General features: G+C 47.8%; 1 protein-coding gene across 1 annotated transcript; it reads right to left on the reverse strand.

Moving 5' to 3' along the window:
• Positions 1-34,286: 34,286 nt before the first annotated feature.
• Positions 34,287-60,533, reverse strand: LOC101931567 (NACHT, LRR and PYD domains-containing protein 3-like). Its single transcript, XM_042847436.2, has 10 exons — positions 60,396-60,533; positions 57,226-57,285; positions 53,759-53,925; positions 50,886-51,063; positions 47,792-47,857; positions 44,845-46,573; positions 43,107-43,193; positions 40,279-40,449; positions 37,873-38,040; positions 34,287-36,022 (listed from the first exon to the last, which is right to left on the reverse strand). Exons 2-10 carry the CDS (start codon positions 57,257-57,259, stop codon positions 35,941-35,943), a joined length of 2,682 nt encoding a protein of 893 aa, XP_042703370.2. The 5' UTR covers positions 57,260-57,285; positions 60,396-60,533; the 3' UTR covers positions 34,287-35,940.
• Positions 60,534-60,948: the final 415 nt, after the last annotated feature.

The raw sequence follows: 60,948 nt of genomic DNA on the forward strand, positions 1-60,948 counted from the left end.
AACAGCAGAGGCTAACAGCGGGAGTTTGCCTGGAAGCTGTCCAAGAGGAGGTACGCTAAGTGCTGCATTAGGGGGGCTGTGTTGGTGAGTATCTGAGTGCCTGCTGCTGGGACAGTTGGTCAGTTTGACCGTGTGCTTGATTGCTTGCTTGTTTGTTTGAAAAGTGTGAATTGGGAGTGCTTTGTTCCAGGTGGGCCTTGAGTGGGCCTGACTGGTATATAAGGGCAGTCAGCAGCGAACCAGCTGAGCGGCGAACAGCAGAGGCTAACAGCGGGAGTTTGCCTGGGAGCTGTCCAAGAGGAGGTACGCTAAGTGCTGCATTAGGGGGGCTGTGTTGGTGAGTATCTGAGTGCCTGCTGCTGGGACAGTTGGTCAGTTTGACCATGTGCTTGATTGCTTGCTTGTTTGTTTGAAAAGTGTGAATTGGGAGTGCTTTGTTCCAGGTGGGCCTTGAGTGGGCCTGACTGCTATATAAGGGCAGTCAGCAGCAAACCAGCTGAGCGGCGAACAGCAGAGGCTAACAGCGGGAGTTTGCCTGGGAGTTCGCGTGGGGAGAGCGCACTGAGGCTTTCATCTGCAGGTTTCTCTGAGTAGTTCCTGCAACAGTTGAGGAAGCTCTTAAGAGGACGGTGATATGGAAGGTGAGCGAACAGCTGTTGTAACCTGCACAGATTGTGCCATGTTTGTCTTTCTTCCACAGGACAGAAGCGACTTTGTCTGTACAAAGTGCAAGCTGGTCTCCATATTGGAAGAGAAGGTTCGAGGGCTGGAGAAACGAGTGTCGACTCTGCGTTGCATAAGGGAAAATGAAGATTTCCTGGACAGACGTCAGGAGATGCTTCTATGGCCACAATGTTCTGAAGATTCAGAGCAGGCGCAGGAGGGACAGAAGGATTGTGAAGAGGTTTGGCAGCATGTGACCTCCAGAAGGAGAAAGAGGAGTGTCCATGCACCAGCAATGGACATACAGGTGAGCAATCGTTTCCATGTTCTCTCTACAGGTACTAATGCGGAGAGTGGACTAGATGACTCATCTGAGGGAAGGGAGCAGAAGGAGACTCCACCGATTGGAAGGCAAAAGATGCACTGTCCTAGGGATGGGGGTTCCACGACCACCACTCCCAAGAGGAGGAGGAGGGTGGTGGTGGTCGGGGACTCCCTCCTCAGGGGGACTGAGGCATCTATCTGCCGCCCCGACCGGGAAAACCGAGAGGTCTGCTGCTTGCCAGGAGCTAGGATACACGATGTGACGGAGAGACTGCCGAGACTCATCAAGCCCTCGGATCGCTACCCCTTCCTGCTTCTCCACGTGGGCACCAGTGATACTGCCAAGAATGACCTTGAGCGGATCACTGCAGACTACGTGGCTCTGGGAAGAAGGATAAAGGAGTTTGAGGTGCAAGTGGTGTTCTCGTCCATCCTCCCTGTGCAAGAAAAAGGCCGGGGTAGAGACCGTCGAATCGTGGAAGTCAACGAACGGCTACGCAGGTGGTGTCAGAGAGAAGGCTTTGGATTCTTCGACCATGGGATGGTGTTCCAAGAAGAAGGAGTGCTAGGCAGAGATGGGCTCCACCTAACGAAGAGAGGGAAGAGCATCTTCGCCAGCAGGCTGGCTAACCTAGTGAGGAGGGCTTTAAACTAGGTTCACTGGGGGAAGGAGACCAAAGCCCTGAGGTAAGTGGGGAAATGGGATCCTGGGAGGAAGCACAAGCAGGAGAGCGCAAGAGGGAAGGACTCCTGTCTCATGCTGAGAAAGAGGGACGATCGATGAGTTATCTTAAGTGCCTATACACAAATGCAAGAAGCCTGGGAAACAAGCAGGGAGAACTGGAAGTCCTGGCACAGTCAGGGAACTATGATGTGATTGGAATAACAGAGACTTGGTGGGATAACTCACATGACTGGAGTACTGTCATGGATGGATATAAACTGTTCAGGAAGGACAGGCAGGGCAGAAAAGGTGGGGGAGTTGCATTGTATGTAAGAGAGGAGTATGACTGCTCAGAGCTCCGGTATGAAACTGCAGAAAAACCTGAGAGTCTCTGGATAAAGTTGAGAAGTGTGAGCAACAAGGGTGATGTCGTGGTTGGAGTCTGCTATAGACCACCAGACCAGGGGGATGAGGTGGACGAGGCTTTCTTCTGGCAACTAGCAGAAGTTGCTAGATCGCAGGCCCTGGTTCTCATGGGAGACTTTAATCACCCTGATATCTGCTGGGAGAGCAATACAGCGGTGCACAGGCAATCCAGGAAATTTTTGGATAGTGTAGGGGACAATTTCCTGGTGCAAGTGCTGGAGGAACCAACTAGGGGCAAAGCTTTTCTTGACCTGCTGCTCACAAACAGGGAAGAACTAGTAGGGGAAGCAAAAGTGGATGGGAACCTGGGAGGCAGTGACCATGAGATGGTCGAGTTCAGGATCCTGACACAAGGAAGAAAGGAGAGCAGCAGAATACGGACCCTGGACTTCAGAAAAGCAGACTTTGACTCCCTCAGGGAACAGATGGGCAGGATCCCCTGGGAGAATAACATGAAGGGCAAAGGGGTCCAGGAGAGCTGGCTGTATTTTAAAAAATCCTTATTGAGGTTGCAGGAACAAACCATCCCGATGTGTAGAAAGAATAGTAAATATGGCAGGCGACCAGCTTGGCTAAACAGTGAAATCCTTGCTGATCTTAAACGCAAAAAAGAAGCTTACAAGAAGTGGAAGATTGGACAAATGACCAGGGAGGAGTATAAAAATATTGCTCATGCGTGCAGGAGTGAAATCAGGAAGGCCAAATCACACTTGGAGTTGCAGTTAGCAAGAGATGTTAAGAGTAACAAGAAGGGTTTCTTCAGGTATGTTAGCAACAAGAAAAAAATCAAGGAAAGTGTGGGCCCCTTACTGAATGAGGGAGGAAACCTAGTGACCGAGGATGTGGAAAAAGCTAATATACTCAATGATTTTTTTGCCTCTGTCTTCACGCACAAGGTCAGCTCCCAGATTGCTGCACTGGGCAGTACAGCATGGGGAGAAGGTGACCAACCCTCTGTGGAGAAAGAAGTGGTTCGGGACTATTTAGAAAAACTGGACGTGCACAAGTCCATGGGGCCGGATGCGCTGCATCCGAGGGTGTTAAAGGAGTTGGCAGGTGAGATTGCAGAGCCATTAGCCATTATTTTTGAAAACTCATGGCGATCGGGGGAGGTCCCAGATGACTGGAAAAAGGCTAATGTAGTGCCCATCTTTAAAAAAGGGAAGAAGGAGGATCCGGGGAACTACAGGCCAGTCAGCCTCACCTCAGTCCCTGGAAAAATCATGGAGCAGGTCCTCAAGGAAACAATTATGAAACATTTAGAGGAGAGGAAAGTGATCAGGAACAGTCAGCATGGATTCACGAAGGGGAAGTCGTGCCTGACTAACCTAATTGCCTTCTATGATGAGACAACTGGCTCTGTGGATGAGGGGAAAGCAGTGGATGTGTTATTCCTTGACTTTAGCAAAGCTTTTGATACTGTCTCCCACAGTATTCTTGCCGCCAAGTTAAAGAAGTATGGGCTGGATGAATGGACTGTAAGGTGGATAGAAAGCTGGCTAGATCATCGGGCTCAACGGGTAGTGATCAATGGCTCCATGTCTAGTTGGCAGCCGGTTTCAAGCGGAGTGCCCCAAGGGTCGGTCCTGGGGCCGGTTTTGTTTAATATCTTTATTAATGATCTGGAGGATGGTGTGGACTGCACTCTCAGCAAGTTTGCAGATGACACTAAACTAGGAGGCGTGGTAGATACACTAGAGGGTAGGGATCGGATACAGAGGGACCTAGACAAATTAGAGGATTGGGCCGAAAAAAACCTGATGAGGTTCAACAAGGACAAGTGCAGAGTCCTGCACTTAGGACGGAAGAATCCCATGCACTGCTACAGACTAGGGACCGAATGGCTAGGTAGCAGTTCTGCAGAAAAGGACCTAGGGGTCACAGTGGACGAGAAGCTGGATATGAGTCAACAGTGTGCTCTTGTTGCCAAGAAGGCTAACGGCATTTTGGGCTGTATAAGTAGGGGCATTGCCAGCAGATCGAGGGACGTGATCGTTCCCCTTTATTCGACATTGGTGAGGCCTCATCTGGAATACTGTGTCCAGTTTTGGGCCCCACACTACAAGAAGGATGTGGAAAAATTGGAAAGAGTCCAGCGGAGGGCAACAAAAATGATTAGGGGTCAGGAGCACATGACTTATGAGGAGAGGCTGAGGGAACTGGGATTGTTTAGTCTCCAGAAGAGAAGAATGAGGGGAGATTTGTTAGCAGCCTTCAACTACCTGAAGGGGGGTTCCAAAGAGGATGGAGCTCAGCTGTTCTCAGTGGTGGCAGATGACAGAACAAGGAGCAATGGTCTCAAGTTGCAGTGGGGGAGGTCCAGGTTGGATATCAGGAAAAACTATTTCACTAGGAGGGTGGTGAAACACTGGAATGCGTTACCTAGGGAGGTGGTGGAGTCTCCTTCCTTGGAGGTTTTTAAGGCCCGGCTTGACAAAGCCCTGGCTGGGATGATTTAGCTGGGAATTGGTCCTGCTTTGAGCAGATGACCTCTTGAGGTCCCTTCCAACTCTGATATTCTATGATTCTATGATTCTATGATTCATAGCCGTACCCCCAGCCCCAATGGCAAGGATAAGGGTACCAACAACCTTTGGGATAGCCCCAACAACACCTGTATGGCCTTTGGTAGCACCATGGCCTACACCAACCATAACCTCTACCACGCCAGCCTCCATAATGGTAGGGCTTATAATACAATTCATCACTAAAGTTTTCGTCGAAAGTCATCTTTCTGTGTTGGAGGTAAACCTGAAACACACAGAAGGGAAAAGAGTCAACATAATGCACTAGGGTAGTAGAGTAAAAGGTTCACTGCTCAGGGAAATGATGACCCAGACCCTCAGTTCCTGGATACATGTTGCCTCTTATTTCCTCCTCCTAGCCTCCTTCTTCCACTCACTCTTAACCTCCCTCTTAACCAGCCCCCTTGATTCCCTCTCAGTCCTTCCTCTGAAAAATACTAACAGCAAAATAAATATCTGCTATAGACTATTTCTATCACGCACACATGGGATTTTTACTTCCTTTTACAAATGGTTTTTACAAAGGATGTCAGGGACCAGTTTGCTAATGTTAATTTCCTTGAGAGGATTTAACCTCAGCATGAAAACCCCCTTGTCTTCTGAATAACAGACTGGCAGTTTGGCTTCTGAGCCAGCAATGCTTGCTAATAAATGAATGGAAAACCATGCTCTTAAATGTCCCTAGTCTCTGTTTGCCACATGCTGGAAATGGGTGATGGGATGGATCACTTCATGATTACCTGTTCTGATCATTCCCTCTCAAGCACCTGGCATTGGATACTGTTGGAAGACAGGACACTGGGCTAGGTGGACCATTGATCTGACCCAGTACGGCTGTTCTCATGTTCTAAAATACTTTTTTCAAACCAAAACATTAAGAGCCAGATCCTGAGTGGGTAGATAAGGGCACTGTTTAACTGAGTTCAAGGGTCTAGGCTAACTTACCTAGCTGTGGATCTGAATCTAACATTGCTAGTAGAGCAGGTAGGAACATAGCAATTTACATACTGGGTCAGACCAGAGCTCCTTCTAATTCATTATTCTGTCTGAAATCTTGCCGAGTACCTGCTGCTACAGAATAAAAAAGAACACAGAAGTGACCTATTATGAAAAAACTGGGGAAGTTTCATCCTAACTCCCCTATCTTGAAAGCTGAATATGAAATTATTCAAAGCTACCTATGGGATTTGAACACCTGATTCTTACAAAAGTAAATATGAACCTCTGTCCCAAATGCCTAGGCACCTCTGAAAACTGAAGCCTTTACTTGTAAACCATGAATGCATCAGTGCCTGCAATTTAACAACTACTGTGTTATTGGCAAAACCAAGTCATGTGCAAGATTCAGTCCTAAATTAAACCATCACTAAGGTGACATCGCAATAATTCTAGAGAGAATGAGACAAATGGGACTTACCCCAGTCGCTGAAGAGGATAAGTCAAGAGAAGTTGTTAAGGAACCCGGAGTTGCGAGCGCTTTTATACAATTTCTTAATCTGCCTAGGGAATACGAGACACGCTTTTGCTTAATGTCTTAATTAGTTAGAGAACATATTATGCTGTGCAAGTCACTCCTTCAATTGATATAATTTGTTTTCAGGATTATTACCATGTGTTTTCAACCTCACATCATCTGACATGCACAAGACAGCCTATATGTTTCTTTCATCTGAAAAGTTTTATGGGACACATTCATTCCTGGTATAATTCCAGTGACTTTGCAGGAGGTGCAATGGGTTAATGAATGTAAAAGATTGTCAGAGCTGTAGCAGTTGCAAAATCTGCCATTAGATAGAGGACTCCCCTTTGGTCCTGGTAAGCCATGCTGGCAGGCGTTGGTGGCATTGCACAATTCTTCCTGAAATTCGTAGGAGGGAGGGAGCATTTTGCAGAGGCTGAACACCTACGTTTTTTGATCTAATGCACATTGAAGTTAATAGGAGTCATTACTCTGGGTGGGTTTTGTCTCAAGCCCTGTGACTTGAAATTTCGCCCTGGAAAAAGGACAGTATATGGCTTATGAGCCATTTAAGTCCCGCTTAAGCTTTCAAAAGAGGTGTTAACAAGGACCTAGGAGCTGAATAGACCTTTGTGCTGGAGCTCTGTTGAGGGGTGAATTTCCTCTTACGGTGATTAGAAATTCAGTTCTTAATCCACCTCCTTTATGTCACCAATGCTGTGAGATCAAGGTGATCATCATGGCAGAAATTCACTGTGCTGCCTCTGACGGGGTTGCTCTTTGGTTGAGGTGAGGCATGGTGATGGGTGAAAACAAGCCAGGCCATCATTTACAAAGGCTTTGAGATAAACCCTGGAACATAGGTGGCATCGCAAACGTGTCTCCATCCAACAACAGCCAAGAGTATTGTGGTTTTACAAGAAAATAAAACTGATAAAACTCCAGATGAAATACAGGAAATAGAGAGATCTGGCTTTCTTGGCCAAAGCTATGGGATAAACTCAGATAAATTGAAAATCTGACCAGATTTAGGGCATGCTGCAAGACCATTAGCTTGCAGAAATCTTGTCTACCATGATGAGAAAGATGTTGAAAGTTTAACATCACTCCATTGAATGTTTCGTCTCACCAGGCAAAGGGGAAGAACCTGTTGTTGACTGAGAAGCACTGAACATCTTTGAATTCTCTAGAGCTGTGCTGACTTATGCTGGTTGATCTCCTGCCCTTAAACCTGAAAAAAGAATTTGTATAATAAAAAGAAACGCAAAGCTGCTTTTTAATGGAAAATTCTGAGCTACAAATCATGATCTGATTAAGGAAATTACACAGATCACCTTGACATGCATTTTTTTAATGTGAGTCTATTACTCAATAGAAGGGCGTCTTCCAGTATCAAACTATTAATATCATAATAATCTACTGCTTTGGATATGAAAAACCTTAATGTGTTTGTGACATGCTTTGCTACCTGAAGCCCTGAGGAAGTAGAGCATTCTCCATGTGTTATGATCCCTGTTTTTTATGCAGTGAGCCAGAGGGCACATTAACGTGAAGGTCAGACAGGGGGCAAATTACAGAGTCCCAAATAAAACCCAGTTGTCTTGAGAACACGTGCTACATTTTTACTATTGATCCTGAACCCTCTTGGACCTTCACATTCTTGGCTTCCAAATAGGTCACTAAGAAGAGATGTTATTGTAGCCATGTTGGTGCCAGGACATTAGAGAGATAAGGCGGGTGAGGCAATACATAGTTTATGGGACCAGGTTCTTCTGGGGATAGAGACACGGTTTTGAACTTACACAGAGCTCTTCTTCAAGTCTGGGAAATGTACTTGGAGTGTCACAGCTAAATAGAAGGTGGAACAGATTGTTCAGCATAAATAGTTAACATCTATTTCAAGGAACCATTCAAAGTGAAGTGGCCAGTTAACAGCTCACCAGTCAGAGGGAGGAGAGGAGAAGGGAAAAAAGCTGGGAGAAGGTGCCATTACTGGGTTATACATTGTTGTAATAAGTCATCAATCCACTGTCTCTAATCAGGCCATGATTAGACTCCTTGTGTGACCTTCAGCACAATGGACCTCTGTTTATTTGTATAGAAAATAAGGAGACACTCTTGTCGGATGTTAAGTGGTACCTTAGAACTCAGGATACCAAAGCACTTCATAAACAGCCAAGTGCTATATATGCAAATGTCATATGATTACAATAGTAATAGCTTGTTCATAGAAGATGTCTATGTTTTGAGTAATAGGGTCACTTTAAATATGTATTTCAATTTCTCTCATTTCTAGGCCATAATCAGGTCATGATTTCTAGTTTCAGAATTTGTCACTTTTTGATTTTTATTAAATAGCTGGTACGTGGTTCACTTTTGGATAAAATTCCACTGTATAGATCATGGGCCAGATCTTTAGCTGATATAAATTGTTCCAGCTTTGTTGACTACAAGGACATCTGAAAATCAAAGAAATGCTCTTCCCTTTTCATGGCTGGAGGAATCTCTGTTTGGAGTGGATGTAACACTTTTAGTATTGTAGCTAGAACACTTTCTGCAAGAGAAGGATCAGGAAACATGACCACCAGCTGGTGAGATTCTGCCTTAACCTAAAACTTATTCCACAGATGTCTCATATTTGGTCAATGATGCTTTTCTTCATCTCTCCTGTGCTTGACTTGGGCTCTCTCAACCATACTTTCCCATACGCTCTCACTTCTCTTACCTGCTCATGGATGGAGATGTGGTTGCTAAGGCAGTATAGGTTCAAGATTGGAACTCCAAGACTTTATAAAACACTGTGCCACCGACCCTAACCACAAACAGTGAGCAGCCTTGCAATAAATAACGCTGCGTGCTTCTGCCATGATGATCATCCTACTCTTACATCATGAAGGACATAACTAGAGCTCTACTGAGAGCTGTATTTCTAATCCCTATAAATTGAACATCATCCCAGGGTAGAGGGCAAGTGCGAAGTCTCTGGGAAGTACTATTTTTGAAAGCTTAAATGGGTCTTAAGTGGTTTATAGGCCTTGTATTGCCTCTGCCAGGAATGAATGCCAAATGGTAGGGCCTTGTGAACATCTCACTGAAGTTGATTTACAAACTACCATTCACTTCAGTGTGTCTTGGATCAGATGCATTCTGGGTGGATGTGTAGAACATGCAGAATACAGGCCTCCTGAAATGTCCGTCGTTAATGCCAGAATATCCCAAACCAAGACCAGCATGGATTTGAAGGACTAGGCTGGATTCTTGTACAAGCTACTGGTGCTCAGATCCAACTCAATTCCAATGAAGACAGGAGAATACCAGGAATGTAGCCTGCCCATGAAAATTTTCATATGAAAGAAACCTGCAGGGTGTAGTTCACATGGTGAGGTTGAGAATAGACTAATGAACATAAACATTGCGGAAACAATTACATCAATTGGAAGAGTCACAACAAAGAGTCCAGCAAAATTTGTTTTGTAACTCATGGACGAATGGTGTCTCCGATCCTCCAGGCAGTTAGAGAAACTGTATAAAAGCTCCTGCCACTCAGCGCTCTTCTAACCACTTCTCTTCACTTACTCTCCTCGGTGACCTGGGTAAGTCTGATTTCAATCAATCTCTTGATAACTATTGAAGTGTCACATTAGTAATTTTTTTCAATTCAGGCCTGAATCTTGTATGTTCTATGATTCTCAGCAATTTTGAGGAGTTTTTTCATAACTTTGTGTTGTTGTTAAGTTGCAGGCATGATCGGATTCAAGCTTTAGAAGTTAAGGGTGGGATTTGCAGAGCCACATATGTGTTTCCAACACCGAGTTCCTATGACTCGTCACCGGAGATAGGAAATTGGAATCTCATAATGAATAATCTCATAGTGCAGCTTTCATTGAGCCATTTTGGGAAGAAACTCCCCCACTTTCTTCCATAAAGGGCCATTTCAGTGCTCTACTTCATTTGGAAGTGGCTGGTACTCAGACATAACAATGGATTCAATAGACCTGATCTAGTTTGACAGTTCCTATGTTCTTATGTGTGCAGGTAGCAATTTTAGATGCAGATCTTAGGCTGGGGTAAGTTATCATAGCTCCATTGATGTCAGTGTAACTGAGCCGGTTTAATCCAGCTCACAATCTGGTCCTTAGTATTTTGTACAGAAAAAAGCATATTCATTTGCCATTCATTCATTCGCAAATATTGCTGTCTCACAAGTTTGACAAACGAAAACACCACTATCTGTTTAAGGAGAGAAGTGGTCAGACTGCTGAGGCAAAATCTGCACAAGAAAACTAACCTTATGAACTTTGTCCCTGACATACTTTGTATAAACATTTTGTAAAAGGGAATAAATATCTCATCATGCAAGGGAGAAATGGTCTATACCATATGTTTAATCTACAGGGAGTATATTTCAGAGAAAGGGATTGAGAGGGAATCAAAGGGTTTGATTGAGCGAGAGGTTAAGAGTAAGTAGAAGAAGAGGATTAGGAGGAGGAAATGGGAGACAACATGTAGCCAGCAACTGAGGGTCTACGTCATCATTTCCCTGCTCTCTCGCTCTTTCTCCATGGCATCCATTACAATAGTAACTGAGCTTTGACCCATTTATTTCACCAAACCCCAGGCATTATACAGTAGAACCTCAGAGTTACGGGAATGGAGGTTGTTCGTAATGCTGAAATGTTTGTAATTCTGAACAAGCCATTATGGGATGCTCCTCAGGGCAGACTGCTCGGAGTGGGGGCTCACAGCTCTGCAGTAGTGGCATGGTGAGTGCGGGTGGAGCAGGCAGCTGGTTCTAGCCAACTAGCAAGGGTCATGAGTGAGGCACCCTGGGGCACCACAGCGTAACATGCAGGCAGGAGCTTGGCTCTGACTCCAGGAGCTTTCACTCCAGGCCAAGTTTCAGTAGCACTTCGGAAAGTTTCTTTCCCGTGTTCTAAACTTGCAAGCTTGTTCCCCTCCCAGCCAGGGGCAGGGAGAGAGGAAAACAGCGTTCATCTGGTGGGATAGGCAGCCCAGATGTACCTAACTTCAAGATGCAATACAGACATAGTACAGTACAGTATTTGCTGGTTTCTTTGTTTGTTTGTTTTTGTCTCCGTTGCTGCCTGATAATTTATGTCCAGTTCCCCATGGTGTCCAGTTGTCCGGTTAGTCTGTAACTCTGGTGTTCGTATCTTTAAGGGTCTACTGTATTGACTTTTTTCTCTTCTGTGTGTTTCAGGTTTACCTCCAACACAGAAAGATGACTTTTGACGAAAACTTTAGTGATGAATTGTATTATAAGCCCTACCATTATGGGGGCTGGGGTGGTAGAGGTTACGGCTACTGTAAGCCATGGTGCCACCAAAGGCCATACAAGTGTTGTTGGGGCTATCCCAAAGGTTGTTGGTACCCTTATCCTTGCCATTGGGGCTGGGGGTACGGCTATGGAAAGGGTTGGCCATGTTTCGCCCGGGAGGAATAGACCTGGAATGTGGAAAGACCAGGAAATGGAATGCAGGATACAGTTTCCCAGCTGAGCTTATGGGCAATGGCTTTCAGAAATGCAGAGCGATGTCGACTCCCAAGGGAGCTCAGCACCTCAGTAAATCTGTCCCGTATCTCTCTTTCCCAGGTTACACTTGATGACTGTTTCCTCTACTGTCTTCCATACTCCCTGCTTCTTCTAGATTAATCTGTTTAGGCATGAATCTCAATTCCCTTTAGGCCACTCTGACACAATAAATGAAGCAGGGGCCTAATTGGTGGGTCAAAACAATTAACACTAATTTTAATGTTCTTTAAAGAGCCATGTAAAAGGGGTCTTTGTTTCAATGAGAATCAAGCCCTATGTGTTCGAGCCTTTTCATGAATATGTATGAATATGTACCATTGGTTTCAACAGTGCTATAAATGTTGTATACTGGAGAAGCAGCTTCATTTTTGGCTTAACTTGTGTTTTGTCTCGTTTGAGTCTGACTGTGAGGAAACAAATACCTTTAAATGGTTGCAAACAGGACTGGATTGTCAAACTCTACAGCTGTGATGAAGATAGAAAAACATCTGGTGTGAAATGCATCACCTTTGAGCCATTGATTCATTGTAGACCTTCTTGAAACCCCTGAAATACATTATTTCTATTTTGCATTCTTTCTGTCTCTTGCGGTGTACTCTTCTTTTTGATATTAAAGTCATTCTGCATCATAATACCAGCCTTCTGGCTTCTTTTCTGGTCCATTCCTTATTTACCAACCTCTGTGGCCCAGATTCACAGAGCTCCTTAAGCACCTAACTCCTGTTCAAATCATTGTGAGCATGGCACCTAAATACCTCTGTGAATCTGAGCATGTGTGTAAACCTACACTCCTGCACAGGGAGCCAGTGCTAGCTCACACATCTTCAAGTGCCCGGATCATGGAAATACCATGAGACAGTCACACCTTGGCTTCATGAATAGCACTACAGAGCAAAGAGAGCATGTGGGTACGTCTGCATTGGAGCTGGAGTTGTAATTTGCAGCTCGGACTAAGCTAGCGCACTAAAACTAGAAAATTGTGATTTTCAATCAAATTTCACAATTTTCAGAGCTTGACTCATGATTTTTGAATGATTGGGTTGACTATACTGCAAAGAGTTCAGGCTTTAACACAGTGCGCATTGATAACACTCCATTGACTTCAATACTGCTATGTAGAGCTGTGCAACATTTTTTAATAAAAATATTTATTTTCATCAAAATGTTTTGCAAAACACTTCAATGTTTGATTCATTTAAACCTTTTAAATTATTTTTTATAATATAAATACAGAAAAAAGAAACATAATAAGCTCTACAGTTTGAAAACCTCTGTTAGATCCAGAAGCGATGCATGGGATGGTCACGTGCACCCCCAGAACCTTTAGATTGTGTCCCCCAACTCTCAACAGTTACATGTTGCCTCTGCTAGTGATCATTTCAGCTGCAACTGTGAAATATAATTAATTGGTTTAATTTTCATAGTGGATATGTTTGTTATTCATAAAACAACAGTCTACTTTGGCAGTTCATGAAGCAGAAAACATCTCAAATAAGACAGAAGAGAAAGAAATAAGTGAAATTGAACCCCCTTCAAAAAAAAAACCTGAGGGTACTTGGTTTTATGTGTGTATGTATGTGTCGATGGAGAATCAAGACCCTAGTGTATAATTTGTGTAGAAGATCTTTCTAAAGAAGCACTTGAGCTGGCAAAACTTACAAGACATCTGAGGTCTTTGCATGTGGAAAGCATTGACAAGCCAGTGGAATATTTTGAAAGAAAGGGAAATTTCTTACTAAAACAAAAAAAGGACTGTATACACTGTGTCAACTGTACAAGAGAAGGCTCTCAAAGCATCCTAAAATGTTGCAATTAGACTTGCTAAAAACAGAAAGTCACATGCAATTGCTAAAACTTTACTGATGTCAGCTGTAATTGATAAGTGCTATGAAATGTTAGGGGATGAAGCTGCTAATAAATTGAAGAATGCGCTAGTATCAAACGACACCATTAAAAGGCAAATTACAAATGTGGCAGCTGATGTGAAATACCAGTTGTTACACAGGATTCAAGTAAGTGGGAAATAAAGCTTACAGCTGGACGAATCTTGGGATGTATCTGGTGAGGTTCAGCTCTTGGTTTATGTGCAATACATCTGTAATGGGAAAACAGAAGATCTGATGCTTTGCAGATCACTACCAACAAAAATGACAAGTGATGAGGTTTTTAAGTATCCAGTGTGACGGGGCAAGGCCAGATGGCTATAGGAAAGTAGTGGGAGATAGATATATTAGCCTCAGGCTAAACAAATCCCTGTTACCAGGGTAAGCAAATGGCAGTTGCTCCAGGTCAATTAAGACATCTGGGGCCAGATCCTTCCAGAAAGCAGGGAAGACAGCTAGGTTGATTGGGACACCTGAAGCCAATCAGGAGCTGGCTGAAACTAGTTAAAAACTTCCCAGTTAGTCAGTGGGGTGTGTGTGTCAGGAGCTGTAGGAGGAAGTGGGGTGTGTGTGTCAGGAGCTGCTGGAGAAACTGAGCAGTACAACTCCTATCAGGCACAAGGAAGGAAACCCTGAGGTAAGGGTGAAGTAGATATTGAGGAAGTGGGGGGCTGCTGTGGGGAAGTTTGGCCCAGGGAATCGTACTCGTCCTGTTTCCACACAGTCAGCTACCAATAGCTGCCACTATTAGGGTCCCTGGGCTGGATTCTCAGCCCTCACCAGAATTAAAAACAAACACCATTCAAGAATGAATGTTGACAATGACCTTCGCACTTTTGCCTAACTGAAATTACTCCTCAACTGGACAAGCTGTGTGCTGCCAAACAAGCCCATGTAAGCTGTCAATCAGGTAAGCTGTCAATATTTTAATTTGCTGTGTTTTTTGTTGATCTATTCAAATAATAATAATTTCTCTACAGGAATATTCATCATAACTATTAAAGTAACAGCAAAGAAACAAATTATGAGCAACATAATAATGAGGGTGGAATTGGGGGTTTGAAGGTTTGTCTATTTAAGTTTAGGGGATCCTGGGTAAAAAAAAGTTGAGAACCGCTGAGTAAGACAGCACGATGTGCAAACTTTGTCAAAACCCTGGAGACCAGGGTGAGAATTTGTATACACTTATTTTAACAAAACTGTTCTGTTTGTGTGGCTTTTAATTTTAATAATTTAAATTGTAGCTTTCTCCATCCATTATTGGACAGCTATTATGAATATAAAAAAACATTTTCTTTTTGGCTGTAAAGTCAAGCATAACTAAGCCCTGGTCTACACTATGAGTTTAGGTCGAATTTAGCAGCGTTAGATCGATTTAACCCTGCACCCATCCACACAACGAAGCCATTTTTGTCGACTTCAAGGGCTCTTAAAATTGATTTCTGTACTCCTCCCCGATGAGGGGCTTAGTGCTGAAATCGACCCTGCTGGGTCGAATTTGGGGTAGTGTGGACGCAATTTAGGGTGACCAGATGTCCCGATTTTATAGGGATAGTCCCGATATTTGGAGCTTTTTCTTATATAGGCACCTATTACCCCCCACCCCCTGTCCCGATTTTTCACACTTGCTATCTTGTCACCCTAACGCAATTCGACGGTATTGGCCTCCGGGAGCTATCTCAGAGTGCTCCATTGTGACCGCTCTGGACAGCACTCTCAACTCAGATGCACTAGCCAGGTAGACAGGAAAAGCCCTGCGAACTTTTGAATTTCATTTCCTGTTTGGCCATCATGGCAAGCTGTTCAGCACAGGTAACCATGCAGAGCTCATCAGCACAGGTGACCATGGAGTCCTGGAATCGCAAAAGAGCTCCAGCATGGACCGAACGGGAGTTACTGCATCTGATCGCTGTATGGGGAGATGAATCTGTGCTATCCAAACTCCGTTCCAAAAGATGAAATGCCGGAATATTTGAAAAAGGGCATGAAGGACAGAGGTTATAACAGGAACCCACAGCAGTGTGAAGCCTACCAAAGAACCGGAGAGGCAAACAGTGTCTCCGGGTCAGAGCCCCAGACATGTCACTTCTATGATGAGTTGCATGCCATTCTAGGGGGTGCCCCTACAACTACCCCACCCCTGTGCTTCCCTCCTCCCCCACCCCTCCCGGCTACCTTGGCAGTTAGCCCCCCATTTGTGTGACGAATTAATAAAGAATGCATGAATTTGAAACAACAATGACTTTATTGCCTCTGCAAGTGGAGATCAAAGGGGAGGGGAGGGTGGTTGACTTACAGGGAAGTAGAGTGAACCAAGGGGGCGGGTTTTCATCAAGGAGAAACAAACAGAACTGTAACACCATAGCCTGGCCAGTCATGAAACTGGTTTTCAAACCTTCTCTGATGCACAGTGCACTCTGCTGTGCTCTTCTAACCGCCCTGGTATCTGGCTGTGCGTAACCAACAGCCAGGCGATTTGCCTCCCACCCCGCCATAAACGTCTCCCCCTTTCTCTCACAGATATTGTGGAGCACACAGCAAGCAGTAATAACGATGGGAATATTGGTTTCGCTGAGGTCTAACCGAGTCAGTAAACTGCGCCAGCAAGCTTTTAAATGTCCAAAGGTACATTCTACCACCATTATGCACTTGCTCAGCCTATAGTTGAACTGCTCCTTACTACTGTCCAGGCTTCATGAGCCATGGGAGCAAGAGGTAGACTGGGGTAGGTGCGACCACATCGTGCTGCCGACTGGGAGAGCAGCCTGAGGCAGAAGCCTCCAGCTGGCATGATATTCCAAGCAGGACTGAATCTCCATTAGACAAAACTTAAAGAAGAGAATGACCTGGAGTCATTCTCATTTTTGTCCAGGTGCCCCTGACCAACCTTACTGAGGCCGGCCAGGAGCACCCATGGGACGACGACGACGGCTAGCAGTCATATTGTACCATCTGCAATCCTCAAGGCAAGGCAAGGGGATGCTGCTGTGTAATACTGCAGTACCGCATCTGCCATCAGCACCCAGGAGACATACAGTGACAGTGAGCTGAGCGGGCTCCATGCTTGCCGTGGTATGTCGTCAGCACAGGTAACCCAGGAAAAAAGGCGAGAAATTATTTTTTGCAGTTGCTTTCACAGAGGGAGGGGGCCTGACGACATGTACCCAGAACCATCTGCGACAGTATTTTTGCCCCATCAGGCATTGGGAGCTCAACCCAGAATTCCAATGGGCGGCAGAGACTGTGGGAACTGTGGGATAGCTATCACAGTGCAACGCTCCAAAAGTCAACGCTAGCCTCGGTACTGTGGATGCACACCACCGACTTAATGCGCTTAGTGGGGACACACACAATCGACTGTATCAAATCGATTTCTAAAAAATCAACTTTTATTAAATCGACCTAATTTCATAGTGTAGACATACCCTAAGAAAATTTATGTAAGTTATTTCAGGGGACACATTGTGATATACCGGGGTGCAATCCAGACCAGTGGGGGGCTGTGTCACCTCTGCCCTGCAACTTTGGGTGCCTTACAATGCTTTGCTGAAGTAGCTCCCACCTGGGCTGCTCCAGGCCCACTGATGGGGGTGCGGCAAAGGGGGCAATTGCCATGGGGCCTGGGAGATTTAAAAGGGCCTGGGGGCTCCCAGCCACCACCGCTGCTGTGGTAGCGGCGGTAGCAGCTGGGAGTCCCGGGCCCTCTTAAATTGCCCAGGCGAGCCAAAGGGCTCATATGGGAGCACACAATCACTCTGGGCCCTGTGCTTTGGGGGACCTTGTGCTTTGGGGGGCTCTGCAGGCCGGCATGGTCGGTCCTGGAAGTAACGGTGTCCCAGAAGTGACAAATCGTCACTTCTGCCCTGGGCCACCCGCCGCAGGAACTGCCCTGGCCCTGGGGCCCGGAATTGCTGTCGGCGGGCCTGCAGGGCCTACTCACAAACATCCTTCCAGCATTCAAGTCACACACTGAGTGTCTGTGTGTAACTGCAGCCTGCCAGCTGCACTGGAGTTCCACTCTGGCTCTCACCAGCCTTGGTTATACTGCAGGGTGACCCCAACACACCCCCAGTCTCAGATCTTCCCCCAGAAATGGACAGTTCAAATATATTAAGTCTTGTGACAAAGCTCTGTCCTTGTCTCCGTGGGTCCCACATTTCCTGGCGGATTTTGCTAGCTTCAGAGGCTCACTGTGATCCTCCATGTAGCCCTTCTCTCTCTAGAGGCAAGGGTCACAGCTTACTGAGCCATTTTCATCATAAGCCAGCAAGGACAGTGAGGAGATGCAACCCTCCCTCGCACAGTCTCTGTTGTCTCCCAGTCTCAGTGATTAATCGGGGAGGGGGAGCTCCAGCCCAGGGACCCTAAAAGTAGCAGCTATGCTAGCTGACTTTTTGGAAATAGGACGTGTACAATTCCCTGGGCCACTTCCCCATAGAAGCCCACATTCAATATCTCCTTCACCATTACCTCAGGTTCCTTGCACCCGATATGGATTTGTACTGCTTTGTTCCTCCAACAGTGCAGTTTCCTCCTATAGCTCCTGACACCCGCGCCTCACTGACTAACTGGGAGGCTTTTAACTAGTTCCAGCCAGCCCTTGATTGGCTTCAAGTGTCCCAATCAACCTAGCTGTCTCCACTGCCTTCAGGAAGGATCTTAATTGGCCCCAGGTGTCTTGATTAACCTGGAGCAACTGCCACTTGGTTACCATGGTACCAGGGATTTGTTTAGCCTGGGGCTAACATACCTGTTCCTCACTACTTTACTGTAGCCATGTGGCCTTGCCCCGTCACAGTCTGATATTCCTTTAAGGGAATAATACACACCATCTTCCCACCTTAAATGGATTTACTCAGACACTTTTACTTAAACACACTGGATTAGATTTAAAAAACCTAAGTTTATTAACTATAAAGAGATGTATTTTAAGTGACTACAAGTAATGAAGCATAAAAGTGAAAAATGGCTACAAGAAATATAAAGATAAAACCCAGTTTAGTGCCCAACTTAACAAACTATATCAGATTTAAAGCAAAGTTTCTCACCACATGCTTCCAACGGCATTACTGACCAAATTCTTTAGGTCAGGACCTCTCCCCCAGAGTCCAATGGCTGGTTCCTTTGTCTTCTCAGGTGTGGAGAATGAGATGGGCTAGGAGGTGGAGGATCTCTTGGGTTGTTTGCTCCTCCTTTTTATAGTTTCAGTCCTTTTTTGAAATGCATTTCCAGCTGAGACCCAAGAGACCAGGGTCTGGTGGAAGAAGGAGACCTCGTGCTGTTTCTTTGCTAAGATACAGATCTATTTGTCCCTTCCCCCGTTTCTTGACAAAGAATGCCCACTTGATAGGTGATGGTCCATCACCTTTTTTGACACCTGGCTTGCCCTTTGTCTTTGAGAAAACATTCACCCTCTAACAGACATAAGGTAAATGTAGTGACTCGTCACCTGGCATAGAGGAACAATTCAGCTGTTTAAGGACACGGTAAACTAGCACTTTCACCAAATCAGCATGCTGGGTCTCAGAACTTACCATGCCTCAGCTCTGCTACATTCATTATTCAAGGCACAAGAGCAAACTAACCCGCTGCATAGGAAAGACAGGAAGTATGGCAAGAGACCACCCTGGCATAACCAAGACCTTCAAAGATCTAAAAATCAAAAAAGAGTCCTACAGAAAGTGGAAACTAGGTCAAATTACAAAGGATGACTGTAAACAAATAACACAAGTATGTAGGGACAAAATTAGAAACGCCGAGGCACAAAATGAAATCAAACTAGCTAGAGACATAAAGGATAACAATAAAACATTCTACAAATACATTAGAAGCAAGAGGAAGACCAAAGACAGGGTAGGCCAATTACTCAGTGGTGGTTGGGGGGAAATAATAACAGAAAATGTGGAAATGGCAGAGGTGCTCAGTGACTTCTTTGTTTTAGTTTTCACCAAGAAGGTTGGTGGCAATTGGAGGTCTAACATAGTGAATGCCAGTGAAAATAAGGTAGGATCAGAGGCTAAAATAGAATCATAGAATCATAGAATATCAGAGTTGGAAGGGACCTCAAGAGGTCATCTAGTCCAACCCCCTGCTCAAAGCAGGACCAATTCCCAGCTAAATCATCCCAGCCAGGGCTTTGTCAAGCCGGGCCTTAAAAACCTCCAAGGAAGGAGACTCCACCACCTCCCTAGGTAACGCATTCCAGTGTTTCACCACCCTCCTAGTGAAATAGTTTTTCCTGATATCCAACCTGGACTTCCCCCACCGCAACTTGAGACCATTGCTCCTTGTTCTGTCATCTGCCACCACTGAGAACAGCCGAGCTCCATCCTCTTTGGAACCCCCCTTCAGGTAGTTGAAGGCTGCTATCAAATCCCCCCTCATTCTTCTCTTCTGGAGACTAAACAATCCCAGTTCTCTCAGCCTCTCCTCATAAGTCATATGCTCCAGACCCCTAATCATTTTTGTTGCCCTCCGCTGGACTCTTTCCAATTTTTCCACATCCTTCTTGTAGTGTGGGGCCCAAAACTGGACACAGTATTCCAGATGAGGCCTCACCAATGTCGAATAAAGGGGAACGATCACGTTCCTCGATCTGCTGGCAATGCCCCTACTTATACAGCCCAAAATGCCGTTAGCCTTCTTGGCAACAAGAGCACACTGTTGACTCATATCCAGCTTCTCGTCCACTGTGACCCCTAGGTCCTTTTCAGCAGAACTGCTACCTAGCCATTCGGTCCCTAGTCTGTAGCAGTGCATGGGATTCTTCCGTCCTAAGTGCAGGACTCTGCACTTGTCCTTGTTGAACCTCATCAGGTTTTTTTCTGCCCAATCCTCTAATTTGTCTAGGTCCCTCTGTATCCGATCCCTACCCTCTAGTGTATCTACCACGCCTCCTAGTTTAGTGTCATCTGCAAACTTGCTGAGAGTGCAGTCCACACCATCCTCCAGATCATTAATAAAGATATTAAACAAAACCGGCCCCAGGACCGACCCTTGGGGCACTCCACTTGAAACCGGCTGCCAACTAGACATGGAGCCATTGATCACTACCCGTTGAGCCCGACGATCTAGCCAGCTTTCTATCCACCTTATAGTCCATTCATCCAGCCCATACTTCTTTAACTTGGTGGCAAGAATACTGTGGGAGACAGTATCAAAAGCTTTGCTAAAGTCAAGAAATAACACATCCACTGCTTTCCCCTCATCCACAGAGCCAGTTATCTCATCATAGAAGGAAATTAGGTTAGTCAGGCACGACTTCCCCTTCGTGAATCCATGCTGACTGTTCCTGATCACTTTCCTTTCCTCTAAATGTTTCATAATTGATTCCTTGAGGACCTGCTCCATAATTTTTCCAGGGACTGAGGTGAGGCTGACTAGCCTGTAGTTCCCCGGATCCTCCTTCTTCCCTTTTTTAAAGATGGGCACTACATTAGCCTTTTTCCAGTCATCTGGGACCTCCCCCGATCGCCATGAGTTTTCAAAAATAATGGCTAATGGCTCTGCAATCTCACCCGCCAACTCCTTTAGCACCCTCGGATGCAGCGCATCCGGCCCCATGGACTTGTGCACGTCCAGTTTTTCTAAATAGTCCCGAACCACTTCTTTCTCCACAGAGGGTTGGTCACCTTCTCCCCATGCTGTACTGCCCAGTGCAGCAATCTGGGAGCTGACCTTGTGCGTGAAGACAGAGGCAAAAAAATCATTGAGTACATTAGCTTTTTCCACATCCTCGGTCACTAGGTTGCCTCCGTCATTCAGTAAGGGGCCCACACTTTCCTTGATTTTCTTCTTGTTGCTAACATACCTGAAGAAACCCTTCTTGTTACTCTTAACATCTCTTGCTAACTGCAACTCCAAGTGTGATTTGGCCTTCCTGATTTCACTCCTGCACGCCTGAGCAATATTTTTATACTCCTCCCTGGTCATTTGTCCAATCTTCCACTTCTTATAAGCCTCTTTTTTGCGTTTAAGATCAGCAAGGATTTCACTGTTTAGCCAAGCTGGTCGCCTGCCATATTTACTATTCTTTCTACACATCGGGATGGTTTGTTCCTGCAACCTCAATAAGGATTCTTTAAAATACAGCCAGCTCTCCTGGACCCCTTTGCCCTTCATGTTATTCTCCCAGGGGATCCTGCCCATCTGTTCCCTGAGGGAGTCAAAGTCTGCTTTACTGAAGTCCAGGGTCCATATTCTGCTGCTCTCCTTTCTTCCTTGTGTCAGGATCCTGAACTCGACCATCTCATGGTCACTGCCTCCCAGGTTCCCATCCACTTTTGCTTCCCCTACTAGTTCTTCCCTGTTTGTGAGCAGCAGGTCAAGAAAAGCTTTGCCCCTAGTTGGTTCCTCCAGCACTTGCACCAGGAAATTGTCCCCTACGCTTTCCAAAAATTTCCTGGATTGCCTGTGCACCGCTGTATTGCTCTCCCAGCAGATATCAGGGTGATTAAAGTCTCCCATGAGAACCAGGGCCTGCGATCTAGCAACTTCTGCTAGTTGCCAGAAGAAAGCCTCCTCCACCTCATCCCCCTGGTCTGGTGGTCTATAGCAGACTCCAACCACGACATCACCCTTGTTGCTCCCACTTCTCAACTTTATCCAGAGACACTCAGGTTTTTCTGCAGTATCATACCGGAGCTCTGAGCAGTCATACTCCTCTCTTACATACAATGCAACTCCCCCACCTTTTCTGCCCTGCCTGTCCTTCCTGAACAGTTTATATCCATCCATGACAGTACTCCAGTCATGTGAGTTATCCCACCAAGTCTCTGTTATTCCAATCACATCATAGTTCCCTGACTGTGCCAGGACTTCCAGTTCTCCCTGCTTGTTTCCCAGGCTTCTTGCATTTGTGTATAGGCACTTAAGATAACTCATCGATCGTCCCTCTTTCTCAGCATGAGACAGGAGTCCTCCCCTCTTGCGCTCTCCTGCTTGTGCTTCCTCCCAGGATCCCATTTCCCCACTTACCTCAGGGCTTTGGTCTCCTTCCCCCGGTGAACCTAGTTTAAAGCCCTCCTCACTAGGTTAGCCAGCCTGCTGGCGAAGATGCTCTTCCCTCTCTTCGTTAGGTGGAGCCCATCTCTGCCTAGCACTCCTTCTTCTTGGAACACCATCCCATGGTCGAAGAATCCAAAGCCTTCTCTCCGACACCACCTGCGTAGCCATTCGTTGACTTCCACGATTCGACGGTCTCTACCCCGGCCTTTTCCTTGCACAGGGAGGATGGACGAGAACACCACTTGCGCCTCAAACTCCTTTATCCTTCTTCCCAGAGCCACGTAGTCTGCAGTGATCCGCTCAAGGTCATTCTTGGCAGTATCATTGGTGCCCACGTGGAGAAGCAGGAAGGGGTAGCGATCCGAGGGCTTGATGAGTCTCGGCAGTCTCTCCGTCACATCGTGTATCCTAGCTCCTGGCAAGCAGCAGACCTCTCGGTTTTCCCGGTCAGGGCGGCAGATAGATGACTCAGTCCCCCTGAGGAGGGAGTCCCCGACCACCACCACCCTCCTCCTCCTCTTGGGAGTGGTGGTCGTGGAACCCGCATCCCTAGGACAGTGCATCTTTTGCCTTCCAATCGGTGGAGTCTCCTTCTGCTCCCTTCCCTCAGATGGGCCATCTAGTCCACTCTCCGCATTAGCACCTGTAGAGAGAACATGGAAACGATTGCTCACCTGTATCTCCATTGCTGGTGCATGGACGCTCCTCTTTCTTCTTCTGGAGGTCACATGCTGCCAAACCTCCTCACAATCCTTCTATCCCTGCTGCGCCTGCTCTGAATCTTCAGAACATTGTGGCCGTAGAAGCATCTCCTGATGTCTGTCCAGGAAATCTTCATTTTCCCTTATGCAACGCAGAGTCGATACTTGTTTCTCCAGCCCTCGAACCTTCTCCTCCAATATGGAGACCAGCTTGCACTTTGTACAGACAAAGTCACTTCTGTCCTGCGGAAGAAAGACAAACATGGCACAACCAGTGCAGGTTACAACAGCTGATCGCTCACCTTCCATATCACCGTCCTCTTAGGAGCTTCCTCAACTGTTGCAGGAACTTCTCGGAGAAACCTGCAGATGAAAGCCTCAGTGCGCTCTCACCACGCGAACTCCCAGGCAAACTCCTGCTGTTAGCCTCTGCTGTTAGCCTCTGCTGTTAGCCGCTCAGCTGGTTCGCTGCTGACTGCCCTTATATACCAGTCAGGCCCACTCAAGGCCCACCTGGAACAAAGCACTCCCAATTCACACTTTTCAAACAAACAAGCAAGCAATCAAGCACACGGTCAAACTGACCAACTGTCCCAGCAGCAGGCACTCAGATACTCACCAACACAGCCCCCCTAATGCAGCACTTAGCGTACCTCCTCTTGGACAGCTCCCAGGCAAACTCCTGCTGTTAGCCTCTGCTGTTCGCCGCTTCATAATTGATTCCTTGAGGACCTGCTCCATAATTTTTCCAGGGACTGAGGTGAGGCTGACTGGCCTGTAGTTCCCCGGATCCTCCTTCTTCCCTTTTTTAAAGATGGGCACTACATTAGCCTTTTTCCAGTCATCTGGGACCTCCCCCGATCGCCATGAAAATTTTCCCTATTTCCATAATAGGGAAAGAATAAGTTAAAAATTACTTAGACAAATTAGATGTCTTCAAGTCACCAGGGCCTGATGAAATACATCCTAGAATACTCAAGGAGCTGACTGAGGTGATATCAACATGGTGATAATGATACTTGCCTCCTTGCCTCCTTCATAAACGCTTTGAGATCTATGGAAGAAACATGCTAGATAAGAGCTAGGTGTTCTTCTTATTATCATCCAGCCCTATCCACCTAGGTGTGCCTCTAAACAGCTCCTCCATTACAGCTCACCCAAAACTGCTCCTGCCAGGAGCTCATGCTAACCCAGGTCCCCTCCAGGTTCCCACCCCAAAACAGTCCCTTGGGTGTTATGCCTAAACCTCTTCAGCTCAGATGCTCACCTTAAACCACCCGCCCCAATGTGCTGCTCTAAACTTCTTCCCCTCTGTCACTCACCCAAAGCCAATCTCACTTGGGTGCTCATCCTAAACCATTCTCCATGGTCCTCACCCTAAATAGCTCTTCCCAAGGTGTCATCCTAAACCACTCCCCCAGAAGCTCACCCTAAAGTACCGCCCACAGAGGTGCTGAAGGTTATTGTTTTAAATATCTCTTAGACCATTTTGTTTGGGCTTTCATCACAGGGCCTTCGTATGGCACTAATTAGTTAAAATCCAAAGCACGGATACTTGAGGTCTCTCTGATGAGTGTACACTCAACAGCAAACCTTCAGTTCTTTAAATTAAAGAACAGAAGGAAAAATATAATCTTTAAAATGAAATCTCACCACTTTCCTTAACCCAGTAACCCTGGCATTGGGGAGAGCACTTTCCACTCGGCTGCTCCCAGCATCAGTTGCACTTGTGGATTCTGCAACTTATCGGTGGGTTCAGTCAATTTTGCTTCATCCTGTGACCCTACCAGAGGGAGAGTTTTTCCTACACCGAGGGTCAGCAAAACTCTGAGGTCCCCATGTATCCACAGGTTATATCACCGTTTCAGGGTCCGTTGGAGGTGGCAATCTCTTATTTCCATTGGCACTTGGACATCAGCTCTTAGTTTTCCTGCTGCTTCTATTGGTATCCAGTAGATGGCCTCAGTGAATGGCAAATTTCTTTGATGCTCCTGTTAGTCAGAAGGTTTAATTCATCCCATGGATTGTATTTCAGTATTAGCCTGAACTATGAACTGGGCTTCGCCCTTTTATAGGCTGCTATCTTTTAACATTCCTGTCTCTTTCTTGTGCTATACAATAGCTGTCACTTCTAAGCGCAGCAACCATTTAGAAAGGAAACAAACAACCTCTTATAGTCCTCTAAATCAATGGACATGGGCCAGACATTCTTTGATTGTATCTAATACCTTTCACTTCACGTCTTCCAGGGCTTTTCATAGGACATGAGACATTACAGTGGGGGAACAAGACAGATTATTCACACAGAGAGCTGTACATCTGATAAATCAGGGAAACAAAGGTACAGCTGGGGGTAAAGGCCAGGTGGTTTGGATTTTGGGGGGTATCAGGCAGTTTGCTCCATTTGACCTTCAGTTGCCTCTCGGTCTAATCCTACAGCTTCCATCCTCCTCCCTGGCCCTTGGTTCACACATAGGAGACATAGGGCACTTTGCATGGGAAAAGGGACAGTTATGCCTGTCAGTTGCCTGGCAGGGGTTCTCCTTAGCTAGACTGAGAGAGACGGGAGTCTTAGCCACAAGTGAATGATGGGAGTCTTTGGTTTCCTCCTGGCTCTTGTCCTGGGACATCCCCAGTCAGATGCTCTGTCGCTCCCGGGCTTAGAGGTGTGCCGTATGGTACTGGAGGTGTAGTGGAGGTGTGCTGTTCCACTACATGAGGGCCTGCTCCCTGTAGCCTTCTTGTCTGGAGCTACAGACACACATACACTCTGTCCTCTCCCTCTCTCCATCCTCCTCCCCCTGGAATAACCAGCACTTCCTCGGCCTCAGGATGAGATTTTAAAAGGGCCGTGCTCTCTAAACCCCAAGGGAATACAGAAGGATCCATGTTTCATCAAGCCTGCACCTTTTCTCAGCAAAATAGACCCTTGGGTAGCGCCAAACCCTACTCCTTTTATTAATTCCATTGTTCGAGCATCATGTCTGTATTGAACCCAGGCACTTCCTCACCTGGAATTTCTTTTAGTCCTCCCTGAAGCTCCTGTAGCAGGAAACTGCCATACCATGAACAGGTTGATACATTAGGATGGTTCATGATTTTTCCTGTTTCATTTATTGCTTTTTTCACTTCCTTCAACAGTTGTCCTGTTATCCTAGCATCCTGAACATCCTTTTAATCCTCCCCTGCATCCTCATTCTGTTGTTTATTTAACTTTATTAATAGGTTTTGTAAGTGAATTCTCGTTTTCTGATTTATCTCCCACAATACTGTGAAATCCATATGATTCCATGCTCGGGCTACCATATGTCCGGATTTCCCCGGACATGTCTGGCTTTTCGGTCTATAAATAGCCGTCCGGGGGGCATTTTTAAAAATCTAAAAATGTCTGGGATTTCCCCCCTGTCGGCTATTTATGGACAGAAAAGCGGTGGCCAAGCGCCGCTCGGCAGCCAAAGCCCCTTCCCGGCTCCCCCATCCCCTGCAGCCCCTGCAGTCTTACCACGCCGTCTGGCCCTGCAGCTGTCTTCCCCCTCCTCCCCTCCCCTGAACGCTCCGCCCGCCTGCTCCTCTCCCTCCCCTGCTTCCCGCGAATCAGATCTTCGCAGGAAGTCTGAAAAAAAGCAGGGGCAGGCGGGAGGCAGCAGCAGGTAAGCTGGGGGGGACGCGAGGAGGAGAGCTCTGGGGAGGTGCAGCCCTGGCTGAGCAGCACCCAGCAACCCCAGCAGCTCAGGCCCGGCTCGGCTCGGGCCCCAGGGCACCGGCCCCGGTTCCAGCTGAGCGTGCCAGCCCAGCCCCGGCCGAGTGGCGGCGGCCGAGCACCCCCGGCCCCAGCAGCTCCGGCCTGGCTCGGGCCCCAGGGCGGTGGCCCCGGTTCCAGCCGAGCACACCGGCCCCGGCCCCAGCGGCTCTGGCCCGGCTCAGGCCCCAAGGCGGCAGCCCCGGTTCCGGCCGAGCGCACCAGCCCGGCCCTGGCTGAGCAGCGCTGGCCGAGCACCTCCGGTCCCAGCAGCTCCGGCCCAGCTCGGGCCCTAGGGCAGTAGCCCCGGTTCCGGCCGAGCACGCCGGCCCAGCCCTGGCCGAGCACCTCCGGCCCAGCCCCAAGCCCCGCAACCCTGGCCGGAGCGCAGCCTGATTCCTGGGCTCTTTAAAGACGGCCCTGGTCAGGGGACAGGGAGGGGGGGGGGTTGGATGGGTCGGGAGTTCGGAGAGGGGCTGTCAGGGGGGCAGGGGTGTGGAGAGGGGTTGGGACAATCAGGGACAGGGAGCAGGGGGGGTTAGACAGGTCTGGGGTTCTGGGGGGGCTGTCAGGGGGACAGGGGTGTGGAGAGGGGTTGAGGCAGGCAGGGAGCAGAGGGGGTTGGATGGGTCAGGAGTTCTGGGGGTCCTGTCAGGGGGCGGGGAGCAGTTGGATAGGGCATGGGAGTCCCGGGGGTCTGTCTCAGGGTGGGGGTGTGAATATGGCTTGGGGGTGTGGATAAGGGTCGGGGCAGTCAGGGGACAGGTAGCGTCCTAGGGGGGCAGTTAGGGTGGGGAGTTGTCCAGGAGGGGGCAGTCAGGGGACAAGAAGCAGGGCAGCTTAGAAAAGGGGTGAGGTCCTAGGGTGCAGTTAGTGGCAGGGGTCCCAGGAGGGGGCAGTCAGGGAACAAGGAGTGGGGGGGAGTTGGGAGTTCTGAGGGGGGCAGTCAGGGGGTGGGAAGTGGGAGGGAGTGGATGGGGGTGGGGCAGGGCAGGGGCGGGGCTAGAGCGGGGCTCCTCCCCCTGTGTCCTCTTTTTTGCTTGTGGAAATATGGTAACCCTATTCCATGCTGATGCTCCAACCCCCCATCTCCTAGTACTGGTCCTGTGTCTCTTTTATCTCCCTTACTGTGACTCTTCCTCTTGGGCCACCAAATTTCCTCCAATTCCACCCCATCCATTGATTATCTGAAATTTTGCACCATTTTTGCAATCATTTGCATATAGAAGCACACATATGTTGCATGCCAGAGCTGCTGTGGTAATGAAAAATTGATTAAATTCAATACTACGGGAATCATTTGGTACTGTATGTTATTATATATAATCTGATGTTTATAATTTATCTTTAGTCCATTGTCAGGTCCTGCTTCTGTTTCTGGGCCTGGTTCATCATCTTGCTTCAATTCCGGAGTAGGAGGCATTGTTTCTCCTGTGTATTCAGGAGGGACAGTGCGCGGTGCTCTGCCAGTCCTTAATCACATTCAGAGAGAAGGTCAAGGTCTCAGGCACTTTCCTGGCATGGCTGGATCACGGGCAGCAATTCGATGATCTGCTAAAGTAACTGTAATATTTCCCGCGTGTGTTAACTGCGCATTATGCATGATTAGGTTAGCCATTACCATCCCATTTAAACACAGCACCCCTTCTAGGTCCCCCAGACCAAGACTCTGCAGGTTCCTTATGCAGGTTCCTCCACCTTGGCTGCAGTCCAGTCTGCACCAGAACACCATAGACTTTCCTGCATGAGTACCCAGAAACCATAAGGCCAGGGTGGCATTCTTCCCCCCATGCACTGTCACCACCTCGTTTCTCTGCTGTGTCCCAAACTCCATGAATCCCATTTTATGCCTCTTGTGGTGATCAACACCTGAAAGAGAAAAGATATATTCTCGCTTCCCTATTTTTCCACCAGTAGATTCACTTCTGTGCTTCCCTCTGTATGCATAGGGTGCAACCATTGATTCACCACCTCTTCTTCTTGCTTTACCTGAATCAGATATACTGATGGACTAGCTTGTCCTTACATGGTAGGGAGCCTCCCAACTGGCTGTTGGAAAAGGCTTTTTATCTGAGGCCTGGTCTACACTAGCAAATTAGGTTGGTATAACTACATCGCTCGCAGGGGTGGAAAATAGAAAGTGGAAAGTGCTAGGTCCACAGAAGAAGTCTCCCATTAACCTCCCTAGCTACGGTTTTTCGGAGAAGTGGATTGCCTACGCCAATGGGAGAACCCCTCCTGTTGGCGTACGTCGTGTATTCGCTGAAGCACTACAGCGGTGCTGCTGCAGCATTTTACATGTAGACCAGCCCTGAGACATACTGCACAAGTACCTCGGCTATCAAAATATCCTTTTCATTTTTCAGTGGGTCTCCTCTAAATGAAGCAACTCACATTTCTAAACTGGCATTTCATTTTTGTATTTCAGCTTTGAATACATTTTTCACAGGTGAGAGAACCCTTTTTTTTTTTTTTTTTTTTTGGCCAGGGCTCTGTGAACTGCTGTATTTTAGCAAAGTTCTGTTTTACAGCTGCTTTGATTTCTTTATTCTTTTCTGAATCTCAGCCAACTTAGATATCAATACTTCTGCTGCTACCCTTAAACTGTTCTTCTGAAAGGCAGTGTTAGCTGCTGTGCTGCTCATTTTTTCTTATTGAACTTACGAGGTGTCTTTAAAAAAAAAATCAGCAGCATTCCCTTTAACACTTACCCTTCTAACACTGGCACTACCCCAGACTGTCAAGTCCCTTCTGAGCTCTGTGGTGTTCTTAGAGTCTGTGCAAAACTCCTTTTAACTTCACATTCATTCAAAGACGATGGCGGCTGAACGATTTCCCAGGAACAACATGTATGCAGAGCCAGGTGTGGAACAGACTGTGGCGGCTGGTTGTTCACAAGGGAGTGCGTGTCTGTGGAGGAGCAGAGAAACTGCTGCCTGGTACAGTAGGGGTTAAAGAAAACCTGTGGGTTCAGCTAGCCTCCTCCCATTATACCTGCAGCCAATGCCAGGCCTGGAGGGGGGAGAAAAGAAGGGTGCCTGGCTCAGTTAGGGGCTGACTGGCGAAAAGGCAGGAGCTCTTGGTTTGCCTGCCTGAAGGCACGGACCAGACTGGCAACCTGCCAGCCAATGCAGCCACTGGGGGCAAGTAACCCTTCCCCTGCCAAGGAGAGCCTGTAGGTACACCCCAACTGTGAGGTAATGGGACCAGCGAGGCCACACCCCAAACTAAAAGGACTTTCATAGGAAGCAGCCTGGGAAAACAGGTCCAGAACACACACCCTGGCCAGGAGAAAGATCCATCTCCGCTGTTTAGGGGGTTGAGCGACACAGGACTCCTAGGCCAGGACCTGGTGGAGAGGCAGGGTCAGGTCCCCCTCCAGCCCCCGATCAATGATCCAGCCGCTAGGCCGCCCAGCCACTGAAGGCCTTATCACAATGTCCTTGTGGGGAAGCGGCAGTGGCTGTGCAGGGATCTGGTGCAGATGGGCCCCAATGAGAGACACTAACTGAGCCTGTCTTGGAAATCCACAAGCTCCTATTTGCTTAAATAGAGACTGGAACCCAGGCACTAGAGCTGAAAAGCCCTGACCCTCAATAGGACTTCCCCAGGCACCCAAACAAGCAATGTTCTTACTCCTTTTGAATTCTAACTGTAGGCCTCTGTACCTAGAGTATTTGCAACCTTTCCCTTTCCTGCGAGCCCTAGTAAAATGCCCTTTCCCTTAGCCATGTGTCTGAGTGGTAACTGGGACCCACCTGCAGTGCTTGCCGCTGAATTGTGGTGCATCTCTTTAATCTTACACTTATTCACCTGAGGCTGGGAAAAAGCAATTGACATTTGGAGGCATAAGGAGGCTGCAGGGCCATCATATGCCACCTGCTGATATTGAATTGGGAAGCAGCCCTTAAAACTAGGGTTACCATACGTCCGGTTTTTCCCGGACATGTCTGGCTTTTCGGCAATCAAACCCCCGTCTGGGGGGAATTGCCAAAAAGCCGAACATGTCCGGGAAAATGCCGGCCAGGCACTTCCCCTCCCGCGGCTGCTCTGCTCCTCCCCTGAATCTTCGGCTCTGTTTAAGAGCTGAACTGCCCGAGCGCTATGGGCTTCAGGCACTTCCCCTCCCGGGCTCTGGCGGCGCAGGGTCCGGAGGCATGGGGGCTGCCCGAAGCCGGTAGCGCTGGGGCAGCCCGGCTCTTAAACAGAGCTGAAGAGTCAGGGGAGGAGCAGAGCCTCCGGCTGCAGCGGCTCTGCTCCTCCCCTGACTCTTCGGCTCTGTTTAAGAGCCAAGCGCTACGGGCTTCGGGCAGTCCCCATGCCTCCAGACCCTGCGCCGCCGGAGCCCGGGAGGGGAAGTGCCCGGCCGGGGGCGCAGGGTCTGGAGGCATAGGGGCTGCCCGAAGCCCAAGCGCTACCGGCTTCACGGTTTGCTGGGCAGCCTCCAGACCCTGCACCCCCGGCTGGGCCCTTCCCCTCCCGGGCTCCAGCTGCGCTGGGGAAGCGCCAGACGGGGGCGCAGGGTCTGGGGGCTGCCCGGCAAACCGTGAAGCCGGTAGCGCTCGGGCAGCCCTTTTCGCGTGGCTGGGAGTGGGAGGGAGGAGGGGGCGGAGTTAGGGTGGAGCTGGGGGTGGGAAATGGGCGGGGCCAGGCCCCGTGGAGGGTCCTCTTTTTTTATTTGTTAAATATGGTAACCCTACTTAAAACATTGTAGCTTTGGGAGATCCTGCTGAGCTTTGTGCTAGAACCACAAGACCCAGCAATGGGACTCTTTTCAGACAGTAAATGTGCTGGAGAGAGAACATTGTCAAAAATGTTCTATGAGTGAAAACAAGGATTTCTTGCTGTAATGAGGTTGCAACTTTATTTACAGCATTTGGTGCTGCAAACATTACAAACGACATTAGAATTTATGGACAGATAACACAATAGGCAAGGCTTAAAACATACAAATTGCCTGCAAGGTACAGCATGTTCTATACCAGATCATTAACCATGTGATCAAAGCAAAAAATAGATCCAGGAATCTCACTGTTTTAAATCCCAGAGGGTATGTCTATACTACCCGATGGATCAGCGGGCAGCGATCGATCCAGCAGGGGGTCGATTTATCACGTCTAATCTAGACACGATAAATCGACCCCCCGAGCGCTTTCCCGTCGACTCCTGTACTCCACCAGCGCAGGAGGCACAGGCAGAGTCGACGGGGGAGCGGCAGCAATCGACTCACCACAGTGAAGACACCACAGTAGTAGATCTAAGTACGTCAACTTCAGCTACGTTATTCACATAGCTGAATTGCGTCACTTAGATTGATTTCCGCCCCCCCCCCTCCCCCCCCCCCCAATGTAGACCAGGCCTGAGAGATAACAAAGAAAGAGAGGAACGTGATGCCAGACAGCTGGTAGCCCAAATCCCTCCTGCACCAAGTCCAGGTAGCTGGGCCTGGTGCAGGGGATTCCATGAGCACTGGGGCTTGGGGTACCCCACGCTGCAATGCTATTGGTAATTATTTTCATTATTAAACAGTTTATAAGCCACCAATTTCAATCTAAGTTATACAAACGCAGACCAGGAATAGAATATAAACCACTTAACAGCTAAATTAGACACTTGTATGAACCAAACAGGAAATAAGAATGTCATGTTTCAAACCCTTGAAAGAAAACTGTTGGCAAATGTTGTTTCTTTAATGATTTACACTGCACTTGGCAATTCTGCTAACCAGGACCAACCCCCCAAACCCACCTGCCACGCATCTGTAGACATGCCCAAACACAACTTCCTAAATAATTTCCCCAGTGTCACCCTGTGACGAAGTGGGGGATTTTCATGCAGAGGGAGTGGGACTCAGTGTCCCTGGGTGTTACTGGTTTAACGAGGTGAGGGGAGAGGGGGTTTGTTGTTACAGAGGACCAGCGAGGGGACTTGGGACCCCAGCCGATGGCCTGGAGAATGGACACCCCAGCGACTGGTGACCTGACAACCCGGAGACGCAACTCAGGAGTCGCAGCCGGTTCTGGCCAGTGGGAGGACCATGGGCTGTAAAGAGATGACCCCAGTGACCTAACCAACCAGTTCCAGCCAGAGGGGACCAGAGGACAGAAGTGAGGAGAGGAGGCCCAGGCAACCCGGTTTACGACCCTGTTTTCCTGGAGAGAAGACAATGGACAGAGGCGGGGCTTGGGGCCGGTGATATCAGATGCCCAGCTGGGAAGCAGGGGGGCTCTGGGCTGGAGAGGGAGAGCAGGCAAAGCCCACCTGGATGCAGGGGAGACTTGGATGTGCTGGGCTGAGGGAGGCCAGGCCTGAGGCCCTGAGAGTTTCCTGTGCTGTGTTCACCTCTCAATAAACCCTCCTGTTTTACGCTGGTTGAGAGTCACTCCGGTCTAGAGAACCGGGTGGCATCAACCCCTTCGGGGGGTGGAGGCCCTGGGGATCCAGAGCAAGTGGACTCCCTGAGGGGGCCCACGGCGAGAGACAGACGTGCTAAAGCTCCGAGAGGTGTGGCTCCAGGAGGTGAGGGGGCCTAACCCCGAGAGAGAGTGGACCCCCGAGAAGGGCTGGTTCACTGAAAGGGGCACCCCCGCACGGGGCCAAGAGGGGGCACGATCTGTGAGTCCGTGACACACCCTTCTTTACAGACAGAGTGACAGAAACACATGCAAACCGCTGGCCTCTCATTGCTAGGAAACAGCATCTCAGTACAATGTCCTAGCCAGAGCCGTGTAGGAGCTGTGATGTCCTCTCTGTAAAGCAGAGCCATCCCCTGTGCAGGCTTCTAAAGGGCAGAATGGCACTCAGTGTGACTAGGTGCCTGGGATGGACCACACTGAGAATGCTATAGTCAGGACAGACTGCAAGAAATAGGGCAGACAATCCCCAGAACTGGTGGTTTATTCTATAATTAGAACAGGAGTATTTGTGGCACCTTAGAGACTAACAAATTTATTAGAGCATAAGCTTTCATGGACTACAGCCCACTTCTTCGGATATGCTCTAATAAATTTGTTAGTCTCTTAGGTGCCACAAGTACTCCTGTTCTTTTTGCAGATAAAAACTAACACGGCTGCTACTCTGAAATCTATAATTAGATTCACCAAGCCAGTAGCAAAAGAGCCTCTGCAGTACCACACTGGTTAACCAGAAGCCAAACACAGTCCCCTTTAGGCACTCCAGACCTTGGCTCCCATCCAGACACAGAGGTCTAATATAGTGAGGGGTGATTGAAAACCCAATTCACCATATGTGAGGTTCTTACTAATCCCAAAGGATCAGACACTTACTCTCAGATCAACATGTATCTCAGATCTGACCCAAAGATCACACTGTCAGCCAATCCTTAGTAAACTAACTAAAGATTTATTAAGAAAAGAACAGAGTTAAAATAGTTAATAGATCATATACACCTCTACCTCGATATAACGCTGACTTCGGGAGCCAAAAAATCTTACTGCGTTATAGGTGAAACTGCGTTATATCGAACTTGCTTTGATCCACCGGAGGGCACAGCCCCACCCCCCTGGAGCGCTGCTTTACCACGTTATATCCGAATTCGTGTTATATCGGGCCGCGTTATAGCGGGGTAGAGGTGTACATATAAATGATTCCAAAGTCCTTAGATCAGGTTTGTAGCAGTGATGTTACAGACAGCTGGCTTGCAAAAGTCTCTCCAGTAACTTCCAAAAGATTGGACAGTGCTCAGTCCATAGTTCAAAATACTCCAAGGTCACATGAGCATATTACATGCCCCTACATGTTTTGCTGAATCACAGAGGGCAGCCATTATCTCCTTGCTGTCTGAGGCATCCACAGGAAAAACTATCTGGGTGGGATGAGTTTCTCCTATGGCCTGTCTAGAGATGATGTAAATCTATCTGGAGAGCGTCACCCAGAAATACAATACATGTTTAAGATACAAGTGCATAGCCAATATTCATAACTTCAGCTACAAATATTATACAAGCATATAAACAGGATAATCATACTTGGAAATTCATAACTTTTCTATTGATACCTTACATGACATACTTTGTACAAGATTTATGGAAATTGTATCACACTGGTAACAACAGCGATATAAATGGACACCTTTCTTTATAAACAGCATCACACTCCATTTATGGCCATTCTTTTTGTTGTAGTTGCCATGTCACACAACAATACACCATCTGAAGTTTCCATCACAACAATGGGTTTGGAATGAATTCAAAAAGAAATAAACTATGTTGGGAATGACAGCATATTTAGACCTGATTGCAGCCTGCTGTAAATTTTAAGACTCTTTTCTGATAATATTTAACAATGTAAGCATAAGTAGCACTGTGCATGTGTAAGAAATTGTAGTGTAATCATGTTTAGTTTGTGTACATGTCAGAAAATGAAGAGTACTCATATTTGTGAGAAAAAGAAAAGATAAAGTAACTAAAAAGCTAGAAAAGCCCGTCTTGAACTAACACTAACCTTGTACTGACAGAGGAGGAGAGTTAACATGGAAATGAGACACTAATATGTATGCGTCAGAAAAGCTAACCGAACATCATAAATAAGTCTGTGTAACAAAGGGAGGTTGAAGGTGTTTTGTCCAGTGCTGAAGGTGACTGCGATGAGATCATCCAGATGAGCTTCCCTCTTGTAAATAATTGATCACTGCTTGCTGAGTGTTTTCCCGTGATAAAGATTGGTTAGTTCCATCTGCCGAGTAAGTGAATCTCAATCCAGCAAACGACAGGTCGACTAATGGCAGTAAGAAATGAATTAGAAGAGCAGTCCATTGCGCCGGTGCTGGGGATGGACGGTTTGGCAGGGTTTCCAGGAAATTATTTCCAGGCATTTTACATGTAACACAATGTTCCCCCAACTTTGTTACTCCCACAATGAATCATCCCAGTGGTTGTTAAACCAGGCAGTGCATTCAGACAGGTGCAATTCCCCGAGACAAGTGCTGATTTCACAGGATGGACGAGCACAGCAGCACTGTCAGATTAAAGAGTTCTTTAAATATGAATCTTCAGACCTTCTCTCTGCAGACTCCTCAGATGCCCTTCCATGTCTGGAGAGAAGTCGTTCAAACTCAATCTAGAAACAAAACAGAAAACACGCAGGGTTATTGTCTGGGAACCCACAACCCAAATGGGCATAACTCTAGTACTGTTACAAAGCAAACTTTGGCCAGTAGTCCTGTCATATTCCTATAGGAATTGGACATGTTATCAGAGACGTGGAATATCTGTCTTCCGGATCAGTCTGTTTACAGGACTCTATGTTCTCTGTCTTTCTGAGAGGTCACAGTTAACTTCTATGTCATACCTTACAGTTGTTCTGCAAAAACAGCTTCATGACAGACACTAGTGTTTTCCTGCAGGATTCATTCACTATTATCTTTATTTATTAAGCACTGACAGGGTGCTTGGAGCTGTACAAGAGATTAAAGAGACCAAGTCCCTATCCCAATGACCTTTGCAATTTAAAAAAACAGCCAGCAATCAGACATAAAGAACTTTTAATATTTGTGATAGAAGGAGGCAGTGCTGGCTTGATATTGAGGTGGATTTATATCCATGGGTTTTGCGGAAGCAGTGGGATTAAAATGAAAAGAAGATGGGAGTCTGGCACACTGGGAGAGATCATAGCAGATGGCATGGAAGGAGGCACAAACACAACAGTGGAAGAAAGTAACCGAAGAACAGTGGGGCTGCAACTGCTGGTGACGTGGGGGTGAGGTAGGATCTGATAAGCTACAAGATCAGGGATGTCAGCCAGAGTACAGTCTTGAAGGTGAGGACCATAATCTGAAAGTGACTTGATACTGTAGGTCAGAGGAGTCAGTGGAGAGATCTGAATACAGGAGTGGTAGAGTCCAACTGGTTAGCAAGGAAGGTGACTTTGTGGGTGGATTGGAGGGAAGCAAGGTGGGGAAGATGCTAAAAAGAAACCACACCAGTGGGCATGGTATAAAAATCTAGATACATTTGCTGGGGGGAAAAGGAGCCCTGAAAGGAAGAGACTAGAGTAGTCAAGCGGTCAGATCTTGGCCCTCTGATCAATCTTTGTGGATGCAGAAGAGGTCTCTTCAATGGGGTGCCCATGTGGCCCTATTATATAGTCAAACTCCAAGACAAATTCTTTACTATGTTTGGCCATTGACGTCACTGGTCTCCTGCACTGAGCCACCAAGACAGCCTAAAAACTTTCTCAATCCCAACCACCAGACTCCTATTTACCACTGCTCATCTCTCCCCTATAGCCACAGAGTTTCTGTATTGTCAATCAAATGAGAATGCACACAGGAATCCAATAGCAAGTCAGATGGGTTGGGCCAATCCTGAACATCTCCTTCCCAGACCGTTCTCTGATCAGGAAAGAATTCCACTGACAATCATTAGTCTTTTTCATAAATCCACTGGGGAGGGGTATGGAGGGAACAGGAGTTATGACAGTACAAGGTACTGAATTGATGGCCCTGAAGACTTAATCCTTTGATTAATCCCAGAACAGACACACCACAGGGAGCCCTCGCACACTCAGGCCCTGCCACCATGCCCTATCCTTTGCCTGCAGAGATCCCCCCACCTCCAGCAGTGAGTGGGGAGTCCAGGATCTATGGCCCATTTAGTCACTGGCTTTTCTGCTGATTTTACCAGCAAAGGGGACGAATTGATGCCAGTCTGGGTGTTAATTTTTATGGTGTGATATCTGTGCACCAGGGACTGAATCAAATCTGCCAATTTATCTCACCCAGGTCACCCACCGGCCTGGGATCAAGAGGTGATAGGTTTCATAACGCAGTTCTCATCTCAGGCATCCCCTCTTGCATAACCAGATAATTTAATCAACAGATTTGCATATACATGGGAGACATTAAAAAAAAAAGAGCAAAAGCCACTATGAGTCTGAACTGTGGGAGGAGCCGGAAGGTGCCATTTTACCTGATGTCGGTGAGGCTGGGGCTGGTCAGGATAAGGTGATGCATGTCTTCTGCACACCGATCAGTGTAAACATTCGCACTCAGGTTCAGATGCCGGAGGGTGGAGTTTCTGGAGAGAGCAGAGCAGAGCCTCTCACAGGAGTCATCTGATAAACCATTTTCCTGGAGGCTGCGTCAGAGCATTGGACAAATCCATTAGAGAAAAGCCTCTGGGCTGCATTGACAGTTCTTATCTAATTGCCTATGCCCATCTGATATGATAGCAGATTTCAGGTATCTAAAAGGGTGTCATAAGGAGGTGGGAGAAAACTTGTTCATTTTAGCCTCTAAGGATAGAACAAGAAGCAATGGGCTTAAACTGCAGCAAGGGAGGTTTAGGTTGGACATTAGGGAAAAGTTCCTAACTGTCAGGGTGGTTAAACACTGGAATAAATTGCCTAGGGAGGTTGTGGAATCTCCATCTCTGGAGATATTTACGAGTAGGTTAGATAAATGTCTATCAGGGATGGTCTAGACAGTATTTGGTCCTGCCATGCGGGCAGGGGACTGGACTCGATGACCTCTCGAGGTCCCTTCCAGTCCTTGAGTCTATGAATCAATGAATCTGAGCATCTCCCCACCATCATCCCTGTATTGTTATTGTTGTTGTTCATATTATGATAACACCTAGGAACGTCAATCAGGGATCAGGGGTTCATTGTGCTCGGCATACAGACAGGGCGGGTCAAAACAGTTTTTCAGTAAAAAAATGGGTTTTATTAAAAAAATGAGAAAATTTTGCAAAAAAAGTGTACACTTTCCACAGAAATTTGTGGGGGGGATGGGGCAGCATTTTAACCAAAAGCTGATGCTCTAGAACAGGGGTCGGCAACCTTTCAGAAGTGGTGTGCCGAGTCTTCATTTATTCACTTTAATTTAAGGTTTCACGTGCCGGTAATATGTTTTAATGTTTTTTAGAAGGTCTCTCTCTGTGAGTCTATATATTATATAACTAAACTATTGTTGTGTTGTAAAATAAACAAGGTTTTCAAAATGTTTAAGAAGCTTCATTTAAAATTAAATTAAAATGTTGATCTTAGGCCGCTGGCCCACTCAGCCCGCTGCTGGTCTGGGGTTCCGTTCACCTAGGCCGGCAGCAGGCTGAGCAGGGCCTGAGGCCAGGGCCCCAGCTGGCAAGGGGCTGGCAGCCAGAATCCAAGATTGGCAGCGGGCTGTGCGGGGCCGGCGGCCGGGACCCCAGAAAGGCAGTGGGCTGAGCGGCTCAGCCCGCTGCCACTCAGGGGTTCCATCCGCCGGCTCCTGCCAGCCGGGATCCAGGCTGCCGGACCTGCTCAGCCCACTGCCGGTCTGGGGTCCCGGATGGGAGTGCACTGAGCACAGGGCTCAGGGTGAAGGAGCAGGCTGGGGGTTGGGATGTAGGGTCTGGCCAGGAGCTAGAATGAGGGACGGGGCTCAGGGTTGGGGCAGGAGGTTGGGGTGTGGTGCACTTACCTGGGCAGCTCCCATTTGGTGCGAGGGGTGCAGATGGGAATGTGGAGGGGGTGCAGGAGCTCCCGTTTGGTGGGGGTGAGTATGTGGGGGGTGCAAGAGTCAGGATGTGGGAGGTGTATGGGGTGTGGGAGAGTATGTGGGGGGGGTGCAAGAGTAGGGGCAGAGGGCTGGGGTCATGTGAGGGGGTGCAGATGTCAGGGCATGGGGTGTGGGGGGCCTGGGTATGTGTGGGGGTGCCAGAGTCAGGGCTGGGTCGTGGGGGGGGGGTGAAAGAGTCAAGCAGAGGGTTGGGTGTGTGTGAGGGGGGTACAGGGCTCAGGGCAGGGGCTTGGGAGGGTCTTGGGCTGCAGGGCTCAGGGCAGAGGGCTGGGTGTGTGTGGGGGGATCAGGGCAGAGGGCTGGGGGTGTGGGCTGGGGTCATGGCAGGGGGCTGGAGGGGATATGCCTAGATTCCACCCCCCACTTCCCCAAGGCTCTGCCCCTGCTTCTTCTCTGCCTCCACTGGGAGCAGCGAGCACGCTGACTCCACTCCTCCCCGACCCCCTCCCTCCATCAGCTGATCGTCTGGCAGGGAGGGAGGGATGGAGAGGAGGAGGAGGAGGGGCAGGAACCCAGCACACTGCGGGAAGAGGCAGGGGAGCTGGCAGGACCAAGCTTCTGCCCCTTGCCCCTTGCCCCCTGCCCCAGCGGGAGGGGCGGGGGGGCGGAGGGTGGAGAAGAGCGGGCCGGGCCAGGCCAGGCTGGGCAGGATTTTTAATGGCACGCTGCTGCCTGCTGGGACTCCATCAGGCAGCAGCATGCCATTAAAAATCGGCTCGCATGCCATCTTTGGCACGTGTGCCATAGGTTGCCGACCCCTGCTCTAGAAGACATTAGTGCCCTAAGGCAGAAGTGTCACTGTCAGGTTAATACTTACACTAATTTCTGAATCTTGCATTGTTGGGCCTCAAGCACCTCTAACAGGGCATAAAGGCCATTGTTCCGCACTTTGTTTTTGGTCAGATCAAGACTGAAGAGGGTCTGGTTCTCCTTGAGGGCGGAGGCCAGGTCTGTACAGCATGCTTCTGTGAACATGTTCTGCCCTAGGCTAGAGAGCAGAAAAGAAAAGAGAAAAATGTGAAAGGGAGAGGGAGGAAAAGATAAAGAGGAGATGAGGAAAAAGACAATGACAAGTCAGGAAAAGGAGTGAAAATAAAACAGTAGAAGAAACAGGAGGACAAAGCAAAAAGAGAAAGTACCCAGAATAATAGATAGGAGGGCGGGTGAAAGGAGTCGTGGACAATGAATGAAAGAAAGAATAGGAGAGAGGCCCCAGGAATCACCCAGATGTGAAGGAGCAAACAAATCAGAATGTATGAAAAACAAATGAGGATGGAATGCAAGAGCCACAATGCGGAGAAAGGATGGAAGCCGTAGGAGCAGAATGAGGCAGAAACAGGAAAAGGTTACGTTAGCTTTTCACTTACTACATGTTTGACGCTCCAGCACTACACAGTGTTTTTGAGAGCCAAGCTGGTTGCATGTTGGGATGTGATTGTGTCTTTGGGACTCTAGCAGAGGGATCAATACAGTGCAATAAAAGGCAGTCCCAGGAAGAGTAACGTTGAATTATGATCCAGTGTTAAACATGGGGCATCTGGTCCATGCCCAGGATGCTAGAGTAGGACTGTTCCCAAACGTCTATTCTCCAGTGCCTTGGCCATACTGATTGCAAAGTCTTTCTCAGCTGTTCCTGCTTGCTAGGTTTCTCCTTCTGATTGGGTATATGTATTTTGAATGATTTATCCTTGGATGTGTTAGCTTTGTTTGTACAAGTAGAACCTGAACTTGTTCCTTCCTGCCCATGGTTTTAATCTCGCTAGGTCCCTTTTGGACAAACAGATTTGCACTGAAATAACTAAATTGATTTTAATTCACATCTTTTGTTATTTTGGTACAAGTCTGTGTGAACACTGATATTTCCAAATAAAATATCCTATTTTGATTTAACTTAAGTTGTTTTTAAAAGCCTTTGGACACTTTTATTCTGAGATAAGAGTATCCACACATAGATTTGCTTTGAAATAATTTAATGTGAATTCATAGATTCATATATTGTAAGGCCAGAAGGGGCCACATTACCCCTTCTGCATAACAATCTGTCCCAACTTGTATTTAGCTCAGACACTCTGCTTCCTTCCCCAGACCAGAAGAAGAGCTCTGTGAAGCTCTAAAGCTTGTGCTTTCCACCAACAGAAGTTGATCTAATAAAAGATATTACCTCACCTACCGTGTTTTCTGTGTAGGTACTTATAGACGGTGATCAGTCATCCCTTAACCTTCTCTTTGTTAAACTAACAGATTGAGCTCCATCAATTTCTTTTCCAATCCTTTAAGCATTCTCATGGCTCTTCTCTGCTCCATCAGCTATTCCAGTATTTTGCCCAGAAACAAAGTTAGGCTGACAAACCAATAACTATCTGAGTCATCCCTCTTTTTAAAAATTGGCACAACATTGGCTTTCTTCCAGTCCTTTGGAACTTCCCTAGTGTTCCAGGATGTATTGAAACTCAACATTAACAGTCCAGTGATCTGCTCAGCCAGCTCTTTTAAATCTCTCAGAGGCAAGTTATGGATGATTTAAGAATGTCTGACTTTAGTAGCTATTAAAACTGATTCCGTTTTTCCAGTGAGAGTTTGTGTAGACAAGCCCTTTGTATCACTTCTGTTCTCAATGCTGTTTGCAACTCCTCCCAATGTACTGTGATCTCTGAATGTAATTAACATGGTCTTTACTCCCTGTTCCAAGCAATTCATTAAAATATTAAATAAAATGGGCCCTAACTCCAGTCCACAGAGTAAACCACAAAGTGCCTCCTCACAACTTTATAATCGGCCATTTATCATTACCCTTCTGCCCACTTTCATGCTATACACTGTCATATGCAAACCAATTAATTTTTCAAATGAGATTTTGAGATGCACTGTATCAAATACTTTACTAAAATCCTGATTCATTATATCTGCGGCATTCCTTTCATATAGAAATTTGTTCAACCAGTTTGGAGGGTCCAGGGAAAATCCAATATGTTATTGCAAATCTATGAAAAATTATGTTTCTCCAGTGACATGACCCTCAATGTTCTATAAACCAAGAGGAGTTTCTATCTTAACTATTCCCTAATCTGGACATTCAGAATTAACAAATTATAGTATTATTTACAGGAATCATTTCACTCAGTACTGAAATGCAGTCACCTCTACGGTGGAGTACAGGAGCTGTCTAACAGCGCACAGCAACATCACATTACAGTTTAGAGCAGTTAGTGAAGACTTTTTTAACAAACTGAAACAGCAGAGGGAATTTATGGAAACAGAGTTCAATAAATCCAATTAGAATTTGACCAGGTCATGAGATTTAATACTTCTAATCTTGTGAAGGCTGCCATGGGAACTTTAATGGTCACAGGCACTCAGGAGGGACCTAAATTTTGCCTCTCAGTAGCAAAGCCCTTGCTGGGATATTGGTTGAGTAGTGACTGAAAGGGAAGAGTGCCTTGCCACATAGTACGTGATCATCCCCACTTCATGCAGCATGCCAGCTTTACCTGGGAAGTCACTCATCAGGTCCAATGCCACTTAGCTTTTTGAAGATTGGACAAGACCCCAGAACAAGACAGTACAACTGCAGGCATATCACTTGTTTGGAAATTAGAGACACTGAATTACTCTGAGGACACAGACAGCAAACAAGCATGATATTACCTCAGGTCTTTTAGCCTACACTTTGGATGCTTTAGTACAGAGCAAATATTCTTCATTGCATCATCCTTCAAATCGTTGTCTGAGAGGCTGGTGGGGAAATGAATAGAGAGAATTACAGGCTTGGACACAGAGACACATTGTGTTAGCTTCAACGCTGAAATCCTGGGCTGAGCTTCCTCTTCAGTCCCTTAGAGGAGTACTGTTTACTAAGACAGCATGGAGCTGTGGATAAGGCATGAGACTGACGAGCAGGACTTCTGGAATCCATCCCCAGCCCTGTTACAAATGAAAAGTGCAATTCGCACATGCTCAGCAGGGACTGGTAGAGCGTAACAGCTAAAACCTCCCAATATCCCATCTTCGCTCTGAGCAGGCTCCAGCCTCGCTCCGCTCCTAGTGCTGCCCAGACTGCTCACGAGCCCTCCCCTCAGAGCAAAACTGAGCATGCTTTCAGCTGCTCCGGGCTAGGGTTGAGCCTAAAACCAGAACTCAGAGCAAGGAACCACCCCTCAATGTCCCCCTTGTCTCCCCTGCTGGGGCCCAGGCTGCACAGAGGAAGAAGATGCCTGATTTGAATGCAGAAAAGACAAAAGCCAGACCAGGGTGAAGGAAAGGAGTAGCCTGGGACAAGGAGTATGGTGAGACTGGGACTGGAGTGGGAAGAGAAACTGGGACTGGGAATTGGGGGGGAGACTGGCACTGGCTGAGCAAGGAGACTGGGAGCTGGTGGGGGATAGGGTAGGTTGGGACTGATTGCTGGGCAAAGAAACTGGACAAGGGTCTGGGGCAGAGCAGTAACTGAGTTTGAATGAGGAGCCCATAGAGGGAAACTGGAACTGAAAACCAGTGTAAGCAGAGGGGAGAGACAGCTCAGACAAGGAGCCGGGCAGTGGGAACTGGGACTGGCTGGGCAAGGAGACTGGGACTGGACCTAGGGAAAGAGAGAGACTGGGATTGTGGGGGAGGCTGGGACTTGGACAACAAGCCTTGAGGGATTGACTAGGACTAGGACTGGCTGGGCAAGGTACTGAGACTGGGAGGTGCAGCCTGAGTAGTGGAGCCTGGGAATGAGTAGGCAAAGAGAATGGAATGGAACAAGGACCACAGGTAGAGAAGAGACCTGACCTGACTGTGACAGGTTGGAGGAAAACAGCAGAAGAGTCTGTGCCCACTAGAGCCCACTCCCCTCCAAAGTCTGGAATGGACCCCAAGATTCCCAAGTCTAAACATTCCTCGGCTGTCAGCAAATAGCTGTAAAATCCAGTGGTAAAGTGTCTCATCCTTCTTAGAGGCCACCCAGAGGGTAACAACCTACTATTGCTATCAGTTACTCAGTTAGGTCCAGTGGCAGAGGTCTGTGCAATGGATCTAGACCCTGCTAATAGCCTATGTGGCTGTCAATAAGAGGCCACACAATGGAATTTCTGGGGGGGGGTTCTGTTTGCTTTTTCCAAAACCTAGGAAATTACACACACATAAAACACAGGCCTAAGTTAAAAGAACATTATTAAGGTTGCAAAGTCAAGCACTCAAAAGTTAGGAAATGCCAGACTTTAAGGTTGTCTGTGTAATCTTAATTAGCCCTGTATTCATATTAATTATGGTAGGATGGGTTTGGTTGTATGTTACCGAATGGTGTAAACTCTGTAACACTGTTGTCTACCTGACAGCACGGCTGAGGCCACTGACACGTCAAGTCCTTGATATTTTAAACTTTACACATGACCTCTTTTCCTACCTCAGTTCTCTGACTTTGTGCAGCTCAGGTCTGAGTCGCTCCAGGCCCTCATTCTGGATGAAGCAGGAATCTAGGGTTAGGCGCTCTATTTCTTCACAACAACTCAGAACATAAGCAAGGACTGTGCAATCCACCGGCATGAGGTATAACTCTGAGAAGTCCAGGTGGGTATCTTTACCCACCACATCACACACAAGTTGTTTGTTCCGGGATTCAAAAAATAAATTGAATACATTCATCAGCCTCCTCTTCCCCTTGGGGTCTTCTGGGCTTTGCAGCTCCTCATAGTTCATCTCATTGAGCCACCCAATAAGCTTGTGAGTTGCCTCTGCAGAGAACTTCCCCACATATTTCTCCAGGGGCATCCTGGTTACAGGATCAGAGAGCCCAGCCATGAAGCGAGAGAAGATCTCATAGTCACCTTCCTTACAGGACCTGGCTTTAGCCATTGTGTCTCTGAACTTGTCCTCCTTGTAATCTAGGTAATGCACGAGGGCAGCGAAGAACTCCTGGATGGTGAGGTGAAGGAAGGAGTAGGTCACCTGGGAAGAGTCATCAGTTTGAGGGTTCTCCACCAAGAAGCCAGTGAGGAATGAAGAAAACTCCACATTGGCAACCTGTAAGTGGTGCGGCTGAAAGACAAGTATGCGATCTGTGATGCCGTATTCAGCCAACCATCCGACACTTATCAATGTATTTCGCATCCTCTGAGGCTCAGGCCGCTCCTGGGTGTGATTAGCCATAATATGGGTGACGTAGCTCACAAAGAGCTGGGTCACTGTTTTGGGTGCAGGCTGTGGTTTCCCTGCCTTGGGTGTGAAGCAGGGTTTCAGGGCCGTGCATGTGATCCAGCAGTAAGACGGATTGTAGCACAGCGTGTACAGAACCTGACTGTCCCTCACATACGCAAAGGCTTCTCTGGAGACTCGCTCATCTCCAAAGAACATGGAAAAGTATCTTTCCCTTTCCTTGGAGAGGAAGCCCACGATACTGGCCACTCTCTGGAAGATTCCAGGCTCCAAACTGGTCAGCTTGCTGGGGCGGCTGGTCAGCAGCACAGAACATCCCTTCAGCAGAGTCTGTTTCAGCAGGCTGGCAACAATCACAGTAACTGGCTTCACATCCCCTGGATTCATACACAGCTCATGGGATCCACCTCTGCTTAATTTCAAATCAGTCTTGCTCTCATCCAAGCCATCAAAGACGAAAAGCAGCTTCTCAGGGTCTTCCAGGACTCTTGAGAGCTTGTCCTGGAGGCGTGGATATTTTTGACAGATCAGAGATTCTAGACTCATTTTTTCCTCATTCACCTCCCGGAACTTGAAGAATAAAACAAAGGCAAATTTCTGGTAATGCTTTCCCGTTGCCCAGTCAAAGATGAATTTCTGCACCAGGGTTGTCTTGCCCACGCCGGCTACTCCGCTCACCATCACAAACAGGGGGAGACAGCGGGATCGAAAGCACCAGCGGAAGAGCCGGTCAGGGGCGATGCGCTCCAGCTCACTCTTTATTCTCCTCTGGAGGCGATATTCATTCAGCTCCCCAGCTGCAGCCAGGGCCTCGTGCTCCTGGTGTGTCTGCTTCTTGAAGTGACGGTCTGAGATGACCTTGAGCTCCACATAGCGGTTAGAGATGGGGAAAATCTGCCCTTTAGGTTGCCCTGGGGCCTTGTTTTCCTCCATCATCCCCGTGAGATCACGGAGTTTGGCTTTGTGCTCTATTTGACAAGCTGAAAAGGAGAAATATGGTTATTTCCCTTCTCCCTCGTCTCATCACTGTTTATTTTATGGGGGTTAGTAAATGGAAGTTTGATAGAAAAACTTCTCCTCTAAATTGTACTCTGATCAGACAATGTGGTGAGGGGATTAGGTGGATGGATGCTCTGGACTCAGTTGTTTGTTTCATCTTCTCTCTCCTCTGCTGGGCCTGGTCATTAATAGTTCCACTGGAACTTGCCCTGAGTCTGACAGGACACTGCTGCACTACCTGGTCCGGCTCATGTAATCCAGTAGGGAACAGAAATTTACCGGAATCCCTGCACTTGAGCAGAGGGACAGGGACAGAGGCAAAGCAGAGATCCCCAGAGATAATTTGGATACCCAGAAAAGACTTTTGGGAAACTGGCAGTTTATTACATCGCTGCCACCATTTGGAATTACAAACTGTGACTCACCTGTGTGCACAGTTTACTGGCTTTAACCTTTCAATAATTCTCATTTCCTTTTCTTAGCTAATAAAGCTTTAGTTTACTATAGAACCGGCTACCAATGTTGTCCTTGGCCTAAGATCTAGAGTACCCATTGAACTGGGGTAAGTGACTGGTTTAGTGGGAATGAGAGTAACCTGATGTGGTGTGATTTTTGGTTTGAGTGACCTTTTATCACAAAGTCCAGTTTGTCTGGGTGGCAAGATAGACTGGAGAATCTGAGCGGACTGTCTGTGACTCAGTGATAAGACTGGGATAGTGATCCAGGAGCTCACATTTGTCACTGGCTTGGTGAAATCTAATCATAGAACACACTGCCAGTGTGGGGTCTCTGCCCTGTTTTCTGACAGTCTGCCCTGCGCACTCACAGTCATGAGCCACTTCAGACAGTGTGACAGGGTTTGCTCCCTCCTAGTGCTTCCTGGGATACAAAACCCAGGGGAGCAGGCAGGAGGCAGGGCTATGGTCCTGTCCTCCCTCTATATTGCACACCAGAGCTGGTTGGGCACACGGGTATACACTGCACCCCTTGGAGGGGGAAGAAGAAGACATGCTCCCCCCACAGGCTGCAGAACTCCAAGAGGAACTGTGCCCCATTGAAGCACAACGCCTCTCAGAGTTCTCACTGGGGCCAGCAGCCTCCACACTGCCCCCAGGGCAGACCTGTGATCGAGCCCTTCTTGGCCTGACAAGAGACACAGAGTTGGCAGAGTCAAGTGCAGTTCAGTTTCCTCACGGTACCTTTCAGTTCTGGGTCGAGGGTGTGACCCGATTCATTCAGGAGCATTTCCTGTAACAGATTGTGACCTAAACAGAGAGAGAGATACAGACGGCACCGTTAGCTGGCATGGAAGAGTGTACCCAATGCTTGTATGTTAGCAGCTCCAATAGATCCAGTCGATCTCTGAATTCCCCCCGTGGGGCTCCATGTTTTGGATATCAGGACCTGCAGACTAATGAGGTCTCAGCGACATCGCACCCAAAGAACCATTGTGTTGCCCTCACTCCCCTACTACTGGCTGCTTTACCCTGTACCTCACATTCCCCTGTATTCCCCCATCCATCTCCTTCCTGCTCCCCACATTCCCTGCCCCCGTGACGGAGTTCTGGGCAGCAGCAGGTGGACCAGCACTCTGATCACTGGATCGCCAAGTCAGTCGCCCCAGACTAAACCTGGGGGGGCAAAGCTGTGCATAATTGATAGATTGGAGATGGGCTGGATTAGCCCAGAAAGTAGAAACGGTCCAGGAAGGGAGTGCTCAAGGGGCAAAGGGGGAAGAGGGTAACTAGCCTCGTGGATAGAGGGGAAGCAGTGGATATGGTTTATTTTGACGTTACTAAGGCCTTTGATATTGTCTTGCATGACCTCATAAACAAACTAGGGAAATACAACCTAGTTGGTGCTACTATAAGGTGGGTGCATAACTGGTTGGAAAACCATTCCCTGAGAATAGTTATCAGTGGTTCACAGTCATGTGGGAAGGACATAACAAGTGGGGTCCCACAGGGATTGATTTTGGGTCCGGTTCTGTTCAATATGTTCATCAATGATTTAGACAATGGCATAGAGAGTACACTTATAAAGTTTGTGGACAATATCAAGCTGGGAGGGGTTGCAAGTGCTTTGGAGGATAGGATTAAAATTCAAAATGATCTGGCCAAAGTGGAGAAATGGTCTCAAGTAAATAAGATGAAATTCAATTAGGATAAATGCAAAGTACTCCACTTAGGAAGGAACAATCAGTTGCACACATACAAACTGGGAAATGACTGCCTAGGAAGGAGTACTGTGGAAAGGGATCTGGAGGTCATATTGGACCACAAGCTAAATATGAGTCAACAGTGTAACACTGTTGCAAAAAAAGTAAACGTTGTTCTTGGATGTATTAGCAGGAGTGTTGTAAGCAAGACACGAGAAGTAATTCTTCCGCTCTACTCCGCGCTGATTAGACCTCAGCTGGACTATGGTGTCCAGTTCTGGGTGCCACATTTTAGGAAAAATGTGGACACATTGGAGAAAGTCCAGAGAAGAGCAACAAAAATGATTAAAAATCTAGAAAACATGACCTATGAGGGAAGATTGAAAAAATTGGGTGTGTTTAGTCTGGAGAAGAGAAGACTGAGGGGGGACATGATAACAGTTTTCAAGTACATAAAAGATTGTTACAAGGTGGAGGGAGAAGAATTGTTCTTCTTAACCTCAGAGGATAGGACAAGAAGCAGTGGACTCAAATTGCAGCAAGGGCGGTTTAGGTTGGGCATTAGGAAAAACTTCCTGTCAGGGTGGTTAAGCACTGGAATAAATTACCTAGGGAGGTTGTGGAATCTCCACCATTGGAGATTTTTAAGAGCAGGTTAGAGAAATACCCATCAGAGATGGTATAGATTATACTTAGTCCTGCCTTGAGTGCAGGGGACTGGACTAGAAGATCACAAGGTCCCTTCCAGTCCTACGATTCTATGATTCTATGAGTTGTGAGGTACACTGAAAATACTTCCTAAAGTCTGTATCAAGGCAGAGTTGACAAATAGGTTTTCTGTCAGATCAAAGATGTTTATTCATCTGTCCACGTGTAAATTAAATATTGTAAGCCAAGACAATAGAAGCTCTATTTACATATTTCAGAGTAGCAGCCGTGTTAGTCTGTATCCGCAAAAAGAACAGGAGTACTTGTGGCACCTTAGAGACTAACAAATTTATTAGAGCATAAGCTTTCGTGGACTACAGCCCACTATGCATCCGAAGAAGTGGGCAGTAGCCCATGAAAGCTTATGCTCTAATAAATTTGTTAGTCTCTAAAGTGCTACAAGTACTCCTGTTCTATTTACATATGAAGTCAACAGGGAGGCAGCTCACCAAAGAATAAATTATGGGGGTTGTCCTGACTCTGGGGACAAACAATAAATTTTGGGAGATATAAGAAGAAGGCAAGGAAGACCCCCCCCCTTTACCCTGCACTTAGGAAGTAATTGGGCAGTGTGATTATTGTGATGTGTCATTCCATATTCTTTATGAAAATATGCTTATGTTATGAATATGACATAACTGAGATATACTTTATGCTGTTCCCTTGGGGACAACAGACCTGGTATCACTGAGAGTGCTCAGTGGAGGATGGGCTGGACACTCCAGGGGGATGCTTCAAAGGGGGTCAGGGACTGGGGTGCACCTAGTCTTAGCCTGCAAGGCGATGTAAGGGCTGGCATAGCCTGGAGGAGATTGCTCAGGTGGCAACAGGCTGGTGGTGTCAGGGAGCTGACACCCAGTTAAACACAAGAAAGACTCCCTCATGCTGGAGGCAGGGGAGTGACTTACAGTACTGGGTACCCCAAGAACCATCACATATGGATCTTGGCATACATGCCCAGGTAGCTGTGTCACAGCCAGCTATGGCACCAGTGCAGACGCAGGGCATGACAGCACCGTAATGTGGTCACACTATGGCAGTGATTCTCAAACTTCTGTACTGGTGACCCTTTTCAAATAGCAAGTCTCTGAGTCCGACCCCCCCTTATAAATTAAAAACACTTTTTAATATATTTAACACCATTATAAATGCTGGATACAAAGCAGGGTTTGGGGTGGAGGCTGACAGCTTGGAGGTCCCGACCCCCAGTTTGAGAACCCCTGCACTATGGTGAGTTAGGCTACCACAGGTTAAATTTCCCCAGGCTTAGCATGCAGTGAAGACATAAATTAAGATTAATTAATTAACCCCACAGAACACAGCCCTGATCTGAGGGCTTGACAAGGAAGAGCCTGTTGTGAAGAACATCGATTCCCATGGATTCCCCCAGTTGACTTGTTCCCCACTCAGTGCGATGGGTACGTTACCGTTCTGAATTATTTCTTCTATCATCCCATTGAGATTGGGGTGAGCCCATCTGCTTTGCAGAGCAAACAGACACGTCCAGAGCCCCAGCCTCGCAGCATAGCTCACAGCGAAAATATCATGCACTAGCTTCTCTGCGGTGCTGGTTGAGTCGTGGTTCTTCTCCCAGTCACTGTAATCCTAAAACACAGAGGGACACAAGAGGCTGAAGACTCAGAAGCAGCCTGCAATGGCGGGGGGGGAGCTTCTATAAAGTAATCAGAAGAGTGACATAGAATCATGGATATGAAGGACAGGAAGGGACCTAGATAGATCATCTACTCCAGTCTCTGACGCAAGGCTCAGTATTATTTAAAACTTCCCTGACAGGTGTTTGTCTAACCTGTTCTTAAACACCTCCAATGATGAAGATTCCACAACCTCCCTAGGTAATTTGTTCCAGTGCTTAACCACTCTGACAGTTAGGAAGTTTTCCTAATATCCAATCTAAACCTCTGTTGCTGCAATTTAAGCCTGTTGCTTCTTGTCCTATCCTCAGTGGTTAAGGAGAACAGTTTATCACCCTCCTCTTTACAACAACCTTTTACATACTTGAAGACTGTTATCATGTCCCCCCTCAGTCTTCTCTTCTCCAGACTAAACAAACCCTTTTTAAAAAATCTTTCTGAGTAGGTCATGGTTTCTAGACCTTCAATTATTTTTGTTGCTCTCCTCTTAACTGTCTCCAATTTGTCCACATATTTCCCAATGTGTCGTACCTGGAACTGGACCCAGTACTCCACTTGAGGCCTTATCAGTGGCCCATAACATCCTATGGCCAAGGGCTACTTCCTAAAAGTGACCGTCTGGGCAGTTAGGCCATGACTATAAGGGCAACAAAAGGCTCTGTCATAGCTGAGTGACCTGGTGGTGGAGTAAAGGCTGCATGTGACATTGATAGACCACCCCCAGCTCTCACTCCTCAAATCAACCGAGATTGGGGACACTGAAGCATTTCCATTGCTAGGAGCGGTGTGGGGTAGGGGTCCTACTCTTACAGAGCCTTCTAGTGGCCTTCTCAGGAATTATAATTAATAGAATGGAATTAATGGATTGTTTCTCTTTCAGAAAACACTCTTGCATGCAGAGACAGAGCCGACCCGTGCCTGCTGTAGCTGAAAGGGAGCCTGAGACACAAGGTCTTGTATCAGAGCCCAGTATGGGGCCTGAGGCCTGAACTAAAGTAGTGGTCAGGCCTTCCTAATATAAAGCAAAGTTAGCAAGAGACAGGCTGTGAGCAGAAGTCAGGCTCTGCCTGCGTGCAGGCTCACTGAACCTGGCAAGAACAGGGCTGGTTTTACAAAAACACACACATTCCTGAGAAGTGCTAGGCACAGGACACTCACGCAAACACATTCCAGAAGGGTGGCACCAGAACACCCCGATACGAAGGATGATAAAAATACTCCTCAAAGATGATACAAGGACACACTGATCCCCAGTGTGATGGACAGAGATGTTTTGATCAAACCAACAAGTACAAGGTAATGGGTGGTAACAAACGACCTTAGGGGGTTGTAACTAACTTAGTCAGAGAGGCAATACATAGCTTGTTTGTATTGGGGTATAAAGAGGTATCTCAGAGGGAGTTCTTTGGCTGGCCTAGGGGGGAGTGGAAAGTCCTGCCACTGACTGAGCTGCGTCCATTGTCACAGGCATACATGTCATAAGTGTACTCATAGCAAGTATAGGGCACCAGTACTATGCTTTGTTGACAATAAACCTGGCCGGGTGCCTTCGCTTCTAACGGGTCTGTGGTTATTGGGCAGTTCGATCGGAGCCTGCTGTATGGGCTAGCTGGCCAGAGCCAGTGCAGCACACAGAGAGAGCACATACACAGCCAACATTTGACCACACCTGCCGATAGTTGGGGACGGGGGAGGGAGCAGAGTGAGGGCAGCTGGCTTCAGTAGTGTTACTGAGCATGCTTAGTCCGTGTGAGCATGCTGAGAATAAGCCAAGCAGAAGTTCCTGGAGCCTGTTATTATCATAGAATATCAGGGTTCAAAAGGACCACAGGAGGTCCAACCCCCTGCTCAAAGCAGGACCAATCCCCAACTAAATCATCCCAGCCAGGGCTTTGTCAAGCCTGACCTTAAAAACTTCTAAGGAAGGAGACTCCATCACCTCCCTAGTTAACCCATTCTAGTGCTTCACCCCCCTCCTAGTGAAAAAGTTTTTCCTAATATCCAACCTAAACCTCCCCCACTGCAACTTAAGACCATTACTCCTTGTTCTGTCATCTGCTATCTCTGAGAACAGCCTAGATCCATCCTCTTTGGAACCCCCCTTCAGGTAGTTGAAAGCAGCTATCAAATCCCCCCTCGTTCTTCTCTTCTGCAGACTAAATAATCCCAGTTCCCTCAGCCTCTCCTCATAACTCATGTGCTTCAGATCCCTAATCATTTTTGTTGCCGTCCGCTGGACTCTTTCCAATTTTTCCACATCCTTCTTGTAGTGTGGGGCCCAAAACTGGACACAGTACTCCAGATGAGGCCTCACCAATGTCAAATAGAGGGGAATGATCACGTCCCTTGATCTGCTGGCAATGCCTCTACTTATACAGCCCAAAATGCCTTTAGCCTTCTTGGCAACAAGGGCACACTGTTGACTCATATCCAGCTTCTCGTCCAGTGTAACCCCTAGGTCCTTTTCTGCAGAAGGCATATGTGGCTAGCAGCAGCCCTAGACTCTCTCCTGCCCTGGAAAAAGACAACCCTGTGTTCGCAAACCCTATCTGCCCTGATATCCAAGGACAAGGTTTCTCTAGGGAAATTGGAATGTCAGCTCGGACAGCTTTAGCTGGGGGTCCGTTGTTATATGCAGGACGCTGTACCTGGGCCTGCTGAGCAGTGATGACGCGTCTGCTGGTGAGTTCCTGCAGCACAATGGGAATGTCGTTCTCTATGACATAGACCATGTCGGGGCGGAAGTGCTCGCTCAGCTTCATCAGCTCCCCAGGGCTATAATTATCCATGTGTTCGCTGAAGGCTATAACGTCACCTGTGGAGAAGACCAGCACTTAGACACCATGGCACTTACTGACTGGCATGGACCCGTGCCTGTTCTGTGATCTCTAATCCCAGAGCTCAGGTCCTCTGGCTGTGGGGGCTGAGTTCTACTGCGGGCAGAGTGCTGCTTGGTCCATAATGAGAGGAGCCCGTCAGCCACACTCCTCTGTGGTCACAGCAGGTGATGCAGTAGGGAGTGGGGCAGGAGCACGAGCTGTGGGGAGCTCACAGATACTCTCCTCCCAGCCTTTGCCCAGATGAGACTATTTGTTGTATTAAAAAGCTTAGAAGTGGCTCATAGCTAAGGCTGTAGTTTGTACAGCACCTAGCACAATGGGTTGGGGATCCATGACCGGGGCTCTTAGGCACCGCAGTAATACAGATAATAAATAAGGCTACAATTTTGTCACAGAGGTTGCAGAAGCCACGGAATCCATGACTTCCAAAGACCTCTGTAACTTCAGCCCCAGCGGCTGGGAGCTGCACGGTCCCACTGCCTGGAGCTGTGAGGTACCCCCACCACCTGAGGCAGCAGTGCCCCCAAGCTCCCATCTGCCATGGGCAACAGGGGTATGCCACAGCTCACCGCCAACTGCAGCAGCAAGGGAACCCTGGCAGCTCCCGGCCACCACCATGGGGCAGGGGGATCCTGGCAGCTCCCCGCCACTGCCATGCTGCCATGGGGCAGGCACCGCTGCTGCCATGAGGCAGTGGGATCCCAGCAGCTCCCTACCTTCGCAGGACAGGGAAACCCCGCAGCTTCCCGCCATGGGGCAGGGGCATCCCAGCAACTGCCCACCACAGCCATGGGGGAAAAGGCATCCCGGCAGCTCCCCACCGCCGCCATGGGGCAGGATCCCGGCAGCTCCCCACCACTGCCGCGGGGCACGGTGATCCCCACAGCTCCAATATATGGTGGTGGCAGGGGGATTCCCGCAGCTCCCCACCACTGGGGAGCAGGCAGGGGGACCCTGCGGCTCCCTACTGTGGTGGAGGCAGGGAGATTCCCACCACAGAAGGCAGGGGAACCCTGGAGCTCTGAGCCCCCACGGGTGGTGGGGGCCCCAGAGCTTCCAGACACGCCACAGCTGCCCAGTCCCTTCCCATTTTATCATGGATATTGTTAGTAAAAGTCAGTGACAGGTCACGGGCTTCCGTGAATTCTTCTTTATTGCCCACGACTTTTACTAAAAACACCCATGACAAAATCTTAGCCTTAATAATAAATAATACTCATAATTGCCCCAACCAGATATTCTGAAATCAACATGAGATCACCTACTGAGCACCAAACTCCCTTCTGCCCCCTGGTTTTTCACAAAGACGTCCCTCCCCCACGGCCCATGTAAATAGATGTTTCTTGCAGTGGAGGGCCCCTCACAGGGAGTGCTCAGCTGTCAGCCCCCTCTCTTTTAAACCAAGGGGGGCCAGCTCAGGCGCCTCTGCCTATAACCGCTGTCCCAATCTGGTACAAGGAGAAAGGGGGTCACTCCCCACCTAGGAGTTCACACGTCAGATCCAGCACCTTACATTATTCAACCACAAACCAATCAGTAGCCAGAACAGATCAGAGCACAAGTAAAACATGCTGCCACCAAGGAGCATCACCTAAGAGATGGGCTGCTGCATTCTGCACCCTTAGGCATAGTCCCTTAGGAGGAAGCGCTGTAAGGAATGGGACAGGGGCTATGGCAGTGGGGCCGAGCTCTATTGCAGGAGTAGCGCCGCTTTGTTCATGATTCGTAGATTCCAAGGCCAGCACTGTGATGCTCCAATCTGGTACGATGCAGGCCACAGAATTCCCCCAAATAATTCTTAGAGCAGAAAAACATCCAGTCTTCATTTACAAACTGTCAGTGATGGAGAATCCACCACAGCCCATGGTAAGTTGTTCCAGTGGTTAATTACTCTCACTGTTAAAATGAGCGCCTTATTTCCAGTCTGAATTGATCTAGCTTCAACTTCCAGCCATTGGATCGTGTTAGACCTTTCTCTGCTAGACTAAAGAGCCCATTATTAAATATCTGCTCCCCATGTAGATACTTATAGACTGTGATGAAGTCACCCCTTCACTTTCTTTTTGTTAAACTAAATAGATTGAGCTCCTTGAGTAAATCACTATCGGACCTACAAAAGCAATTTTCCCTCTCTTGGTATTGACACCTCTCATCAATTATTGGGAGTGGACCACATCCAGCCTGATTGAATTGGCCTTCAACACTGGTTCTCCACTTGTAAGGTAACTCCCTTCTCTTCATATGCCAATATATATTTATACCTCTATTTGTAATTTTCACTCCATGCATCTGAAGAAGTGGGTTTTTTACCCACGAAAGCTTATGCCCAAATAAATGTGTTAGTCTTTAAGGGGCCACTGGACTCCTCGTTGTTTTTGTGGATACAGACTAACACGGCTACCCCTCTGATACTTTACTATCAGGGCTGTTTTCTAATCCTGTAATCATTCTCATGACTCTTCTCTGAATCCTCTCAAATTTATCAACATACTTCCTGAATTGTGGACACCAGACCAATGCCAACCATAGAGATAAAATAACCTCTCTACTCCTACTCGAGATTCTCCTGTTTATGCATCCCAGGATCTCATTAGCCCTTTGTGCCACACCATCCCACTGGGAGCTCGTGTTCAGCTGACTATCCACCATAATCCCCCAAATCATTTTCAGAGTCACTGCTTCCCAGGGAATAGTCCCTCATCCTGTAAGTACAACCTACATTCTTTGTTCCTATATGTATACATTTAGCCATGTTAAAATGAATATTGTTTGCTTGCACCAAGCTTATCATGCTCTGTGTCCTCTTCATTATTTACCACTACCCCAATTTTTGTGTCATCTGCAAACTTTATCAATGATGATTTTATATTTTCTTCCAGGTCATTGATAAAACTGTCAGTGTAGGGCCAAGAACTGATCCCTGCAGGACCCCATTAGAAACACAGCAGCTCGATGATTCCCCACTTACAACCACATGTTGAGACCTATCAATTAGCCAGGTTTTAAGCCATTAACTGTGTGCCATGTTAATTTTATATCTTTCTAGTTTTTTAATCAAAATATCATGAGGTAGCAAGTCAAACGCCTTACAGAAGTCTAATTATATTAGATCACCACTATTATCTTTATCAACCAAACTTGTAATCTCATCAAAAAAGATATCAGGTTAGGTTGACGGGATCTCTTTTGCATAAATCCATGTTGATTTATATTAATTATATTACTTTCCTTTAATTCTTGATTGATAATGAGATATGCCCATCAGTCACACTCACCTTCAGTCACCATAGGCCTTTGTTTGGAAGCCATTTTATTCCCTCTGTGCCGTTGTCTCTCTGGAAAGTTTACGGAGAGGAAAATGTACATCAGACAGAGGCAGGGAGATCATATCACTCTACAGCTGAGACAGTCTCACACTTTTTCTTAGTGTTTTCCATCTTCGGAGAAATCTATGATGACGGTTGATGCCCTCCATAAAGGGCTCCTGTCTCTGAGTTAATAACACTCAGCATCTATCCCGCGATTCTCATTCACAAACCTCAGAGAGCTCTACGAAGCTCTACAAATCACAGTATTGCTAACCCCAAAAGTTCAAAACCTATAAGATTGGCTCAGACATGATGGAATAAAAAAAAGATGACATCATGGGGTTTGGTCTGTCTGCAGATTGCTGACCGTCTCCCACCAGCCCCACTGGGTGTGACACCTAGTGCAGGCAACTCTCACACTTAGGCAGTTTCAGCCGCAGGGGTGATGAAGCCGGAATGTGCCAGAACGGCATTCCAGCACTTTTGCCGCATGGAGGCTGCCATTTTGCTCACACAACATGTCCTTGCACTCAACATACATGTGAGGTCATGCTGCATGGAGGGTGCCATTTTGTGGAGCAAAATAGCACCTTCCACACAGCGTGATCTCACATCTGTGTCTGAGGTCACCCCAGCGGGGGCATTCTGGTGCTGTACAGTCCATTCAGGATACAGCACTAGCTTTCAGCTGCTGCTGCAGGAGCTCTCATTAAAGGATCCACCTGCGATTGGGACCCCATTGTGCTGGGCACTGTACAAACACATAGGAAGATATAGGGTACATCTGCACTGCAGCAGGAGGTGTAATGTCCAGCTTGGGTAGACCTACATGTGTGTAAACAGAGTCAGGATAAGCTCTACCCTGACATCTGGTGGTGAATTATGGCGAGAGTGGAAAAGAACTTCAGGGGCTGATCTTGTTTGCATAGGCACACCCACCTGCCTAGCCTGGGACAACAACAACAACTGAAAGTGGTTACTTTGGCTGGTGTGGGATCCCCAGTTTCTCTGTTATTGGGGCAGGAAGAATAAAGTGTTGTTACCCTGATTCTGTGACTCAAGGCCAGTGGAACTATTATATGACAGAGGGACTCACCAAAAACTAAGTAGCACTCGCTAGACAAGGGGCATGGGTTACAAAACCCAGTGAATTGAGAGAGGTTGGGGACAGGTATGTGTACTTGATGGTATGGGCCCCTTTTGAGGGCCTGGAACACCAATTGCACTCACCACCACCACCACTACTACTGTTGAATAGCAGAGCTAAGTTTGCTTGTTTGCTTCTATTAGGAGTCTAGCTAAAAGTTGCTGAACTGAATTCACTTTGGGCCACTGGTGCACCAGCACTGGGGCTCCTCCTACTACAAGCTGAAATTACTAAAAGAGCTAAAATTGCTGAGCTGAGATCACTGAGTGTTGTGTTAACCAGTGGGGGAGCCTGAAGATATATTGCTAAGCAGCTGGCAGAGCCAAGCAGTTTGTGGGATGGATGGAGCAGCGCAGAGCGGAGCTGAGCCATTTGTGGGGCAGCTGGAGTGTTCATGGGACGGCGGGTGGAGTGGAGCGGCTGGCAGAGCTGAGCAGTTTGTGGGACGGTTGGAACGGCCCACGGAACAAGGAGCGGAGCGGAGCAGCGCGGCTGGTAGAGCGGAGCCATTCATGGTAAAGGCTGCAGCAGAAGTCCCCTGCCACAGCTGTGTACACGTGTATAGTGGGTGCTGCTCCAGGTGTATGTGTCATAAGACAACTCTGAGTGATAGGATTTGCACTCATTGCGCACGGTGGTAACCGGAACAAGGCAAAGAATCAGGCTTATTTGGCCCAGTTCATGGGCTGTTGCCCTGCAGCCCAGGAGCAGGAGGCCCCAGCACAAGGGATGCTCCAGGGCAGGCCGGGGCAGAATGGCCCGTGGGCAGTATGTGAGAAGAAAGCACACCGGGGCCATTGCAACCATGGTGCAATTTAAAGGCAGCACCTCAGGGCTACCTTAACCTATCCTGGGGGCCAAATCAGCCTGAAAACCATCTCCACTCTGTCCTGGTGCCAGCGCTGGCAGCAGCCCTGGGCTAAATGCTCCTTGTTATCCAAAATTCCTTGCTAGCCCACTTGGCTGGTGTCATCTCTCACCCTGGTTTTGCCCCAGTTTAACTCTGTTCCCTCCAGTGATGTTACTCCTGATTTACATCGGTGGGGAAGCAAACCCAGCAGGTTGCTCTTTTCCCACCATTTCTGCTTTCCTGCAGTTTCTCACTCTGCACTTGGACCTTGTGCAGCCCTTTGCCGTCTCCTCCTGCAGTGCACCTCCGCATTTCTAGGGGTAGCAAAGAGTCCTGTGGCACTTATAGTCTGCTTTTACAGATCCAGACCCACACGGCTACCCCTTTGATACTTGAGTTCTAGGGGTGAATCTCTCTGTCTCTGAGAAAACTTCCAGAGCTCGGAACTTTGGGAGGCATCGTGTTTTGTTTTCAAATAGTAGAGAAAAACCCCAGGAGCTAGATCATCCCAGTTTGTGCATAGGGCCTGGAAAGATGATTTGCACAGGGGGTTCCCCGTTGTAACCTGCTCTCCCCACATAGATTTTCTCTGCGCTTCAGGAACCAGGCCCAGCACAGTCCCCGTGTGAATCTGAACTGGTTCAGCAGATGACAGCCCGCTCTGGGGGGACAACTCAGAGCAACCAAAATGAAAAAACACTCTCAGGGTTGTTCAGACAGCTCCTCAGACTCTTCAGACTTCATGGGACAAGGGCAAAGTGAGCCCTGGCATCAACAGGTGCAATTCACCTGGATTTCAGTGCAGCTCCACCTGTGTGCATCAGGGCTGGGTGTAGTCCTGGTCCCCTGTCCCCTTCAGAGAGCCCTCAGGGGCTGACTCAGGCCTGTTTTCTGACCTCCTTCGCTGAGTTCATGGAAATGTCTCAGACTCCTTGGCAGAGGATGAAAAAGCCCTGCTGCAGCGTCACAGACTGCACTGCTCTCCCGCCCAGCCCCTCACATTCACTTTCAGTCTGCCTCCCACCCGGAAAGCTGCACTTCAGGGAGATTCTCCCCCCATCTCGCCCCCGATCTCAGCTCCCCAGCTCTCCTCTGTGGGGGAGGGAGATGGAAAGAGCCCAGGGAAAGCCTGTCACTTACCTTGCAGGCTGTGGGAAGAAGCACCATCTGCAGCCCCCTCCCAGATGTGTCCTCTGGTTCTGCGTGTGTCAGGGCAGCTCAGTGCGGAAGTGAAGCCTGCTTCTGATTTCTTATCTGCATGCCGCTCCCTGGGTCCAAGGTTCACTGTACACTAGTCATGGTTTTAAATATGGTTCAGGGTTCCAAGTATATAGACCTCAGCCTGCTTAGCCCCCCGGCAAACCCACCATTAAAAATCTTAATAACCTTTTATTAAGGCTATAGAACAAGAGGAAACAATTAGCATTAGCAATGTAAAGTATTAAATAAGGTTGTCATTTTAACACTAACCTTGATTCCCTTCGCTGGAGAAGTCTTAAAAGGAACCCTCCCTTCCCACCCACCCACCCCCTATGTGGCAGTCTCTTAGGGTACGTCCAGACTACCCGCCGATTCGGGACTACCCGATTTGGCGGGTAGTAATCGATCTATGGGGATCGATATATCGCGTCTCATCTAGACGCGATATATCGATCCCCGAACGCGCTCCCGTCAACTCCGGAACTCCACCAGG

Source organism: Chrysemys picta, chromosome 20 (assembly GCF_011386835.1).
Source record: "Chrysemys picta bellii isolate R12L10 chromosome 20, ASM1138683v2, whole genome shotgun sequence".
Classification (NCBI taxonomy): Eukaryota; Metazoa; Chordata; order Testudines; family Emydidae; genus Chrysemys; species Chrysemys picta.

Coding starts and splice junctions, on each gene's coding strand:
- LOC101931567 (XM_042847436.2), bottom strand. CDS start 57,259: ATGGCTTCCAAACAAAGGCCTATGGTGACTGAAG. Junction 53,926..57,225: donor AAGGCCTATGGTGACTGAAG/GTGAGTGTGACT, acceptor TCTTCTCCACAG/GTGACGTTATAGCCTTCAGC. Junction 51,064..53,758: donor TCACTGCTCAGCAGGCCCAG/GTACAGCGTCCT, acceptor TCTGTGTTTTAG/GATTACAGTGACTGGGAGAA.